The sequence below is a fragment of the Aegilops tauschii genome, chromosome 7, assembly GCF_002575655.3.
Source record: "Aegilops tauschii subsp. strangulata cultivar AL8/78 chromosome 7, Aet v6.0, whole genome shotgun sequence".
NCBI lineage: Eukaryota > Viridiplantae > Streptophyta > Magnoliopsida > Poales > Poaceae > Aegilops > Aegilops tauschii.
Genome location: NC_053041.3, coordinates 587,415,101 through 587,487,189, shown reverse-complemented (window position 1 = coordinate 587,487,189; position 72,089 = coordinate 587,415,101). Strand labels below are relative to the sequence as shown.

The 72,089-nt window shown below is 46.1% G+C and overlaps 3 protein-coding genes across 3 annotated transcripts; all 3 read right to left on the bottom strand.

Annotated features, from left to right (window-relative positions):
• Nucleotides 1-25,018: 25,018 nt before the first annotated feature.
• LOC141027449 (uncharacterized) lies at nt 25,019-26,262 on the bottom strand. Its single transcript, XM_073504480.1, has 3 exons — nt 26,071-26,262; nt 25,524-25,975; nt 25,019-25,388 (listed from the first exon to the last, which is right to left on the bottom strand). The coding sequence occupies exons 1-3, from the start codon at nt 26,260-26,262 to the stop codon at nt 25,019-25,021; spliced, it is 1,014 nt and encodes a 337-aa protein (XP_073360581.1).
• A 13,139-nt stretch (nt 26,263-39,401) lies between these two features.
• On the bottom strand, nt 39,402-42,090 carry LOC109747903 (protein DETOXIFICATION 16). The gene is made up of 8 exons (XM_020306950.3): nt 41,808-42,090; nt 41,158-41,702; nt 40,956-41,042; nt 40,783-40,839; nt 40,388-40,626; nt 40,167-40,285; nt 40,000-40,086; nt 39,402-39,898 (listed from the first exon to the last, which is right to left on the bottom strand). The coding sequence occupies exons 1-8, from the start codon at nt 41,904-41,906 to the stop codon at nt 39,842-39,844; spliced, it is 1,290 nt and encodes a 429-aa protein (XP_020162539.2). The 5' UTR covers nt 41,907-42,090; the 3' UTR covers nt 39,402-39,841.
• Nucleotides 42,091-49,138: 7,048 nt separating this feature from the next.
• Nucleotides 49,139-50,329, bottom strand: LOC109747896 (putative F-box protein At3g23960). The gene has a single exon (XM_020306942.1). The coding sequence runs from the start codon at nt 50,327-50,329 to the stop codon at nt 49,139-49,141; it is 1,191 nt and encodes a 396-aa protein (XP_020162531.1).
• Nucleotides 50,330-72,089: the final 21,760 nt, after the last annotated feature.

Genomic DNA, 72,089 nt, shown 5'->3' with positions numbered 1-72,089 from the left:
TTTCTCACTCGGCCTGGTCGGACCATGTCGAGTGGAACCTGAACCAGTGGGGCACGCTCAGTGCACCCACTGGGTGTAGTCCCCAAGACGGTGGTCGACCGCGGGCAGTCGACTATGGTCTGAGAACTCTCTCTTTTTTTTAGACTCGGTCTGGGCAGACCACGTCGAGTGAAAACTGGACCAGTGGGGCACGCTATGTGCACCCACTGGGTGTAGTCCCCGAGACTACTGTTGGATGTTTGATTCGACAGTAGTCTTAGAACTTGTTGAATATTTCCACTTTATTGCTCTGGAGTAAACAATCTTTCCATCCGTCGATTAACCGTCCTTTGATTATAGAAATCCTGTGAACTCGGAGCTCGTTTTGCCGACCTAGACAAGAAGCAGATTCAGCTCAACCTCGACCTGGAGCTGGCCAAGACAAACTTGCAGAAGGCCAAGGATGAAGCCGCTGGTATGAAAAGCCTTGTCGACTGATTTGTTTTTTTGAGCCGGATGTTATTTGCTTTTCCTGAACTGAACGTTATTTCTTTCAGAGACTCTGAACAAGGCTCTGGCTCAAAAGGATCAGGACCTTGCAGCCGTGCAGAAAACAGCTGACGAGAAAAGTGCACTCGCTGAACAGAAACTAGCTTCAGTCGGCAAACTGGAAGAAGAAAATGCCAAGCTGAAAACTGCCCTTGATGAAGCCAATAAGGAAGCAACTTGCCTGAAGAAGGACAAGAATAATCTGACCGAAAAGATGGAAGGCATTGCTCGCAAGAGGGATAATCTGGAGAACTATCTGGGAGGTCTTGCCAAGAAGCTGTCCGTCATGCTTGAAGGTATTTTCCTCGGCTCGACTGACTTGTTACCGTCGACTCGTCATACAACCACTGATTCATCTTTGAATTGTGCGTGCAGAATTTTGCCAAAACTTCGAGGAAGAGACTGTGCGAGTTGAGACAAGCTTGGACCCCATCCTCTCTCCAGTGAAGGACGAAGCTGCCATGAACATACTCCGACTGGAATCTCGCGTTGCTGGTGTTGTCGACTATCTTGCTCGACTGAAAGTCGCGATGTCGCGGATCGACACAGAACTCTGGCCAAGGGCGACGCTCCAGAATGACCTCGAGTCTCTGATGACTCGACTTAATGAGGTTCCCAGTCGAGTGCAAGAATGGAAGAAGTTTTCTGCTCGGTGCGGTGCTGATGTGGCTCTGTCCTTGGTTCGTGTCCACTGCAAGGAAGCCCGAGAAGAGAAGCTGGCGGCGATCAAGGTTGCCAATACCAAGAGGCACGACTTCCAATCTTTCATGGAAACCTTTATCGCCGCTGCTTGATACGTCTCCAACGTATCTATAATTTTTTATTGCTCCATGCTATATTATCTTCTGTTTTGGACATTATTGGGCTTTATTATTCACTTTTATATTATTTTTGGGACTAACCAATTAACCGGAGGCCCAGCCCAGAATTGCTGTTTTTTGCCTATTTCAGAGTTTCGCAGAAAAATAATATCTAACGGAGTCCAAACGGAATGAAACCTTCGGGAACGTGATTTTCGGAACGAACATGATCCAGAGGACTTGGACCCTACCTCAAGAAAGCCACCAGGAAGCCATGAGGTAGGGGGCGTGCCTACCCCCTGGGCGCGCCCTCCACCCTCGTGGGCCCCATGTTGCTCCACCGACGTACTCCTTCCTCCTATATATACCTACATACCCACAAACGATCAGATATGGAGCCAAAAACCTAATTCCACCGCCGCAACCTTCTGAACCACAAGATCCCATCTTGGGGCCTGTTTCGGAGCTCTGCCGGAAGGGGCATCGATCACGGAGGGCTTCTACATCAACACCATAGCCTCTCCGATGAAGTGTGAGTAGTTTACCTCAGACCTTCGGGTCCATAGTTATTAGCTTGATGGCTTCTTCTCACTTTTTGGATCTCAATATAATGTTCTCCCCCTCTCTTGTGGAGATCTATTCGATGTAATCTTCTTTTGCAGTGTGTTTGTTGAGACCGATGAATTGTGAGTTTATGATCAAGTTTATCTATGAACAACATTTGAATCTTCTGAATTCTTTTATGTATGATTGGTTATCTTTGCAAGTCTCTTCGAATTATCAGTTTGGTTTGGCCTACTAGATTGATCTTTCTTGCAATGGAAGAAGTGCTTAGCTTTGGGTTCAATCTTGCGGTGTCCTTTCCCAGTGATAGTAGGGGCAGCAAGGCACGTATTGTATTGTTGCCATCGAGGATAACAAGATGGGGTTTTTATAATATTGCATGAATTTATCCCTCTACATCATGTCATCTTGCTTAAGGCATTACTCTGTTCTTATGAACTTAATACTCTAGATGCATGCTGGATAGCGGTCGATGTGTGGAGTAATAGTAGTAGATGCAGGCAGGAGTCGGTCTACTTGTCTCGGACGTGATGCCTATATACATGATCATACCTACATATTCTCATAACTATGCTCAATTCTGTCAATTGCTCAACAGTAATTTGTTCACCCACCGTAAAATACTTATGCTCTTGAGAGAAGCCACTAGTGAAACCTATGGCCCCGGGGTCTATCTTCCATCATATTAATCTTCCAACACTTAGTTATTTCCGTTGCTTTTTATTTTGCTTTTACTTTACTTTGCATCTTTATCATAAAAATACCAAAAATATTATCTTATCATATTTATCAAGATCTCACTCTCGTAAGTGACCATGTAGGGATTGACAACCCCTTATCGCGTTGGTTGCGAGGATTTATTTGTTTGTGTAGGTGCGAGGGACTCGCGCGTAGCCTCCTACTGGATTGATACCTTGGTTCTCAAAAACTGAGGGAAATACTTACGCTACTTTGCTGCATCACCCTTTCCTCTTCAAGGAAAAACCAACGCAGTGCTCAAGAGGTAGCAAGAAGGATTTCTGGCGCCGTTGCCGGGGAGGTCTACGCAAAAGTCAACATACCAAGTACCCATCACAAACCCTTATCTCCCGCTTTACATAATTTGCCATTTGCCTCTCGTTTTCCTCTTTCCCCACTTCACCCTTGCCGTTTTATTCGCCCTTTCCTTTCCTTTTGCCTCTTTTTGCCCGTCTCTTGTTTGCTCATGTGTTGGATTGCTTGTTTGTCATGATGGCTCAAGATAATACCAAATTATGTGACTTTACCAATACCAACAATAATGATTTCCTTAGCACTCCGATTTCTCCTCTTACCGATAATGAATCTTGTGAAATCAATGCTGCTTTGTTGAATCTTGTCATGAAAGATCAATTTGGCGGCCTTCCTAGTGAAGATGTCGCTACTCATCTAAATAGCTTCGTTGATTTGTGTGATATGCAAAAGAACAAAGATGTGGAGAATGATATTGTTAAATTGAAGCTATTTCCTTTTTCGCTTAGAGATCGTGCTAAAGCTTGGTTTTGATCTTTGCCTAAAAATAGTATTGATTCTTGGAATAAGTGCAAAGATGCTTTTATCTCTAAGTATTTTCCTCCCACTAAGATTATCTCTCTTAGAAACGATATTATGAATTTTAAGCAACTTGATCATGAACATGTTGCACAAGCTTGGGAGAGAATGAAATTAAAGATACGTAATTGCCCTACTCATGGTTTGAATTTGTGGATGATTATACAAATTTTTTATGCCGGATTGAATTTTGCTTCTAGAAATCTTTTAGATTCGGCCGCGGGAGGCACTTTTATGGAAATCACTTTAGGAGAAGCTACTAAACTCCTAGATAATATTATGGTTAATTATTCTCAATGGCACACTGAAAGATCTACTAATAAAAAAGTGTTGCGATAGAAGAAATTAATGTTTTGAGTGGAAAGATGGATGAACTTACGAAATTATTTGCTACTAAGAGTGTTTCTTCTGATCCTAATGATATGCCTTTGTCTACTTTGATTGAGAATAATAATGAATCTATGGATGTGAATTTTGTTGGTAGGAATAATTTTGGTAACAACGCGTATAGAGGAAACTTTAATCGTAGGCCTTATCCTAGTAATTCCTCTAATAATTATGGTAATTCCTACAACAATTCTTACGGAAATTTTAATAAGATGCCCTCTGAATTTTAATAATTATGGTAACTCCTACAACAATTCTTATGGAAATTTTAATAAGATGCCCTCTGAATTTCATACTAGTGTTAAAGAATTTATGAATTCGCAAAAGAATTTCAATGCTTTGCTTGAAGAGAAATTGCTTAAAGTTGATGAATTGGCTAGGAACATTGATAGAATTTCTCTTGATGTTGATTCTTTAAAACTTAGATCTATTCCACCTAAGCATGATATCAATGAGTCTCTCAAAGCCATGAGAATTTCCATTGATGAGTGCAAAGAAAGAACCGCTAGGATGTGTGCTAAGAAAGATTGCTTTATAAAAGCGTGTTCTTCAAATTTCTATGAAAATAAAGATGATGATCTAAAAGTTATTGATGTGTCACCTATTAAATCTTTGTTTTGCAATATGAATCTTGATAATGATGGGACTGAATATGATCCACCTTTACCTAGAAGGCGTTCCAAAAATTCGGAGTTTTTAGATCTTGATGCTAAAATTGATAAAAGTGGGATTGAAGAGATCAAAATATTACATATTAATGAACCCACTATTTTGGATTTCAAGGAATTTAATTATGATAATTGCTCTTTCATAGATTGTATTTCGTTGTTGCAATTCGTGCTAAATTCTCCTCATGCTTATAGTCAAAATAAAGCTTTTACCAAACATATCGTTGATGCTTTGATGCAGTCTTTTGAAGAAAAGCTTGAGTTGGAAGTTTCTATCCCTAGAAAACTTTATGATGAGTGGGAACCTACTATTAAAATTAAGATTAAATATCATGAATGCTATGCTTTGTGTGATTTGGGTGCTAGTGTTTCCACGATTCCAAAAACTCTGTGTGATTTGCTAGGTTTCCGTGATTTTGATGATTGCTCTTTAAACTTGCACCTTGCGGATTCCACCATTAAGAAACCTATGGGAAGAATTAATGATGTTCTTATTGTTGCAAATAGGAACTATGTGCCCGTAGATTTTATCGTTCTTGATATAGATTGCAATCCTTCATGTCCTATTATTCTTGGTAGACCTTTCCTTAGAACGGTTGGTGCAATTATCGATATGATGGAAGGGAATATTAGATTCCAATTTCCATTAAAGAAAGGCATGGAACACTTCCCTAGGAAGAAAATAAAATTACCATATGAATCTATCATGAGAGCCACTTATGGATTGCCCACCAAAGATGGCAATACCTAGATCTATCCTTGCTTTTATGCCTATCTAGAGGCGTTAAACGATAGCGCTTGTTGGGAGGCAACCCAATTTTATTTTTAGTTTTTTGCTTTTTTGCTTCTGTTTAGTAATAAATATTTGATCTAGCCTCTGGTTAGATGTGTTTCTATGTTTTAATTAGTGTTTGTGCCAAGTTAAACCTATAGGATCTTCTTGGATGATAGTTATTTGATCTTGCTCTAATTTCCAGAAACTTTCTGTTCACGAAAACAATTGTTAAAAATCACCAGAACGTGATAAAATATTGATTCCAATTGCTGCTGATCAATAAACAAATTTCCTAGGTCTTCCTATTTTGGCTGATTTTTTAGAGTTCCAGAAGTTTGCGTTAGTTACAGATTACTACAGACTGTTCTGTTTTTGACAGATTCTGTTTTTCGTGTGTTGTTTGCTTATTTTGATGAATCTATGGCTCGTAAAATAGTTTATAAACCATAGAGAAGTTGGAATACAGTAGGTTTAACACCAATATAAGTAAAGAATGAGTTCATTACAGTACCTTGAAGTGGTCTTTTGTTTTCTTTCGCTAACGGAGCTCACAAGATTTTCTGCTAAGTTTTGTGTTGTGAAGTTTTCAAGTTTTGGGTGAAAGATTTGATGGATTATGGAACAAGGAGTGGAAAGAGCCTAAGCTTGGGGATGCCCATGGCACCCCCAAGATAATCTAAGGAGACCAAAAAGCCAAAGCTTGGGGATGCCCCGGAAGGCATCCCCTCTTTCATCTACTTCCATCGGTAACTTTACTTGGAGCTATATTTTTATTCACCACATGATATGTGTTTTGCTTGGAGCGTCTTGTATGATTTGAGTCTTTTCTTTTTAGTCTACCACAATCATCCTTGCTGTACACACCTTTTGAGAGACACACACATGATTCGGAAATTATTAGAATGCACTTTGTGCTTCACTTATATCTTTTGAGTTATATAGTTTTTGCTCTAGTGCTTCACTTATATCTTTTAGAGCACGGTGGTGATTTTGTTTTATAGAAACTATTGTTCTCTCATGCTTCACTTAGATTATTTTGAGAGTCCTACAAAACAGCATGGTAGTTTGCTTTAACAATAATAGGCATACAAGATTAGTAAAAGAAAAATTCTTATGAGTGTGTTGAATACTATGAGAAGTTTGATGCTTGATAATTGTTTTGAGATATGAAGATGGTGATATTAGAGTCATGCTAGTTGAGTAGTTTTGAATTTGAGAAATACTTGTGTTGAAGTTTGTGATTCCCGTAGCATGCACGTATGGTGAACCGTTATGTGATGAAGTCGGAGCATGATTTATTTATTGATTGTCTTCCTTATGAGTGGCGGTCGGGGACGAGCGATGGTCTTTTCCTACCAATCAATCCCCCTAGGAGCATGCGCGTAATACTTTGCTTTGATAACTTGTACATTTTTGCAATAAATATATGAGTTCTTTATGACTAATGTTGAGTCCATGGATTATACGCACCCTTCTTCCTTCCACCATTGCTAGCCTCTCTAATACCGCGCACTTTTCGCCGGTATCATACACCCACCATATACCTTCCTCAAAACAGCCACCATACCTACCTATCATGGCACTTCCATAGCCATTCCGAGATATATTGCCATGCAACATACCACCGTTTCGTTTATTATGACACACTTCATCATTGTCATATTGCTTTGCATGATCATGTAGTAGACAATGTATTTGTGGCAAAGACACCGTTCATAATTCTTTCATACATGTCACTCTTGATTCATTGCATATCCCGGTACACCGCCAGAGGCATTCATATACAGTCATATTTTGTTCTAAGTATCAAGTTGTAATTGTTGAGTTGTAAGAAAATAAAAGTGTGATGATCATCATTTTTAGAGCATTGTCCCAAGTGAGGAAAGGATGATGGAGACTATGATTTCCCCACAAGTCGGGATGAGCCTCTGGACGAAAAAAAAGAGGCCATAAAAAAGGGCCCAAATAAAAAAATGAGAGAAAAAGAGAGAAGGGACAATGTTACTATCCTTTTACCACACTTGTGCTTCAAAGTAGCACCATGATCTTCATGATAGAGAGTCTCCTATGTTATCACTTTCTATACTAGTGGTAATTTTTCATTGTAGAACTTGGCTTGTATATTCCAATGATGGGCTTCCTCAAAATGCTCTAGGTCTTCGTGATCAAGCGAGTTGGATGCACACCCACTTAGTTTCTTTTGTTGAGCTTTCATATACTTATAGCTCTAGTGCATCCGTTGCATGGCAATCCCTACTCACTCACATTGATATCTATTGATGGGCATCTCCATAGCCCGTTGATACGCCTAGTTGATGTGAGACTATCTTCTCCTTTTTGTCTTCTCCACAACCACCATACTATTCCACATATAGTGCTATGTCCATGGCTCACGCTCATGTATTGCGTGAAGATTGAAAAATTTTGAGAACGTCAAAAGTATGAAACAATTGCTTGGCTTTTCATCGGGGTTGTGCATGATTTAAATATTTTTGTGTGGTGAACATAGAGCATAGCCAGACTATATGATTTTGTAGGGATAACTTTCTTTGGCCATGTTATTTTGAGAAGACATAATTGCTTAGTTAGTATGCTTGAAGTACTATTATTTTTATGTCAATATTGAACTTTTGTCTTGAATCTTTCGGATCTGAATATTCATACCACAATTAAGAAGAATTACGTTGACATTATGCCAAGTAGCACTCCGCATCAAAAAATACTGTTTTTATCATTTACCTACTCGAGGACGAGCAGGAATTAAGCTTGGGGATGCTTGATACGTCTCCAACGTATCTATAATTTTTTATTGCTCCATGCTATATTATCTTCTGTTTTGGACATTATTGGGCTTTATTATTCACTTTTATATTATTTTTGGGACTAACCTATTAACCGGAGGCCCAGCCCAGAATTACTGTTTTTTGCCTATTTCAGAGTTTCGCAGAAAAAGAATATCAAACGGAGTCCAAACGGAATGAAACCTTCGGGAACGTGATTTTCGGAACGAACATGATCCAGAGGACTTGGACCCTACGTCAAGAAAGCCACCAGGAAGCCATGAGGTAGGGGGGCGCGCCCTCCACCCTCGTGGGCCCCACGTTGCTCCACCGACGTACTCCTTCCTCCTATATATACCTACGTACCCACAAACGATCAGATACGGAGCCAAAAACCTAATTCCACCGCCGCAACCTTCTGTACCCACGAGATCCCATCTTGGGGCCTATTCCGGAGCTCCGCCGGGAGGGGCATCGATCACGGAGGGCTTCTACATCAACACCATAACCTCTCCGATGAAGTGTGAGTAGTTTACCTCAGACCTTCGGGTCCATAGTTATTAGCTAGATGGCTTCTTCTCTCTTTTTTGATCTCAATACAATGTTCTCCCCTTCTCTTGTGGAGATCTATTCGATGTAATCTTCTTTTGCGGTGTGTTTGTTGAGACCGATGAATTGTGGGTTTATGATCAAGTTTATCTATGAACAACATTTGAATCTTCTGAATTCTTTTATGTATGATTGGTTATCTTTGCAAGTCTCTTCGAATTATCAGTTTGGTTTGGCCTACTAGATTGATCTTTCTTGCAATGGGAGAAGTGCTTAGCTTTGGGTTCAATCTTGCGGTGTCCTTTCCTAGTGACAGTAGGGGCAGCAAGGCACGTATTGTATTGTTGCCATCGAGGATAACAAGATGGGGTTTTTATCATATTGCATGAATTTATCCCTCTACATCATGTCATCTTGCTTAAGGCGTTACTCTGTTCTTATGACCATAATACTCTAGATGCATGCTGGATAGCGGTCGATGTGTGGAGTAATAGTAGTAGATGCAGGCAGGAGTCGGTCTACTTGTCTCGGACGTGATGCCTATATACATGATCATACCTAGATATTCTCATAACTATGCTCAATTCTGTCAATTGCTCAACAGTAATTTGTTCACCCACCGTAAAATACTTATGCTCTTGAGAGAAGCCACTAGTGAAACATATGGCCCCCGGGTCTATCTTCCATCATATTAATCTTCCAACACTTAGTTATTTCCGTTGCTTTTTATTTTTCTTTTACTTTACTTTGCATCTTTATCATAAAAATACCAAAAATATTATCTTATCATATCTATCAAGATCTCACTCTCGTAAGTGACCATGTAGGGATTGACAACCCCTTATCGCGTTGGTTGCGAGGATTTATTTGTTTGTGTAGGTGTGAGGGACTCGCGCGTAGCCTCCTACTGGATTGATGCCTTGGTTCTCAAAAACTGAGGGAAATACTTACGCTAATTTGCTGCATCACCCTTTCCTCTTCAAGGGAAAACCAACACAGTGCTCAAGAGGTAGCACTGCCACTCGAATTGCTGACGGAATCGACCTGGACGAGTTCGTCGAGCCTGCTAGCCCTCCTCCTGCGGAGTGAACAAACTTTTATGCCTCACCTTAAATTTGCCTCGGAATGCCGAGTGATTTTGTAACCGTCAAAATCCTTCGGGCTTGATGCCCGAGTACTTTAATCCATGGTCCGGAACCTTAGGATTTATTTGAACTTGTTTTATCTCTGAATATGCTTGTGTTTGCCTTTGAGTGGAACTTGTTCTTCACTCGGAATAGTCTTTGTACTTGAGATGCAGCTCTGAGGAGGAGGTCGCAGTCGACCTGCACCTCGTCGTCCTTGCAGATAGGGATGGAGCGCACGTTGTATTTGTGGCGCAACTCCAAAGAGAAGGTTGCAGTCGACCTGCACCTCGTCGTCCTTGCGGATGAGGATGCAGCGCACGTTGTATTTGTGGCGCAGCTCCGAAGAGAAGGTTGCAGTCGACCTGCACCTCGTCGTCCTTGCGGATGAGGATGGGCTTCAAACTGAGGCGAGTGCTGGACTGCAGCTAAGCCCCCGAGTGGTGAAGGTTGCTCACCACTCAGTAGGATTTTTAAACTTAGGTGAGTACGGGACTGCAGCTAAGCCTCCGAGCGTGAGGGTTGCTCACCGCTCGGTAGGATTTTTTAAACTTAGGCGAGCACGGGACTGCAGCTAAGCCTCCGAGTGTGAGGGTTGCTCACCACTCGGTAGGATTTTTCAAACTTAGGCGAGTACTGGACTGCAACTAAGCCCCCGAGTGAGAGGGTTCCTCACCACTCGGTAGGATTTTTTAAACTTAGGCGAGTACGGGACTGCGGCTAAGCCTCCGAGTGTCAGGGTTGCTCATCACTCGGTAGGATTTTTCAAACTTAGGCGAGTACTGGACTGCAGCTAAGCCCCCGAGTGAGAGGCTTGCTCACCACTCGGTAGGATTTTTCAAACTTAGGCGAGTACTCGACTGCAGCTAAGCCCCTTAGTGAGAGGCTTGCTCACCACTCGGTGGGATTTTTCAAACTTAGGCGAGTACTGGACTGCAGCTAAGCCCCCGAGTGAGAGGCTTGCTCACCACTCGGTAGGATTTTTCAAACTTAGGCGAGTACTGGACTACAGCTAAGCTCCCGAGTGAGAGGCTTGCTCACCACTCGGTAGGATTTTTCAAACTTAGGTGAGTACTGGACTGCAGCTAAGCCCCCGAGTGAGAGGCTTGCTCACCACTCGGTAGGATTTTTCAAACTTAGGCGAGTACTGGACTGCAGCTAAGCTCCCGAGTGAGAGGCTTGCTCCCCACTCGGTAGGATTTTTCAAACTTAGGCGAAACGGATTCGCAGCTAAGCCCCCGAGTGAGAGGCTTGCTCACCACTCGGTAGGATTTTTTTTAACTTAGGCGAAATGGATTTGCATCTAAGGCACCCACTGGGGGATTTGAAACATATAAAAAAGAAACATCAATCATTTAGGAGACTGTAAAACTGTGTCTTTGATAATCAAACTAGAAGGTATTTCTTATTACATCTCAACAGTCTGAATGCTTAAGTGTAAAAGGGGCGGAGCAGCTCCGCATTCCAAGCGCGTGGCTCGTCTTTCTTGTGCTCGACGTTGTAAAGGTGGTACGCTCCGTTTTGGAGCACTCTGGTGACAATGAAGGGGCCTTCCCAAGCAGGAGCAAGCTTGTGTGGTTCACTCGAAGAACCAAGTCTCCCTCTTGAAATGCTCCACCCCTCACGTTTCTGGCGTGGAATTGACGCAGGTATTGCTGATAGATGGTCGACCGGATCAGGGCCATCTCTCTTTCCTCTTCTGGGAGATCAACTGCGTCTTGCCGTGCCTGTTCTGCTTCCTCTTTTGAGAAAAGCTCGACTCGGGGTGCATTGTGAAGCAAGTGACTCGGAAGTACAGCCTCAGCTCCATAGACCAAGAAGAATGGAGTTCAGCCAGTCGATCGATTGGGAGTTGTCCTCAATCCCCAAAGCACTGAGGGAAGTTCATTGACCCAGGCGCCTGCTGCGTGCTTGAGATCACGCATGAGTCGGGGTTTCAGTCCTTTGAGAATCAATCCGTTTGCTCTTTCAGCTTGTCCATTCGACTGGGGGTGGGCGACTGAAGCATAGTCAACTCGAGTGCCTTGGGAAGCGCAGAAGGCTCTGAACTCAGCAGAATCGAAGTTTGACCCATCATCAGTGATGATGCTGTGCGGAACACCATATCTGAATGTTAACTCTCTGATGAAGCTGACAGCAGTACTAGCTTCAAGGTTTTTGATAGGCTTGGCTTCAATCCATTTGGTGAACTTGTCGACTGCCACGAGCACATGAGCGAAGCTGCTCCTTCCAGTCCTCAGAGGTCCAACCATATCCAATCCCCAAACAGCAAAGGGCCAGACGAGTGGAATGGTCTTCAGGGCTGATGCAGGTTTGTGAGACATGTTGGAGTAAAGCTAGCAACCTTCACATTTGTCGACTATTTCTTTTGCCATATCTTTTGCTCGTGGCCAATAAAATCCCGCTCGATATGCTTTGGCCACAATGGTCCGAGAGGACGCATGGTTACCACAGGTCCCCGAGTGGATGTCGTTGAGGATCACTCGACCTTCTTCTGGTGTTATGCATTTCTGGCTGACTCCAGTTACACTTTCTCTGAACAGCTGTCCTCTTATCACAGTAAAAGCTTTGGATCGACGGACGATCTATCGAGCCTCTTCTTCATCCTCTGGGAGTTCCTTCCTAAGAATGTACGCGATGTACGGTACTGTCCAGTCGGGAGTGATGACCAAAACCTCCATGATCAAGTCGACCACGGCCAGGACTTCGACTTCAGTCGGATCAGTGGCACTCTTTGGTTGTGGGGGCTCTTCAGTGAAAGGATCTTCTTTAACTGAAGGTGTATGAATATGTTCCAAAAACACATTGCTGGGAATGGCCTCCCTCTTGGAACCTATCTTTGCCAAATCGTCGGCTGCTTGATTTTTCAGTCGGGGTATGTGATGGAGCTCTAACCCATCAAACTTCTTCTCTAACTTTCTCACTGCATTAAAATAGCCAGTCATAGCTGGGCTTCTGACATCCCACTCCTTCATTACTTGATTAACCACTAAATCCGAGTCGCCGTAGACCATGAGGCGATGGACGCCGAGTGAAATGTCCATACGCAACCCGTACAAAAGTGCTTCATATTCAGCTTCATTGTTGGAGGAGTCAAAATGAATCTAGAGAACGTAGCTTAGTTTGTCACCTCGGGGGGATACCAATACCACGCCAGCACCGGAACCATTCATCATGTTGGATCCATCAAAGAACATGGTCCAATGCACCGAGTGAATCTGAGTCGGCAGTTGCTGTTCGACCCACTCGGCGAGGAAATCTGCTATTGCTTGGGACTTGATAGCTTTCTTTGCCTCAAACTTGATATCCAAGGGAAGGAGTTCAATCGCCCACTTTGCCACTCGACCAGTTGCATCTCTGTTGTTCAGAATTTCTGACAATGGTGCGTCAGTGACGACTGTGATGGAGCGATCAGAGAAATAGTGTGCAGCCTTCTTCGTGGTCATGTAAATCCCATAAACAAGCTTCTGATAATGTGGATATCTTTGCTTGGATGGAGTCAGAACTTCAGAAACATAGTATACTGGGCGCTGAACTTTATAGGCTTTTCCTTCTTCTTCCTGCTCGACCGTGAGTACTGTACTAACAACTTGTCCAGTGGCTGCAATATAAAGCAGTAAGGGCTCTTTGCTGATTGGGGCAGCGAGCACCGGCTGTGGAAAGTAGGGCTTTGAGCTCTGCAAACGCTGCATCAGCTTCAGGAGTCCACTCGAACTTGTCAGATTTCTTCATCAGTCGGTAAAGAGGCAATGCCTTTTCACCGAGGCGAGAAATGAATAGACTCAAGGCGGCCAAATAACCAGTAAGCTTCTGGACATCATGCACACGCACAGGGCGCTTCATCCGGAGTATGGCACCAACTTTCTCTGGGTTCGCGTCGATCCCTCGTTCGGAAACGAGGAAACCGAGTAACTTTCCGTCAGGAACTCCAAAAGTGCACTTTGATGGGTTAAGCTTGATATCATACCTTCACAGGTTGGCAAAGGTTTCAGCAAGGCTAGCCAGCAGGTCGGAACCTTTACGCGACTTGACCACAATGTCATCCATGTATGCTTCCACATTCCGACTGATTTGAGTGAGTAGACACTTCTGAATCATCCTCATGAATGTGGCTCCAGCGTTCTTGAGGCCGAATGGCATGGTGACATAACAAAAGCATCCGAATGGAGTGATGAAAGCTGTTTTTATCTCATCGGGGCCATACAGTCGGATCTAATGGTACCCGGAATAGGCATCTAAAAAAGACAGACGCTCACACCCCGCAGTTGAGTCGAAGAACTGGTCGATGCGATGGAGAGGAAAATGATCTCTCGGGCAGGCCCGATTGATATGCTTGAAGTCAATGCACATGCGAACTGAATCGTCCTTCTTGGGGACCATGACAACATTGGCGAGCCACTCGGAGTGGTAAATCTCTCGGATGAACTCAGCTGCCAGGACCCGAGCCACTTCCTCACCAATTGCTTTTCTCTTCTGTACGGCGGACCGTCGAAGATGTTCCTTAACTGGTTTTACTTTCGGGTCGACTCGCAAACGATGCTCAGCCAGTCCCCTGGGTACACCCGGCATGTCAGAAGGTTTCCATGCAAAGATGTCCTAGTTCTCACGGAGGAACTGGATGAGCGCTTCTTCCTATTTGTTGTCGAGTGATGTTGAGATATGAGTAGGAGCAGCATTAGGATCGGTCGGGTGAATATGAATCGGCTTGGTTTCACCGGACGACTGAAATGCAGAATCAGTGGCACGCTTCTTGGAGCGCAGCAAATCACTCGGATCTGCATTCTTCCGGTATTCTTGCATTTCAACTGCTGCCATTTGTGCATCGGCGATTTTTGAGCCCTTCTAGAAGCACTCTTCTGCCTTCTGCCGATTGCCAGTGATAGTGATCACTCCTCTAGGACTAGGCATTTTCAATTTGAGGTACACGTAACATGGCCGAGCCATGAAACATGCATAGGCAGGCCTACCTAGAATAGCATGGTAAGCACTCTGGAAATCCACTACTTCAAATGTCAACTTTTCCTTGCGGTAATTCTTGGAATCACCGAAAACCACATCAAGGACGATCTGGCCGAGTGATTCAGCCTTCTTGCCAGGTATAATGCCATGAAAACTCATATTACTTTCACTAAGCTTGGACATCGGAATGCCCATTCCTTTCAAGGTTTCAGCATAAAGGATATTCAGGCCGCTACCACCATCCATCAGCACTTTAGTCAGTCGAGTGCCTTCAACAACTGGGTCGACCACCAACGCTTGCCTCCCAGGGGTGGCTATACGTGCTGGATGGTCAGACTGGTCGAATGTGATGGCAGTCTGGGACCACTTCAAATAACTTGGTGTGGCCGGAGCAACCATATTCACTTCTCTGTTGATAACTTTCAGTCAACTTTTGCTCTCAACATCAGCAAAAATCATCAGAGTGGAATTGACGTTGGGAAAACCATCATCATCTTCTTCCTTATCCTCACCCTTGTCCGACTCCTTTTCCTTCTCATTGGGTTGTTTCTCTTGGAACTGTTGGATCAGGAGTCGACACTGTCGAGTGGTGTGTTTAGGGTAAATGAGATTACCCTCTTCATCTTTCTTGGTATGAATGTGGCATGGTAAATCCAACACATCATTTCCGGCTTGATCTTGCACTTTCCTGGGGTTCCAGGGCCCTTTGGGCTTCCCCTTGAACTTTCCTTGAGCCACAACTAAAGCCTCACCAGGAGTAGCTGGCTCGGCCTTGTGCTTTTGTTTCCGATTGGAATTCCCTCCTCCGGTTTCCTGGGCGACTGTTTTGTGCTTGCCACTCTGGAGTCGGTCTTCCTCTTCGCCGTTAGCGTATTTGGTGGCAATCTCCATCATCCGAGTCAGGGACATATCTCCTGTCCGACCGAATTTCAGATTCAACTCTCGATACTTAACACCTTCTTTGAAGGCATAAATCGCTTGGTGATCTGACACATTCTCCACTGTATGGTGCAACGTGATCCATCTCTGGATATAGTCTCTCAGGGTTTCATTCGGCTTCTGCACACAGTGATGCAATTCTGTTAACCCTGCCGGCCATTTGCAAGTACCCTCAAAAGTTCTAACAAACACTCGGGCGAGTTCCTCCCAACTGTATATGCTGCCAGGTGCCAACTGAGTCAACCATGCTCTGGCCGAGCCTTCCAACATTAGAGGAAGGTGCTTCATGGCCACTTCATCATTGCCGCCACCGATCTGTACAGCCACTCGGTAATCCTCAAGCCAAGTGTCAGGCTTGGACTCACCAGTAAACTTGATGACTCCAGTCGCCAACCTGAAGTTGGGAGGAATCACTTCAGCCCTGATGGCTCTGCTGAAGCACTCTGGACCTGAAACATGCACGCTGCTGCCAGTCGGGTGATCTCTGTCATGACCCTCTCTGTGTGCTCTGTTCCTCTCCACCAGACCTTGAACGAGAATAGATCTCGCATCAAAGCCCGGCTCCCTGGGGTCGACTGTTACTCTTTGCTCGCCGCTGTGGGGGCGCCTGTCATCATGCCGCCGAGGCACGTATGACCCACTCCTCGGGGGAGGCGTGCGCACTCGACGACGGTCATCGTGGTCAAGTCGGTGATCACACTGCTCGCGGTTTCTGTACTGATCTTGCTGGTATCCATGTCCCTCACGCCGCGGGGGCGATCTTGGGCTGTGAGCCGATTGAACTGTGTCTGCCATCACAGATCTGCTATGAATCCTATTCCGTGACTGAGATACTGCTGTGTTCTTCTCTCCTGCAGCCCAGAGTAAAGCCCGGATCTGCATCAAACCTCTACCAGCTTTCGACTGGGAAGGCTGAATCGACTCTGCTATTCGGGCTGCAGCTGTGAGATTTTGAATCGGAGTTCGGTATACCTGAGTTTGGGGAGGAAAAGCTGTCGTCGACTGGATTCAGGGATCCGCTGCCGAGCACGCTTGTCGAGTGCGTGCTGCAGGTTCTCCAATCGAGTGCGCTCAGCCAAGTTGGCCAGGCGCGCCTCCTCCAAGGCCCGGGCCTCGGGGGTTTCTCCAACGATAGGAGTGTGAAGTGCATCCATATTGCGGCGGCGAAGCTCTTCCCTCTGCTGCGAAGAAAGGGGCTCGGGGCGGTACTCCTCGTGAACGCGCGACGTATCGCCGCCGCCATCGCCACCGTCGTCGCGGGGGAAGCCAGGAGGACTGCGTGATCCGTTGACCATCAAGACTTCCGCCGCGGGATCACTGCTGTCGCACTCGGATGCGGTCTCGACGGAGCCAGTCAACAGGTCGAACAGGCCGTAGAGAGTTTCATCGGGCTCGATTGCCGCGACTTGTGGGGTGGCCGACTGATGGGCCACCGCGTGTCTCACCCACCGCTGGAGCCGCGACCGACCGGAACGCTTGCGCTAGCGAACAGCGGGGAGCGAGGACGCCACAGGAGCCGACCGATACTGGGTCGACGGCTGCTGGAGAAGGACGCCGCGGACGCACGCGCAAAAGTGCGTCTCCCCACGGACGGGGAGCGCCACAACGTCGAGTGGAGCCTCTTGAAGCCAGGCAGAGTCATCGGCGACGAAGACGAGCGCGCTGAGACGGATCTCGCGGCCCTCAACTAATCCACCGCCGGAAACCATGATGATGGGAATCAAAAAAATCGCAACTTCACCAAAAAGTCGCTAAGACACCTGCCCCACGGTGGGCACCAACTGTCGTGGATCTAAGACTGATAGTAGAATAGGGGGTAGGTATGAGGAGGCAAGATCCTAGCTGTGGCGAAGTTGTACACACGAGTTTTACGAGTTCAGGCCCTTCGCGGAGGAGGTATTAGCCCTACGTCTCGGAGCCCAGAGGCGGTCGACTGAATTATGCGTGTGTGTGTTACAGGGGGTGAGAACCCTTGTGCCAGTGGAGGGGGTGGCTTATATAGAGTGCGAGAGGACCCCAGCCAGCCCGCGTTACAAGGAGTTCAATGTACATAAAGAGGGAGCGTTACAGGTAACGTCCATAATAAAGTGATATAATTGATCATTAAGTCTATGAGTAACGCCTGATCGTTGCTGTGCAGAGTGACTTTGGATCTTCTGTCTGTCGAGTGGTTTCTGTCACGGTCGAGTGACATCGAATTTTCTGAGTGGAGGGCATCTGGTCGAGTGGATGCTGTTATCCTTTGAATACTTCTGACTTCAGGGTGATGTCCTAGGGGAGGGTGTCTAGATCAGGCCTATGACCCTACCCTAGGTACATAGCTTCATCGGTAGGCGCGCCCCTGCCTCGTGGCCTCCTCGTTGGTTGCTTGACGTCCACTCCAAGTCCTCTGGATCACATTTGTTCCAAAAATCACGCTCCCGAAGGTTTCATTCCATTTGGACTCCGTTTGATATTCTTTTTCTGCGAAACACTGAGATAGACAAAAAAACAGCAATTTGCTCTGGGCCTCCGGTTAATAGGTTAGTCCCAAAAATAATATAAAAGTGTATAAATAAGCCCATTAAACATCCAAAACAGAATATATATAATAGCATGGAACAATAAAAAATTATAGATACGTTGGAGACGTATCAACCATCGCACGGGGTCAGGTGGCTACCTCAAAGCCCGACCGTTTGTGGGACAAGGCTGAGAATGACCTGCTTGCTAAAGGGGTCGAACCAGAGACATTCCACTGGCCAGACCGTTCAAGGACTTGGTTCTTCGGGGTTGGGGGAACGTCGGACCCTGAAACAGGGAAGTGCGGTTGGACGGACGAGCAATTGGAAATACCCGTCAAGAAGCTTCAGAAGTATATCGCCGCAGCGCAGCAAGGGACGTTTGTTCCCGCCAGAGAGAACGACGAGCTCACACAGGCCCTCGGGAATCCTGAGCACCCTAGACGAACACGAGGCACGACAGGCTCCGTTGTGTGGAAGGTTGGGTTTCCCGGCGCAGGTGGTTACAAAACCCAGGAGAGGAAGAGGAAAGTGGAGCAGACCAAACTGCAGAAGCTGAATGCAAGGGTACGAGCGCTAGAGGAACAAGCAATTCACAACCAGCGACTTGCCGGAGCTACCCGAGAAGCTACCCCGCCATCTCAGCGGAGAAGCAGCGTGGCTTCCACCGAGCTCCTTCAGCAGCCTGACTTCACGGCTCCTAGCTACCCCGTTGATGCTATCACGGAGGCTCAAAATTGCCAACTTATGACGCAATGGCAGAACCTCAAAGTCAAGGCGGCTGTCGGCTCTGTTGCACCTCCTGAACCCGGCACGACTTTTCACTGCCTTCCGATTCCACAAGGTTATGCTGTTGTGATGGTCGATGAAATAACGGAGGGATTTTAGGATCTCGAGCTTGACCACCCTACCGGTGAAGGGGAGACTCAGCTGGGTCTTGCTCTGAAGACTCCATGTCTATGGCGGAAGGAGCACATCAAGCTTCCGAACTGGACGCCTCCGCCTCCTCCTCCTCCGGCGAGTCAGGGCACTCCGCCTCCTCCTCCTCCTCCTCCTCCTCCTCCGGCGAGTGATCTGGGCACTCCGCCTCCTTCTCTGGCTGCTCCGGCGCGTCAGAGCAGCCCGCCTCCTCCTCCGCCTCGTCAGCAACGACAGAAGACAGCCGCCGCCGCTCTGGCTGCTCTGGCGCGTCGTAGCACTCCGCCTCATAAGCAACAAAAGAAGACAGCCGCCGCCGCTCCGGCCGCTCCGGCGTCTAGCAGTAGAGCTAGAGGCGAGAGGAAATACAGATTCGGCCCATCTCTCAAGCCTCTAGAGATGTTACCATGCGAGATGACCGTGGAGGAAAACGCGAAGATCTGTGAAGCCCAAGTGAAGGACTTCTTTGAAACGCGAAGAGCTCTGAAACATCCACCTCCGGAGGAGAAGATAGATCCGGTCAAAGCGAAGCGCACTATCAATGCCCTGAAGCGATCACGACCTTCTCCGCCGCAAACCAACTATGATCACATTATTGAAAGGACATATAAGGAAGCGTCCCGGTCGGGAAGTACTTGTAGTGATCGATGGTTAGCTGAACGAAGAAGTGGGAAAAAATTCCCAACTCGGCGAACAAGCGACCCAATCGTGCCCCCCGCTCAAGGTTTCTAGCGATATCATCGCTAATCATCCGGGGATGGTGCCCGGTACCAATCCTGGAGATTACCTACCCGACAATGCACATTTTGATACAATGGAGGTGGACGAATTCAAATACTGGTACGAAAAGCCTCTCATCAAACCTGGTCATCCTCTAACAACGAGGATGCGAAGATTCCATGAGTGGTACATGGACACCTGCCGCAAGTCTGGGAAGGATATTTTGACACTGAGAGTTAAAGAGGAGCACGACCTCGTTGGAATTGATCAGTTGTCTGTTCCATTTGAGGAGTTCTTCCAGTTTTTCAATCAAAAGGCCCTCGATAAAATAATCTACACTTGCTACTGTCTGTAAGCAGTACTTCTGTAATTAAGTCTCTATATATAGCTCAGCTCTTTCATTGCATGTATATATTATTATCCTCACTATATTATGTAGATTGAAGATCGTCGAATGCAGAAAAGCACAAATCTATGATATTGGGTTCATTAACACAAATCTCATAGATGAATGGACGGTTAAATATGATGCCAAACAAACCGAGGCCAACTTTCTACGATCGTTGCTTCAAAATCAAAACAAAGATAAAATACTCTTTCCTTACAACTTCAATTGAGTGTAACTGTCTTGTGCATATTCGGTTTCCCTTATTACTCGAGGTTATAGTAATGTATTGATGAGTTATGCATGCGTGCGCAGCTTCCACATTATTCTCCTAGAGATTAAGTTTGAGCAGGGACTAGTAACCGTCATAGACTCGAGACGAAAAGATCCCAAGGAGTATGCGGCCATGACTAAAATGCTCGAGAAGTAAGTTCAACCGATCATTATCGCATCATATCGGCAACTTTGTTCATTTCCTGGTATCAAGTAATTGTTTTCTTTGTCTGGTAGGGTTCGGAAAGAGTTCACCGCAGAAGCTCCGGGACTGCCGGGGGAGCTGCGATGTACACACCCGAAAATAAGTACTGCTAGCTAGTTCCGCGCATCTCCCATTGATTCTACCTAGTTTCATTAATACCATTTGGCATGCTTGCTTATCAGTTTGATTGACCTCTATTTCTTGTAAAGTGGTTGTGGCAGGAACCCGGAAATAATTACTGTGGATACTACGTTTGCGAGTTCATCCACCACACGACCTGTGAGCGGGGCTACTCTAAAAAACAATATGAAGTGCGTAAGCAATAATATTCACAATTTTATTTTATTACCATCATTTGTGTTGATTTCATTCATATATATATATATATGTATTGACCCCCTTCATCAAATTAGATGTTTCAGATGCAGGATGAACTCCTACCACAAGATCGCATACGAGCAATTCAAGAGGAATTGGTGGGATTCTTTCTTGACCACGTCATAAATAAAGCCGGAGAATGCCATGTGGAATTTGACATTAGATGTTAGGGAATTGTAAGAGATCTTATATTGTATATATGTAGCCAGTAGCGTCGGATATATATCCGAAAACTTGTTGTTCGACCAATCTCCCGGAGAAGGAGAGGTCGGTCACTTCTCTCTGTATATGTTCATGATGATCTTGTGTACTTAATGGTTTCTTTCGTTTGCTTACTAGTTAGCGTGTCGAGTCCTCTCTATATGTATAGTACGTAGCGTCGACCAAGCACGGAGATAAGAGAGGACACTTCTCTCTATTAGCTAGCTATCACAATATATGAAACCCCTAAATTAACCTACAAAACCCCCAAAACGCCCTAACCCCCCTCCCCCTTAAAAAACAAAAACCCCAGCCACTGAACTGCTAACGCATGGATGCTTTTTGGTCCCGGTTACCAACCGGGACAAAAGGCCCTCCTGCCTGGGCAAGCCATAACGGCCACGTGGAGCCCCATCTGTCCCGGTTCATACGCGAACCGGGACTAAAGGTATTGGATTTTAGTCCCGACCTTTTAGTTCCGGTTCCAGAACCAGAACAAATGGGCCTCTGAAACCGGGACAAATGTGCCTTATTCTACTAGTGCAACACAAGAACAACGTTGTAGGAGAAGGCCACCATCCTCATAAGAATTGCAAGATCTCCGGCGAGAGGGAGGCGAGGGCGAGGCTGACCCCAACGCACCTCGAAGCAGAGGATGACACCGATGCCATGAGCGCTGCCCCGTCGAACAGTCATCCGGCGTGCCGCTCGACACCAGACTGTGTCCCACAACTGGACATCATCGTCATCGTTGAACAAACAAGAAGTTGTTGCCGGAGCGCCCCCGGCTCAGATGGGATTGTGAGTTCCACCAGCTCGGACAGCAATCGCCTCCAAAACCACAACAACGACCAGTACAAGCACTGTCGGGACAAGACCGTCGAGACAGCAGCATGGGAAGAGGAAGCAGAGGATGGGAACAGGCGGGTTCGTTTAGGCTGCTGGTGCAGAGCGAGCTGCCTGTGGCGGCCGCCGGCCGCGAACTGCAGCTGATGCAGCAGTGGATGCATGGCGCGTGGTAACGAGCTGGAGGAAGAGCACGTACAGCTGCAGCGGCCGCATATTAATTCCCAAGTAGGAGCTGCGATATACTCCCGAAGCGCAACCGGTTCCGACGGGATCGCGAGTGATTGTGTGGTATATTACAGCACGTACGCTGGTGCATTGAATGCGATTAATTTGACTCAGAGTCGGGCCTGAAAATAGATAGAGTGGTTTACTAAAGTCTTCTTTTCTTTAATCAAGGACGCACATTGGACCAGCCTTGACCAAGTCATTGGTCTTTTCTTCAGTGTAAAAAAATGTGAATAAGATGGATGAGCTCCCAGGTAAAAGAAATCTATATTATTTTTTTGAAAGATCCAGCTCGGCTCGCATTCATTCATTAAGTAGAGAGAAGGCGGAAATAAGTGTTGATCAAGTGATCATGGAGTGAGAAAGAGATTACAGGCCTGCGCACAGGCATTTGTGTTTACTAGCATTATCTCTCACGGCACGACCCCGAACGGGTGCTCCATGCATTTCGCTCCAGCAATCCTCCATTGCTCCATGTCTCGCCTGCAGACCTCAGTGATACTTCTCACGCATGCAGTCTTTCCTCTGAATGTGCATGTGTTACGCTCGATCCAAATTTGCGGGCAAACGAGGGCCAGCAGCGATTTTGTTCCTCGGCGGTTTCTTGGGGAGGCTTGGTTGATCATCCTTTTGACCCGATCGGCAGTGGTCGTTCCCGAGCTGCAGCATGAGTGTGTAAGGGCGCGGCAACCGCACCATGAGGCCACTTTGTCCCGGACTTGGATGGCAATCGGGCACTCCCAGAAGAGGTGTGATGAGGTCTCGAGACTTCTGAAGCATAACTGGCAAAAATAGCTGTTAGGCCATCCGCGGCATTGCAACCTGTTGCAGCACCATAGCATGTCCAAGTGCAGGAGCCAGAGGAAGATCTTGATCTTGCCTGGCGCCCAGATTTTCCAGATCGATCCTCTGAAGTTGGTTGGCTCCATTTCGGTCGGAGATGGGAATTGGATGTCATATGTTGAACGCGCCGAGTACTGACCAGAGCCACCGGTCATCCATCTGATCGTGTCCTCCACTCCGTCTTCCATTGTGATGTTGGCTGCGCGGATCTCTCTGGCAAGTTGCAACACCATGGGCATGATACTCGCATGCTCGCCGTGGCGCAGGTCCAGAACCCACCTGTCGTCGTGCAACGCCTCTCGAACCGATCGATTCTTCCTGATGGAGCGTGCGAAGACAGTCGGAAAGGCCTGGCAAAGCGGCCTACCTCCTAGCCAGGGGGAAAGCCAGAAGGAGGCCGTGGCGCCATTTCCGATGGTGACTGCAGTGCAGGCCGCGAACAGGGCCTGGTCAGCGGCGTCGCAAGGAGTGCCCGAGCCGTCCCAGGGATGGTCCGGCCGCGTCCATGAGTACCAGAGCCGGTGTAAGTGCAGCGCCCGTGCGAATTTGTCGAGGTCGTGGATGCCCAGCCCGCCGTTGCGCTCCGGCGAGGTGATCGCCGACCAGCGCACCTTGCATTTTCCACCAGAGACCTCCTCGTCCTGCGCCCATAGAAAGCGCTGTCTTGCCTTGTCGACTTCCTTGAAGAATCGCTTCGGTGCACGAACGGCCGTGATGGCGAAAGTGGGCATGGCCGAGAGAACGCACCGCACCAGCACTCTTCTACCCGCGATGTGCATGGGCCGACCTTTCCATCCAGCCAGGCGCGCTTGGATCCTGTCTAGTATGAACTGTAGGTGAACCAGCCTAATTTTTTCAACAGTGATCGGCAGCCCTAGGTATCTAGTGGGTAGCACTGTGACGGCCCCGCTGAAGTTTAGCAGAACCGTGGCGAGGTCTATTCCTTCACAGGCAATGGGGATGATCGAAGATTTCTCTAAGTTTACTTGCAGGCCTGTAGCTTCGCCGAAGTGGTGCAGGATGAGCAGCAGCTCGTCTAGCTCTTGTCGAACTGGGTTGATGAAGATGACGGTGTCGTCGGCGTAGAGGATGGTGCGCATGCGCGCGCCCATCCCGGGCACCGTAGATAGGAGCCCCACACTAGTTGCAGCCTGAAGAAGCCGGTGTAGAGGGTCGATGCAGAGAATGAACAGCAGCGGAGAGAGGGGGGTCACCTTGCCTCAGCCCACGCAAGTGAATGAACGCCGTGCCCGGGACGCCATTGAGGAGGCATGATGACGAGGACGTGGAGAGGAGCAGGGTCACCCAATCACGCCAGCGCGCCGGAAAGCCCATCTTGTCGAGAAGCTCGAGAAGAAACTCCCATGAGATGCTGTCGAACGCCTTTGCAATGTCAAGCTTCAGTAACAGAGTCGGGGTTTTACGGCGATGCAGAGAGCGCACATTGCTCTGGACGAACAAGAAACTGTCATGGATGCACTTTGTCTTCTGGAAAGCTGACTGCGCCGGGGAGATGATCGTCCCGATGACTGTCGAATCTCATTGACAGAACTTTAGAGATCAACTTGGCGATCAAATGAATGAGGCTGATTGGTCTGAAGTCGCGCATGCAGGTAGCCCCGTCTTTCTTCGGCAGCAGAGTGATCATGGCAGAGTTTAGGGCGGAGAAGGTACCCCCCCCAGGCTGTAGAAGTGGTCAAACACCGCCATGATATCGATCTTAATGGTGCTCCAGCAAGTGCGAAAGAAGTTGCCCGAGAAACCATCCGGGTCTGGTGCCTTGTCTGCAGGCGAGGCGATGACAGCAGCCCAAACCTCCTGTTCTGCGAAGGGGTTATCCAGGCCAGCGTTGCTGACAGAAGGCAGGTCGATCCCATCCTAGTTTATGGCGCAACCACGGTCCCGCTTGGTGCCCAGCAGGTTAACAAAGTGATCATGAGCGGCGGCTGCTTTATCAGCGTGCGAGGTTGCTGTGTGCGAGTCGGTCTGCAGAGAGTGGATGAAGTTCTTCCTTCGTCTCACGTTGATCTTGGCCTGAAAAAATGCTGTTCTGGCATCTCCAGCCTGGAGCCAGGTGATTCTAGCAGCTTGCCTTTTACGCGCGCGCTCGATCGCAGCCAACCCCACAATCCTCTGCTTAAGTTGCTTGCGCAGGTTGAATTCCACCGTGGTCAGCTGGCGCTTTTCTTGTGCAATGTCGAGCCTAAGGATGATCTTTGCTGCCAGGTGAAACTGAATTTTTGCATCGCTGAATAATGATTGGGACCAAATCTTCAGGTCATGGGTTGTTCGCTACATCTTGATCTTCAGTCTGGCCATGGGGCATGTGCAGTCAACTGGCCGCAGCCAGGCCCGTTCGACCGTTTCCCTGAAGTGTGGAAACCGCGGCCAGTAAGACTCGTATCTGAATGTAGCCTTCCAGTTGGGCACAGCTGCGTCAGCCAAGAGGAGCGGGCAGTGGTCAGAGCAGGCAGTCGACGCGGCCATGAGCATGTGCGAGGGGAAGAGATTGTCCCATTCTATGTTGCAAAACACCTTGTCAATGCTAACCATTGTCGGATTTGTCCTCTCATTTGTCCAGGTGAACCGCCTGTTCTTGCATTTTATTTCCTTCAGACCTGCTGTATCGATCGCTCTCCTGAACTGCCCCATGATCCTTCTGTTCAGATTTAGGTTGCTCTTGTCCCTGGCCTTGTGAATGATGTTGAAATCTCCGTTGATCAGCAATGGTTGCCCTGCCGGTGGAGCCGCCTGAACTAGTTCAGCTAGGAAGGAGTCTTTGAGGGCGTCGTCGACCAGGCCGTACACCGTCGTCAACCAGAACGAGCAGTTGCTCTGAATGACAGAGACCCTGGCCGTGATTGAGAAAGCGCCAACAGCGTGCGTGGCTAGGTCTAGCAGTTGTTTATTCCACAAGATTGCTGCGCCACCGTGGTGCCCATGGCCGGCAGGACCGCACAGCTATCCAAGGTACTTCCACCTAGCTCACGGACAATTTCAGTAGACCAGGCTTCAAGCTTTGTCTCTTGCAGGCATAGGATGCAGGTCCTATGAGATTCAGCGAGCTCTTTGACAGCAAATCTTCTCGCCGACGAATTTAGGCCTCTGACGTTCCAACTCATGATGGAAATGGGCGTGCTAATCATTGGGCACAAGCAGAATCTCCAGCAGCATTTGAATTTCATTGATGCAAAGCAAATACAGGTACACATCCATCCTATCCCGGGTGCGCCAGAGACCACCAACAGACCCCAAGAGACTCTGGCGCGAAGCGGGCCAACAGAACCAAACACGGAGACTACAGAGATCTAACATTAATCCTAACTTGGAATGGCTTAAGGCCGATCACTGCTGGCTAAATGTAAAACTATGATGGTCTAACATAGCTAGTTAGCTGCAGTTGCAGCCTCTCCGTCCGGTCCGGCCATGCCGCCGGCGATGTGTAGCGCCTATGGGTCGAGGCGGGTGAGCTTGGCGATGATCGAGATGTCGTCGTCGGTGAGGGGCTCGTCGAAGCGCTTGATCAGCGCCTCGGCAACCTGAGCCGTCATGGCCTCCTTTGGCCCCAGCAGGCCCAACTTCTTCACGAGCAGTAGCGAGGCGCGTTGTGTCACCGGCACCTTGGAGTTGGTTGCTGCCTGCCGTGTACTCTGCCTGGTTGGGGTGGCGCAGACTCGTGCTTTTGGGGGGGCAGAGGAGCGTCTGGCTGGGGCGGTGGGGAGGATCGGAGCCGGGGCGTCGGTGAAGAGGGGGTGGCCTGGAGCTGACGCGTCAGCGTTGCTGTCCAGCTGGAGCTGGAGCACTTGCTGGGTCACCGCGCCGACCTGGAGCCTGGTGGAGACGGCCGTTGGGGGGCCTGGCAAGCTGCGGTGATGGAGCTGGACAGAAACTCAAGGGGGGCAGCGAGCGTGTCGGCGATGGCTTGATCGATTGCCTGAAGATTGTCGTTGCTGCTGCCGGCACGGAGGGGCGAAGGAGGGACGTGGTCAGACGAGTCAAAGAAGGCCGTGACAGGGTCCACGGGCCCCGCCGACCTGCCGCCACCAGCAGGCGCCGCCACGGGGGGGGGGGGGGGGCTGGTCGACGAGGAGAGGTAGAGGAGGTGTGGCCTTGAGGGTGCTGCCGCTGCTGCGGGAGCTGCGGCGGTCGTACTTGCCCTGGTGCCGGCTGACCGGCGTGCGGCTATGGTGGCGGGGGGAGGGGGGCCCTGGACTTCGTCGGAGCCAGCTCCTTTCTGCCCTACCCGCGGCCGAGGAGGACGTTCTTCCATGACCTGCGCCCCTGGTCGCCGTCCTGGTCGTCGCGGTCGCGGCGCGGACCGAGCTGCAGGCTGTTGGGGAACGTAGTAATTTCAAAATTTTCCAACGCACATGCAAGATCATGGTGATGCATAGCAACGAGAGGGGAGAGTGTTGTCCACGTACCCTCTTAGACCGAAATCGGAAGCGTTACCACAACGCGGTTGATGTAGTCGTACGTTTTCACGATCCGACCGATCCAAGTACCGAACGTACGGCACCTCCGAGTTCAGCACACGTTCAGCTCGATGACGTCCCGCGAACTCCGATCCAGCAGAGCTTCACGGGAGAGTTCCATCAGCACGACGGCGTGATGACGGTGATGATGTTGCTACTGACGCAGGGCTTCGCCTAAGCACCGCTACGATATGACCGAGGTGGAATATGGTGGAGGGGGGCAACGCACATGGCTGGGAGAGATCAACAGATCAACTTGTTCTGTCTCCAAGGGGTGCCCCCTCCCCGTATATAAAGGAGTGGAGGAGGGGGAGGGCTGGCCCTCTCTGTGGCGCGCCCTAGGGGAGTCCTACTCCCACCGGGAGTAGGATTCCCCCTTTCCTAGTAGAACTAGGAGCCCTTCCAAGTAGTAGGAGTAGGAGTGAAGGAAAGGGAAAAGAGAAGAGAAGGAAGGAGGGGGCGCCGCCCCTCCCCCTAGTCCAATTCGGACTAAGCCTTGGGGGAGCGCGCAGCCTCCCCTCTCTCTTTCCCCTAAAGCCCAATAAGGCCCATGTACTCCCTGGCGAATTACCGTAACTCTCCAGTACTCCGAAAAATACCCGAATCACTCGGAACCTTTTCGAAGTCCGAATATAGTCGTCCAATATATCGATCTTTATGTCTCGACCATTTCGAGACTCCTCGTCATGTCCCCGATCTCAACCGGGACTCCGAAATACCTTCAGTACGTCAAAACACATAAACTCATATTACCGATCGTCACCGAACGTTAAGCGTGCGGACCCTACGGGTTCGAGAACTATGTAGACATGACCGAGACTCGTCTCCGGTAAATAACCAATAGCGCAACCTGGATGCTCATATTGGCTCCTACATATTCTATGAAGATCTTTATCGGTCAAACCGCATAACAACATACGATGTTCCCTTTGTCATCGGTATGTTACTTGCCCGTGATTTGATCGTTGGTATCTCAATACCTAGTTCAATCTCGTTACCGGCAAGTCTCTTTACTCGTTCCGTAATGCATCATCCCGCAACTAACTCATTAGTCACATTGCTTTCAAGGCTTATAATGATGTGCTTTACCAAGTGGGCCCAGAGATACCTCTCCGACAATCGGAGTGACAAGTCCTAATCTCGATACATGCCAACTCAACAAGTACATTCGGAGACACCTGTAGAGCACCTTTATAATCACCCAGTTATGTTGTGACGTTTGGTAGCACACAAAGTGTTCCTCCGGTATTCGGGAGTTGCATAATCTCATAGTCATAGGAACATCTATAAGTCATGAAGAAAGCAATAGCAACTTACTAAACGATCAAGTGCTAAGCTAACGGAATGGGTCAAGTCAATCACATCATTCTCTAATGATGTGATCCCGTTAATCAAATGACAACTCATGTCTATGGCTAGGAAACTGAACCATCTTTGATTCAACGAGCTAGTCAAGTAGAGGCATACTAGTGACACTTGTTTGTCTATGTATTCACACATGTATCAAGTTTCCGGTTAATACAATTCTAGCATGAATAATAAACATTTATCATGAAATAAGGAAATAAATAATAACTTTATTATTGCCTCTAGGGCATATTTCCTTCAGTCTCCCACTTGCACTAGAGTCAATAATCTAGTTCACATCGCCATGTGATTTAACATCAATAGTTCACATCTTTATGTGGTTAACACCCATAGTTCACATCGACATGTGACCAACACCCAAAGGGTTTACTAGAGTGAGTAACCTAGTTCACATCGCTATGTGATTAACAACCAATGAGTACTAAGGTGTGATCATGTTTTGCTTGTGAGATAATTTTAGTCAACGGGTCTGTCACATTCAGATTCGTAAGTATTTTGCAAATTTCTATGTCTACAATGCTCTGCATGGAGCTACTCTAGCTAATAGCTCCCACTTTCAATATGTATCTAGATCGAGACTTAGAGTCATCCAGATCGGTGTCAAAGCTTGTATCGACGTAACTCTTTACGACGAACTCTTTATCACCTCCATAACCGGGAAATATTTCCCTATTCCACTAAGGATAATTTTGACCGCTGTCCAGTGATCTACTCCTAGATCACTATTGTACCCTCTTGCCAAACTCTTGGTGAGGTACACAATAGGTCTGGTACACAGCATAGTATACTTTATAGAACCTATGACTGAGGCATAGGGAATGACTTTTCATTCTCTTTCTATTTTTCTGCTGCGGTCAGGTTTTGAGTCTGACTCAACTTCACACCTTGTAACACGGGCAAGAACCCTTTCTTTGCTTGATCTATTTTGAACTTTTTCAAAACTTTATCAAGATATATGCTTTGTAAAAGTCCAATCAAGCGTCTTGATCTATCTCTATAGATCTTGATGCCCAATATATAAGCGGCTTCACCGAGGTCTTTCTTTGAAAAACTCCTTTTAAATACTGCTTTATGCTTTCCAGAAGATTCTACATTATTTCCGATCAACAATATGTCATTCACATATATTTATCAGAAATGCTGTAGTGCTCCCACTCACTTTGTTGTAAATACAGGCTTCACATCAAGTCTGTATAAAACTATATGCTTTGATCAACTCATGAAAGCGTATATTCCAACTCCGAGATGCCTGCACCAGTCCATAGATGGATCGCTGGAGCTTGCACATTTTGTTAGCACCTTTAGGGTCGACAAAAACCTTCTGGTTGCATCATATACAATTCTTCTTTAAGAATCCATTAAGGAATGTAGTTTTGACATCCATTTGCCAGATTTCATAAAATGTGGCAATTTGCTAACATGATTCTGACAGACTTAAGCATCGCTGCGAGTGAGAAAATCTCATCATAGTCAACACCTTGAACTTTGTCAAAAACCTTTTTCGACAAGTCTAGCTTTGTAGATAGCAACACTACTATCAGCGTCCGTCTTCCCCTTGAAAATCCATTTATTTTCTATGGCTTGCCGGTCATCGGGCAAGTTAACCAAAGTCCACACTTTGTTCTCATACATGGATCCCATCTCAGATTTCATGGCCTCAAGCCATTTCGCGGAATCTAGGCTCATCATCGCTTCCTGATAGTTCGTAGGTTCGTCATGGTCAAGTAACATGACCTCCAGAACAGGATTGCCGTACCACTCTGGTGCGGATCTCACTCTGGTTGACCTACGAGGTTCAGTAGTAACTTGATCTGTAGTTACATGATCATCATCATTAGCTTCCCCACTAATTGGTGTAGGAGTCACAGGAACAGATTTCTGTGATGGACTACTTTCCAATAAGGGAGCAGGTACAGTTACCTCATCAAGTTCTACTTTCCTCCCACTCACTTCTTTCGAGAGAAACTCCTTCTCTAGAAAGGATCCATTCTTAGCAACAAATATCTTGTCTTCGGATCTGTGATAGAAGGTGTACCCAACAGTCTCCTTTGGGTATTCTATGAAGACACATTTCTCCAATTTGTGTTTGAGCTTATCAGGATGAAACTTTTTCACATAAGCATCGCAACCTCAAACTTTAAGAAACGAAAACTTTGGTTTCTTGCCAAACCACAGTTCATATAGTGTCGTCTCAACGGATTTAGATGGTGCCCTATTTAACGTGAATGCAACTGTCTCTAATGCATAGCCCCAAAACGATAGTGGTAAATCGGTAAGAAACATCATAGATTGCACTATATCCAATAAAGTACAGTTATGACGTTCGGACACACCATTATGCTGTGGTGTCCCAGGTGGCATGAATTTGTGAAACTATTCCACATTATTTTAATTGAAGACCAAACTCGTAACTCAAATATTCGTCTCCGCGGTCAGATCGTAGAAACTTTATTTTCTTGTCATGATGATTTTCCACTTCACTCTGAAATCCTATGAACTTTTCAAATGTTTCAGACTTATGTTTCATCAAGTAGATATACCCATATCTGCTCAAATCATCTGTGAAGGTCAGAAAATAACGATACCTGCCGCGAGCCTCAACACTCATCGGATTGCATACATCAGTATGTATTATTTCCAACAAGTTTGTTGCTCGCTCCATTGTTCCGGAGAACGGAGTCTTAGTCATCTTGCCCATGAGGCATGGTTCGCAAGCATCAACCGATTCATAATCAAGTGATTCCAAATGCCCATCAGCATGGATTTTCTTCATGCGCTTTACACCAATATGACCTAAACGGCAGTGCCACAAATAAGGTTCACTATCATTATTAACTTTGCATTTTTTGGCTTCAATATGTGTATCACTACGATCGAGATTCAATAAACCATTCACCTTGGGTGTATGACCATTGAAGGTTTTATTCATGTAAACAGAACAACAATTATTCTCTGACTTTAAATGAATAACGGTATTGCTATAAACATGATCAAATCATATTCATGCTTAACGCAAACACCCAATAACACTTATTTAGGTTCAACACTAATCCCGAAAGTATAGGGAGTGTGCGATGATGATCATATCAATCTTGGAACCACTTCCAACACACATCATTACTTCACCCTTAACTAGCCTCTGTTTATTCTGCAATTCCTGTTTCGAGTTACTAATCTTAGCAACTGAACTGGTATCAAATACTGAGGGGTTGCTATAAACACTAGTAAAGTACACATCAATAACATGTATATCAAATATAACTTTGTTCACTTTGCCATCCTTCTTATTCGCCAAATACTTGGGGCAGTTCCACTTCCAGTGACCATTTCCTTTGTAGTAGAAGCACTCAGTTTCAGGCTTAGGTCCAGACTTGGGCTTCTTCACATGAGCAGCAACTTGCTTGCTCTTCTTCTTGAAGTTCCCCTTCTTCCCTTTGCCCTTTTCTTTAAACTAGTAGTCTTGTCAACCATCAACACTTGATGCTTTTCTTGATTTCTACCTTCGTCGATTTCAGCATCACGAAGAGCTCGGGAATCGTTTCCGTTATCCCTTGCATATTATAGTTCATCACAAAGTTCTAGTAACTTGGTGATAGTGACTAGAGAACTCTGTCAATCACTATCTTATCTGGAAGATTAACTCGCACTTGATTCAAGTGATTGTAGTACTCAGACATTCTGAGCACATGCTCACTAGCTGAGCAATTCTCCTCCATCTTATAGGCAAAGTGCTTGTCAAAGGTCTCATACCTTTCGACATGGGCATGAGTCTGAAATACTAATTTCAACTCTTGGAACATCTCATATGCTCCGTGGCGTTCAAAACGTCTTTGAAGCCCCGATTCTAAGCCGTAAAGCATGGTGCACTAAACTATCAAGTAGTCATCATATCGACCTTGCTAAACGTTCATAACGTCTGCATCTGCTCCTGCAATCGGTCTGTCACTTAGCGGTGCATCAAGGACATAATTCTTCTATGCAGCAATGAGGATAATCCTCAGATCACGGATCCAATCCGCATCATTGCTACTAACATCTTTCAACTTCGTTTTCTCTAGGAACATATCAAAATAAAACAGGGGAGCTAAACGCGAGCTATTGCTCTACAACATAGATATGCTAATACTACCAGGACTAAGTTCATGATAAATTAAAGTTCAATTAATCATATTACTTAAGAACTCCCACTTAGATAGACATCCCTCTAATCATGTAAGTGATCACGTGATCCAAATCAACTAAACCATGTCCGATCATCACGTGAGATGGAGTAGTTTTCAATGGTGAACATCACTATGTTGATCATATCTACTATATGATTCACGCTCGACCTTTTGGTCTCAGTGTTCCGAGGCCATATCTGCATATGTGAGGCTCGTCAAGTTTAACCCGAGTATTCTGCATGTGTAAAAATGTCTTACACCCGTTGTAGATGAACGTTGAGCTTATCACACCCGATCATCACGTGGTGTCTCAGCACGACGAACTTTGGCAACGGTGCATACTCAGGGAGAACACTTTTACCTTGAAATTTAGTGAGAGATCATCTTATAATGCTACCGTCAATCAAAGCAGAATAAGATGCATAAAGGATAAACATCACATGCAATCAGTATAAGTGATATGATATGGCCATCATCATCTTGTGCTTGTGATCTCCATCTCCGAAGCACCGTCATGATCACCATCATCACCGGCGCGACACCTTGATCTCCATCGTAGTATCGTTGTCGTCTCGCCAACTATTGCTTCTACGACTATCGCTACCGCTTAGTGATAAAGTAAAGCAATTACAGGGCGATTGCATTGCATACAATAAAGCGACAACCATATGGCTCCTGCCAGTTGCCGATAACTCGGTTACAAAACATGATCATCTCATACAATAAAATATAGCATCATGCCTTGACCATATCACATCACAACATGCCCTGCAAAAACAAGTTAGACATCCTCTACTTTGTTGTTGCAAGTTTTACGTGGCTGCTACGGGCTGAGCAAGAACCGTTCTTACCTACGCATCAAAAAGACAACGATAGTTCGTCAAGTTGGTGTTGTTTTAACCTTCACAAGGACCGGGCGTAGCCATACTCCGTTCAACTAAAGTTGGAGAAACTGACACCCGCCAGCCACCTGTGTGCAAAGCACGTCGGTAGAACCAGTCTCGCGTAAGCGTATGTGTAATGTCGGTCCGGGCCGCTTCATCCAACAATACCGCCGAACCAAAGTATGACATGCTGGTAAGCAGTATGACTTGTATTGCCCACAACTCACTTGTGTTCTACTCGTGCATATAACATCTACGCATAAACCTGGCTCTGATGCCACTGTTGGAGAACGTAGTAATTTCAAAATTTTCCTACGCACATGCAAGATCATGGTGATGCATTGCAACGAGAGGGGAGAGTGTTGTCCACGTACCCTCTTAGACCGAAATCGGAAGCGTTACCACAACGCGGTTGATGTAGTCGTACGTTTTCACGATCCGACCGATCCAAGTACCGAACGTACGGCACCTCCGAGTTCAGCACACGTTCAGCTCGATGACGTCCCGCGAACTCCGATCCAGCAGAGCTTCACGGGAGAGTTCCGTCAGCACGACGGCGTGATGACGGTGATGATGTTGCTACCGACGCAGGGCTTCGCCTAAGCACCGCTATGATATGACCGAGGTGGAATATGGTGGAGGGGGGTACCGCACATGGCTGGGAGAGATCAACATATCAACTTGTTGTGTCTCCAAGGGGTGCCCCCTCCCTGTATATAAAGGAGTGGAGGAGGGGGAGGGCCGGCCCTCTCTATGGCGCACCCTAGGGGAGTCCTACTCCCATCGGGAGTAGGATTCCCCCTTTCCTAGTAGAACTAGGAGCCCTTCCAAGTAGTAGGAGTAGGAGAGAAGGAAAGGGAAAAGAGAAGAGAAGGAAGGAGGGGGCGCCGCCCCTCCCCCTAGTCCAATTCGGACTAAGCCTTGGGAGGGGGCACGCAGCCTCCCCTCTCTCTTTCCCCTAAAGCCCAATAAGGCCCATGTACTCCCCGGCGAATTCCCGTAACTCTCTGGTACTCCGAAAAATACCCGAATCACTCGGAACCTTTCCGAAGTCCGAATATAGTCGTCCAATATATCGATCTTTATGTCTCGACCATTTCGAGACTCCTCGTCATGTCCCCGATCTCATCCGGGACTCCGAACTACCTTCAATACATCAAAACACATAAACTCATATTACCGATCGTCAACGAACGTTAAGCGTGCGGACCCTACGGGTTCGAGAACTATGTAGACATGACCGAGACTCGTCTCCGGTCAATAACCAATAGCGCAACCTGGATGCTCATATTGGCTCCTACATATTCTACGAAGATCTTTGTCGGTCAAACCGTAACAACATACGTTGTTCCCTTTGTCATCGGTATGTTACTTGCCCGAGATTTGATCGTCGGTATCTCAATACCTAGTTCAATCTCGTTACCGGCAAGTCTCTTTACTCTTTCCGTAATGCATCATCCCGCAACTAACTCATTAGTCACATTGCTTGCAAGGCTTATAGTGATGTGCTTTACCGAGTGGGCCCAGAGATACCTCTCCGACAATCGGAGTGACAAATCCTAATCTCGATACATGCCATCTCAACAAGTACCTTCGGAGACACCTGTAGAGCACCTTTATAATCACGCGGTTACGTTGTGACGTTTGGTAGCACACAAAGTGTTCCTCCGGTATTTGGGAGTTGCATAATCTCATAGTCATAGGAACATCTATAAGTCATGAAGAAAGCAATAGCAACATACTAAACGATCAAGTGCTAAGCTAACAGAATGGGTCAAGTCAATCACATCATTCTCTAATGATGTGATCCCGTTAATCAAATGACAACTCATGTCTATGGCTAGGAAACTTAACCATCTTTGATTCAACGAGCTAGTCAAGTAGAGGCATACTAGTGACACTCTGTTTGTCTATGTATTCACACATGTATCAAGTTTCCGGTTAATACAATTCTAGCATGAATAATAAACAATTATCATGAAATAAGGAAATAAATAATGACTTTATTATTGCCTCTAGGGCATATTTCCTTCACAGGCCACCGCAGCCGGCAGAGGAGACCACCGCTGGATGGCGTCTGCTCTGCCCCTGCCCGTCCTCGACGTGCATGGCCCATGTCCCAGGCCAGACCATCGGGAAAGGGTGCTCGTCGTCTGAGCCGGAGGAAGGTAGGGCCGCTCTGGGCGGAGTGGGAGGAGCGCGGCGAGGGCGGCGACCAGTCCTCGACGCGGTCGACGTGGATGAGCATCTCGTGCAGCTTGACGCGGGGAGGGGGAGCGACCTCGCGGCTCGGGGGGGAGTATCCCAGCATGGCCTCGACGCGGCCGGCGCCGCGCGCCGTCCGCCAGATGGAGTGCTTGGTGGGGATGAAGGCGACGTCCCACACCCACACCCAGGAGGCGAACGTGCGCGTGTGTCCACGCTCGTGCGTGCGGCTGTCGAGGCGGTCGACGATGCACTTGGAGCCGAGCACCTTCTCCGCCCTCCTGACGGACCACATCTGCATGGACATCTTCTCGATGACGACGCGCACGTGGAGGAGAAAGTCCTGGTGCACGGCGTGCTCGTCCTCGTGCCATTGCTTGATGTTGAAGACGACGCCGTCGATGTAGATGGAGCCGAGGCGGACATCGTTGTCGCGGTGCGCCGGCAGCTCGAACAGCACTATGAAGTCCTCCGGGTCGTGACTCGTCACCCGTAGCAGGTGAGCCGGCGTGCGCAGCGTGGCGTCGAGGGCGCGGCCCACCGACATGGGGCTCGCCGCATGCCGCTCGACCGTGGAGGTAAGGAGGACGGCGTGGCGGCGCAGGTGGAAGATCTGCTGCTCCATCTCCGGCGTCCCGATGACGATCTGGTGGCTGCTCCTGGGCCGCCTGGATGGGTCGGCGTGGCGGCTGCGCTCCATGGCCGGCGCGGTCGGAGGCGAGTGTGCACCGGGCCGCGTGCCGGATCAGCCCTTGCAGGCTGCCCGAGCTGGCAGTCCTTGGCAATGTGGCCGGGCAGCTTGCACCGTATGTAGTGGATTGGATCTCTACAGTCTACACGGCGATGCTCGGAGCTGAGACAGCGGAAGCAGAGGCCCTTGAAGCGCTTTAAGAGGGCCTCCCGCCCCGCAGCATTGAATGGGGGCTGCTCGATCTGTCGATCCCTGGCAAGATCCGGGGGGGAGGGTGGCGCAAGGCCTGGAGCACTCCCCTCGGAGCAGGAGGCGCGGCGGAGAACCCGGAGGCGGGCCGGGAGGCGGCGGAGGGACCGGATCCGCGGAGGGACCACAGGACAGAGGCGGGTCGGGGACGGATGCGCGCCTGCCCCATCCATCGCTCCCCTGCGAGCTGGAGCGGGCGGACCCACCGGAGCGCACGGAGCGGGCGCGGCCCATTGGAGCCGGAGGGGTGGCGCCCCTGACCAGGCGGTCAGGGACGGAGGGTGGTGGCCGCCGCGGCCGGAGTGGCCGTCGGCGCGGGGGTGAGGGGGAGAGCGGGGGTTCTAATTCTTCGTCTTTGAGTGTCGTGGTTTGTACCAAGAAATCTATATTCACATGTCAAAACTTTTGATTTTTCTAGTCATACCCACATTTGTCTTTTGTATGTGTAAATTTCCATGGAAAAATTTCTTGACCACGAGGTTGTTTCCTCCAGAACATTCAATGTTTTTCAAGCATAAACAAACTCTTGTATGCAAATTTACACGTACATAAAGCATGCATGACTATGTACGTACATGCAAACAATCCAGGGTACTGTCATGATCAATGAAATCAAGACGCTCATGGTTGAGCGGGAGTTTATTCTGGCCAAGATACCTAGAACCCAGAATTGGGTTTCACACTATCATGGTAATTATGCTCGCACAACTCGAAATACCGTTTGCTGGTTGCAGCTCCCACCCCCTTTATTCATAATCTTGTATTAACGGATTTTAACTTGATATAGTTATGGAATAAAACTCCGAGAATTCTCACACAAAAAAACTAAACGCAATTGTCTAGAAAATTAATCGTCTTTTAAGGCAGACTAATCAGGATAAGGCTTTTCCACGCTGCCGCCTCGGCCCCCTTTCTCTCTCCTCTTAGGAGGTCTCATATTTTGGGAACAACATGTCAAAAATTTCAGCTCATTGTTTCAGTTGCAAAGTATGGTGCAAGCTAAGAGCCATCGATTGAAATAGCCTGTTAGTCCTTTTTGTTATGCTTGAGAGATCATCGTTCAACGTCACCGGAAATACTTTTTGTGAGCATGCGTTCTTTTGTATACATTTGACTTATTCAAAGTGAAAATGCATTGCACTTGTTTGTTCAGAAAATAAAAGATTTTGTAGACGCTATATGAAGGCTGAATCAAGCTCTAGTAATTACTGATGCTAAATGCTCTTGTATTCTTAACCGTGCAAGGTTCGTATCCATTGCTAGAAATTATCAGGTGAAATTGAGAGCAATAAGCACATTTTTTTTACATGAAAAACCATTACGAAAATAAACCACAGTCATAAGATAAGGCGACGATTTTAACTACTCCCTCCATTCCTTTATACAAGGCTACTATCAAAAATACATTTTGCATCAATACAAGGCCACAAACAGTAATTGAGGCAAAAATTAATGATGTTTCCTTATAAGCAGCTTTTTAATACTTACGTGCATGTAGTCATAATGACACTTAGCCACTTCCTTCCCATTCATTCGTTCCATGCTTGTGGTTTATTAATGACCCCGGTAAACGAAAAGAAAAATTGACTTGCAAAGGAGTTATTAAATTTTATCTTGGTATATGTAATATGAGTTTGTGGCCTTGTATAAGGAAATGGAGGGAGTATATTATAATAAGTATTACAAACATAGGAGGTTTTACAACATTTTGTATCTTCATAACAGTGTAGCTTCTCCTCGCAAAAAAGTAAAAAGTGCTTCATCTTGGTTCATGAAGACAAATTTGGCATCCAAGGAAGATGAAAAGAATCACTAGCATATTAAATTGATGTCAAAAATTTGTCACAAACTTACATTCACCATATTCACGTACTAAGGGCCATCGGTTTGAGAACGACAATGCAACAAGTCAGTCTTATAAAGCCTCAGCATTCGAGAACACGGTAAAAAAGTATGTGACACACTGTATATTTTGTTAAAAAAATTAACAGTAGTTATGTTTCCATGTTACTGTTTGTCTCATACAGTGATGTAATACATTCAATATATGTGTCAAAATAATTGAGTTGTACACAAAGTTTGATCAAATTTATATTAACAAATATCAACATCTACAATACTAAAGTCATATAGTATGAAAATTAATCGGTGGTTCATGTAATGACATTGATATCGTATTGTGAATGTTGATATTTTTTGCTATGAATTTGGTCGAACTTTACGAAGTTTGATTTCGGACAAATTTCATATGCAGACTAACAAGAAACAGAGGGAGTAGCTTGCAACTGATCAAGTGCTTCAAATTAATCATATACAGTTTCAGTTGCTATGTGTTCCAGACGCCCCCCAAGCTGCTTACTGGATATATGCATCTCAACATGCCACACAACAAACATCATTGTATAGCATTGGGTGGAGATTACAATGGTTTCGCTACGCATTGCTTACCCACACACTGTCTCCTATAGCAAGAGCTCAGTTACACACTTACCGCAAGAATGAATCCGACCAAACATACAACTGCCAAAATGTCTGGATCATGCCTCTGCCTGCTGATCTCATGTTTGAGGCTGCTCTGTTTTACATCCGAGGACCATATGTCGTCCTTGCTGAATGCCTCATCAACGCGCGAGTGCTATGGTGTATCCACGCGATGCTTCACGTTGCTACGATACTGGAAGTAGGCGAGCTGAACCCAAGACCCTGTCCTGTGCCTTTAGTGCCTGAATCGGATGAACAAGAAAACACATTACATTGTCCTGTCTTCAGACTAAACTGTAACAATGAAACTGCTCCTAGTGATTGGTAGGTCTGCTATATTTACCTCCTTTTCCCAATCTATGCACCACGCGATAAATGTTAGCAGCACCAGTTTGGTGAAGCTGCCGGAAACGATGCCAAGCCAGAGACCCTAGTCGAAGCATACAAGTTTCAGATTTCAGGACATCCATTCAATGGCAGGTAAAATAATTGAGTAGGAGAAGTTCTTACCATTCCGTTTAGGTGGAAGACAAATGCAAGCATCGCAGCCAAGGGAATGCCTAGCAGGTAGAACGCACCGAGATTCACGGCTGCTCCGATGTTCTGCTTGCCACTGCCCGTAAGCACTCCTTTACAGTTGAGAAAATTTGGTGTAAATTAGCTCTTGCTCTTATGGATTGCTGATTATATATATTCAGAAGTAGCTGTGTAGAACAATGAAGACTATGTACCTGAAAGAGAACTGTGGAGTCCATCTATCAAGTAAGATATTCCGAGAATGGGCAGCATCCTTGAAATGTATGTGACGATTTCCTGCTCATTGCTGTACAGGTACCCCCAAACATTCCGTAGCAAGACCATGGTCAGGGCTAACACCAATCCTACAGATAAGGCCATGTACATGACCACTCGCGTCGCTAGCTTTGCTGCTTCTGGGTGGCCGGCGCCAAGTTCGTTTGAGACGCGCGTGCTACCGACGAGAAAAAGAGCAAGAATCAGCTGAGTAGATGAACAAGATTATACTGGACTTATCAAAATTCAAACTGTACCACATATATGATGGGACATCATAATGTTACTCATTGGATTCAGAATTGGTCTTTTGTGTTGAGGAATTACAACTGACCTGATAGAAGAGGAAAGGCCAAGTGGTACCATGTACAGCAGTGCCCCTGTGTTAAGGCTGCAAACGGGAGCAACTAAGTACAGTACAGAGATGGAGCCATATATATAGGTGTATTTAGTTTCTGAAGCTTAAATCACACAATGATATGAACATGATGAGAACATTGTGCTTACCATATTGACAGCACTGATGTCTCAAGCTGAGGATTGGGCAGAAGCCCAGAGAGAAGCACAAGGATTTCAAATGACCACCACTCCAAGCTGCACATGCACAGGCAGTAATTATTCCAACTTGCAAGTCAAAAATACAGTAATTTATACCAGAGAAGAAAAGAAAATACTAAAATTTCTCTTTTGTTTTGGAGTATGTACCAACCAGATCATCATGGCGGACGGCATGGCGAGCGCGGTGAACTGGCGCAGCTCCCTGAACGCCTCCCGGGAGAAGCCGCTCCAGGTGTTCTTGCAGGTGCTGGACAGCCTGACGTACAGAGCCAGTATGACCAGATTGATGCCGTAGGAGACGGCGTTGCTGAGCGCGGCGCCCTTGCTCCCCAGGCCGGCCTTGTACACCAGCAGCCAGCAGACGAGCGGGTGGCAGAGCGCCGTGGTGCCGGAGCTGGCCGTCACGGGCAGGACGATGCTCTGCGACTGCAGGAACCGTATGTGGCACTGCAGAGGCACGTAGACGACGAGCGACGGGATCATCCACCGCGCGTACTCGCCGGCCACGGCCGATATGGCCGGGTCCTGGCCGAGGAAGACGAGGATCCTGGCGGTGTTGGCCCAGATGAGGACGATGGGGACGCAGGCGAGCGAGAGCACCACCATGGCGCGCTGCTTGTAGACGCCGAGCCGGTGGTACAGCCGCGCGCCGTAGGCCTGGCCGCAGAGCGTATCCATCGCCGTCGCCATGCCGGTCTGCAGCCCACGGGATTAATCAATCAGCAATCGGCTGTCTCCAAGACGAGGGCACGGAATTCTTTAAAAAATAGATGGGGAGTAGAAGGACGTAATGGCACGTACCAGGAGGCTGTAGCCGGTGACGTTGGCGAGGGAGGTGGCGAGGGAGGCGCCGGCGAGGGGCAGCTCGCCGAGGTGGCCGACGACCATGACGGACACCATGTTGACGACGTTCTGGAGGATGCAGCTGGCGATGATCGGCCCGCCGAGCCGCACCAGCCGCTTCACCTCCGCCGCGGCGAGGCCCTGACGCGCCCCATCGTCGTCCGCCGCCGCGGCCGCGTCCTTGCCGGGCCGCGCCGCCGCGAGCAGCGGCTCGTGGACGGGCGCGCCGGGCTTGGCGTCCATGGATTAGGAAATTGGGTGGGGGGCGACGGGAGGGAGGGCGGACGGCCTTTTTATGGGGAGGTTTGATGCGGTGTGACCGTGTGACGCTGGGTCAATTGGATCCACCGCTGGATTTTCTTTGTGTTTTGTTGCGTTGCGGCTTCTGCCACCGCGTCACGAACCTCCTCTTCTTTTCTTTCTTTTTTGAGGGAACGAATCCCCTTTTATGGGAAGGTGTGATGAGATGTGCAAAGGTTAGGGCATCGTCCCCAAAACGTCTGTAAAACTCCGGGTCAAGGTGTGTTAAGGTTTATTATCCAACACGATTCCTTATTTTTCCTCCTGTATCTGTGTTTTCGTAAACCGGACACAAATTGGGAAAGGTTTGTGGGCGTCTGAAACGCAGCCATGCACGCACCTGACCGCCATGTAAAATCCAAAAGTATCTCCCGTGCGAAACTTGTTGTTAAAGGTGGAAAGCCCTTTTATGGGAAGGTTTGATGTGATGTGACCGTGTGACGCCGTGGCAATTGGATCCATAGCTGGATTTTCTTGTTTCGGTTGCGTTGCGGCTTTTCTAGCTTTTGGCAAACTTTGATGGTTGTTAAAAACGCGCTGTCGTTATCGTTTCCCTAAAGGGAAAAAACACACCGTTGTTTGGTTAGGGTCTAGACCTGCTGAGGTCGTCAAACAATGCCTCGACGATTTTAACTGTGATATTCGAGTAATACAAATTATTTTCTGGCAAAAATAATTACTTTTTTGCGAAAAGGATCAATCAAATCTTTTATAAAAGTTCATCGGAAATACAAAGCATCTCAAAAATATAAAAAAATACATCGAGATTCATAGACCACCGAACAATCACTACTGCCATCAGAACGAGCCGCCGACGTGCCGCTATCGCCTCTTCTACCGGAGCCGGCATGACCTTGTCGATGATGGCCGGGAAGTTTTCGTGCATGTGGCCTTAAGGACCAGTGCCGTGACCCCCGCATTCATCACTGTTGAACCCTTGCATATATCTGAAACACCGTACCTGACACCAACTCTCGTTACTTGACAAGAAACTCTAACATCACAGGCCCAAGAAGACGGCAGGAATCTACGTCGACTAGTCCAGACGGACGGACTCGAGGAGGATTGGAGCCTGGAAAACAAACTCGTAGAAGAAGTGCCGCCATCTGCCCAAGCATTGCACCTGCGAGGACTAAAAAAACCTAACCTAAACTACTAACTGGAGCGAAGGCACCGGGTTTTCCCTCCCCGCCACCGGCCGCCGGAGCGGCAGGCAGAGGGGAGGTGAATACACGGGACCCTGATGAAGTTTGCCGTCTATGGTTAGATGAGGAAAACGAGGCGTTGTAGACAGGATGATAACTGGGGTAACAAAAATTACTGTTTGGTCCTCAATAATCCATTCCAATATAAAACGCTACAGAACTTATATGAAGGTCCTTCCCAAATGAATAAGTAAGAAAGAACAGCGTGTTTTCGAATGAATCGGTAGAAATAGAACGGACGAGGAACACTTAAAACATGCAGACGACTTGCTGTCCGGATCTTAAATGGCATAGGAGTGCTGCACTGCTGCTGATTGACTCCCAGTACCAAACTCACAATATGGACCCGACAGAATTGGGTAGACACAAAAGGGAATACCAAACACAAATTGTGGATCCGACAAAAAATTTGGCAGGCACAAAAGGGACGACTGTGCATGCCAAAAGAACAAAAGGAAACTTTCTATAGTGTGACCACTTTGGCAGAATTCATATCGACTGAGCAAGACATAAACTCTTGTTAAAGGCAGGTTCAAAATGGGCAAGGAGCACTCGACTAAAATGAGCGAAACACCATTGAGCAAAAGAATGACTGTTTTTAAAAACAAAAGGCGCCGCCGAAATGTAGGCTGCTGCAAAAATCCTTTCGAATAATTTAAGTATCTATAAGAAGATCGACAATTTCTTTCTGAGAGTAGGGTGTAAAATTGCTGTCCTGAAACAATTTCTTTCCGAAAACTGCATACGAGTGATGTGATATGCATGAACTTCCAATGCTGTACTCGAATTACATGGATTGGAGAACAATGAGGCTAGCCGAGCATATCCTATCTTGTTCCATTCCATTCCCAACCATGCCCATGACTAAGAAACTAGGCCTCTAAGGAATCGATTTTTCTGGTTTTCTTCTTTACAAAATTATGGCCCTTCTTAGCGCGACCAGTGTCATGCTGTTATTCCGGTGCATAGTTTTTTTACTGTTTAAGTGTTTTGCACGTTGGAATTGTTGAGTCTTCCACCGCTTTGATTGGGTTAAATCATTTTTTTGGAAAAGGAGGATGACCCCGGCCTCTGCATCTGGGAGATTGGGTTAAATCATGGGCGACGTATTCTCTCTGCCGCTTTGAATGTCTGTTCTTTGATCGCCACGTATCAGTTTCTAGGTGGAATCTGGTTGCATCGATTCTTCTGGGTTCTTCTTGTGCGATGTATCCGCTGTTTTTCTTTCCCCTTTGGATTGCTTTAAATACATATTAGATGACTTGTTGCGTCAATTGGCGTACTGACCAACTGCAACCCAAAAGTTAAGTGAATTATTTGAAAGATTTTTTTCTCAACTATCTGCAAATAATTATGTTCATATTGTGTTTCTATTTGCCTTGACAATGATCATTGCCCTTAATTTTTTGACGATTTGTTTTTGATGAGATAAGAATCTGTTCATAATGAATTTTTTGACCAGACATTAAGTGAACTATTCGAACGATTTTTTTCTCAACTGTCTCAGTTCTGCCGAGAATGTATCCTGTGCACCGATTCAATCTGTGCACCCAGTGCACCAGTAGATTCAGGACCCTTAGATGAAAAAGTAATGGATCAGATCTGGGTCAAAAGTTGGACTATACCTTTTTGCAGAGACAACCTCATAGTTTGTACAAACTAATCCGCACTCCACAGCACACATTCCCATAAAAAATATGTACGTATATTCTTATGCCCATACAGAAAATGGTTCATATATTTTGAACCAGATGTTCGATTTCGTTTTTGTCTCGACGAGATCTTTGAAATAAGATCAATGTTGAATATGTTTCAAAATTTATTATTTTTTGCTTCTTTCAAGCTTGACTCGGAATTCGATGTACTAGAAGAATGTGCACGTAGGACACATGTGTGAGACCGATGCAGATATTTCTCGCAGAAATTACGAAACGTGTAAATGTTCCAGCCATGTTTCGAGCTAAATTTCAAAGCAAAAAATGTTGATTTCGAAAAATATACTTGATTCAAAGATCTCATCAAGTAAAGAAGGTAGTCAAAATCGTTCCAAAATCAGACATTTAGTTCAAAATATATGACCCCTTTTTGTTTGAAGCAAAAAGGTAAACATACAGATTTATTTTTGGTTGGAGTGTGTGCTGTGGAGTGCGAACTAATTTGTACACACTGCAAGGTTGTCTCTGCAAAAAAGGTATAGTACTACTTTTGACCAAAATCTGGTCCATTACTTTTTCATCTAATGGTCCTGAACCTACCGGTGCTTTGGGTGCATAGATTGGATCGGTGCACAGGATACATTCTCCAGTTCTGCCATCCGGATAGCTTCAATCCCAAGCCTTAGCCAAGTAGAGATAGGAGGTCTGCGTGCAAAGGGTTGCTAAATTATATTTTCTTTCCCCTCTCGTAAGGCGACTACGAAAAGTCTTCCTCCCCTCGATCTTCACAGGAGGAGTGGATTCGCCTCCCCTCCGCCTGCCGCTCCAGCGGCCGGCGGCGGGGAGGGGATTTACGGCGTCTCAGATCCGGCTAGTAGATTGGTAGGGTTTTAGTTCGTGCATGGGCAGCGTTTGGATGGATGGCGGCGCTTCTTCTTCAAGTCAGCCTTTCGGGCTTCGATCCTCCTCAATTTCGTCCGTTGGGATGGATTAGACGGAGCCCGGCGAAGCTTCCTGCAGCTCCTCGAGGCGGCGATATTTGGTGTCAGTTTCTTCAGATCGATTCAAGGATTCAATGGCGACGGCTATGGCTCCATGGTGCTGGTTCTTAGGGGCATGTGTACGAAGACTTCCTGGCTGTCATCGACAAGGTCAAACCGGCTCCGGTATGGGAGCGGCGACAACGGCGTGTCGGCGGCTCGTTCTGGCGGCGGCAATGGTCGTTTGATGGTCCATGGACCTCGATATAATTTTTATTATGTTTGATGTGTTTTGTACTTCCGATGAATCTTTGTAATAAATCTGATAATTTTCACAACAAAAAGGAGGGCTACGTATTTCAGTTGTGTCCAAGACTATTGTTATGTCTGTCATGTATAATACTTGGGCTTGTTTGCTGATTTGCGTTAATTGGTGCAGAGACCAACTGCATACCGAAAGTTAAGCAACCTGTTTTAATGATTTTTTTTCTCACTTATTGTATATTAACCAACGACACGTAACGATGATCGTTTTCCATGTCCTTCTTTGGTGGGCCTGGGCAATCCAACAACTGTTTTGTTGGCTGTCTCCTAGATACTCAACCTTTCTTTCATACTAAGATCCAACCATCCTTTCTACCTGGCTGCAACATGCTCGACCATGCATTCCGGTTTAGCACCATTTATTGCCATTTATTATGCGAATATTTTCTCAATTGTCCATTAACCTTTTTTTTTAACATGAACGGGTTTGTTGGTAAATATGGCTATGTGATGACAACAAACATTTTTCAATTTTGCCAGGCTCTTTGAGAAGCAGTTTCCCCTCAATTTGCCACGTGACCAAAGTCCTACCATGATTTTTTAGTGAACACGTTTTCTCTTGTAAATTTTGCCATGCTAATTTTCATCATGTGTTTTTTACAAATGGTTTGGCAATTACTCCCTCTGTTCCATAATATAAGAACTTTTTGACACTACTGTAGTGTCAAAAACGCTCTTATATTACGGGACGGAGGGAGTATTTACTACATATAATGGTTTTGTGTGCTTTCTATACCTACATCATGGCGAAAAGTACGGTTTTTCTTTTACAAGGGAATGGTTTTTTTTTTCGCGGTTGACAAGGGAATGGTTATTGGGCTGAGAGGTCTAGCAGAGGGCATGTCTGGCTAACACATGAATTTAGCACTTCTCACCAATGGCGGATCCAACGCGGCCTTTAAACACAGCTGGTAGGCACGTCTTTCTTCACAGTCAATGTCTGGCTAACACATGAATGTGCTCCTTCCGTTCCAAAATAGATGACTCAACTTTGTACTAACTTTGTACTAAAGTTAGTACAAAGTTGGGTCATCTATTTTAGAACGGAGGGAGTATTATAGGTAGGCACCAGACTATGAAAAATCTGTTTGTCTGTTGATCGTTTTCATTCTAGCGCTCCAAATCTCCCATATACTTACCACAATCTTAGTGAGTTGAGCACGGTGAACTTTTTTAATGACATTGAACAACCATCTCCTTTTCGAAAAAATTGAACAACCATCTTGATCTAGCACATGGGTCGACTTGTATTGATAGCACTTTCGTTCTTTCATCATCTGCGAGCGTTCATACGCATCACCCCATGGTGCACTCTAAAAGCCGGTGGTGGCACTATGAATCTTTCGCGCCTTAAAATTTGTGCACTTACTCGAATAGGCAACATTCCTGTGATTCAACAGATCCCCTGATGGAAGTGATAGCTTGGCCCCGGGATCGCCACTTGGTTGCCCTCTGCTGTGTTGAAGCCTCCATCGCTGCTTACTGGTTGCAGCATTCACCGCTGGTAGATTGCTGCACCCACATTGCTATGTCAAAATCTTAGCTAGGCCCATGCAAACTGAAGTCAGGAGCGGCTCAGTCGCATATGTTTTAGATGAACCAGTCCGAATGACATACAAAATTGCCCCACCCTATTGTAGCACCTAATTACCAGAAAGGTTATGATGCAGAGGCCGGGGGTACGTCTCCATTTCCAAAAAAAATTACCAGCAAGGTCAGTCCGACACACAGGCCACACCTGTCAGCTTCAGGACAAATTTTCAATTGACATACTTAAGGAACACAAACTGGAATTTCCTTATGTTTTGATGCAATTTCCTCACAGTTCATGTTACCTACATTGCCAGCACTGCAGCAAAGATTTTTCATGTGTACTGCAGCAAAGATTTTTTTCATGTGTACCTTACACTGGAATTCGTGTTGGTGTAGTGTTTTGACAGTGAAATATTAACAGTTCATACCTTCAGACAGTTAGAATTTTTTTCCCCTGCTGATTACAAAATTTTCACCTCATTGTATGATGTTTTTTCTGCAGGCTAGTTCATGTAGTAGGCGTATGTAGAGCAGCAGGGTGAGGAAAAACATGGAAGAGTTTAACCGAAGTTTGATCAAGAGGAGTAGGACATTTCCAGAGCCGTCAACTGTTGAAATATATTGCCCGGCTCTCTTCATTAGTTCGGACTTTTGGATGAGTTGGCTGAAGCATGAATTCAATATGGTATCCGAGACAGAAGGTCTTGTGTTCAAGACCCTGCAATCGCAGTATTAAAAAAATTATTTTGCGGCCCAAATAAATCCCACATCTAAGGACTAAATAAGCCTGCGTGAATTCAATATGGACGGACTCTTGGATGATCTTCCTCCATCCTCCACCAAGTATTCGGATCTGTTCTTCCCCCTTTCTTCTCTCCAGGTACTTGCCTCTCTGACTTGTTTTTGTTCTTTCTTCTTCTCTCTCCCCCTTTCTCATGGCGTCTCCGTGATGTTTTTCTGCTCTATCTTCTCCTCATTTCCCCTCTCCAATGGCGCCTCCCAGAAGAGTTGTGTGATGCAATTTCCTTTAACATAGGCTTATCCTTCAAAACAACTAAATCTTATCCTCCTTGTTGCCTCAATCAAACAATTGAACTGGAAAATTTTTATCTAGAAGTTTTAATTTGCATTGAGTCTAGTCTTTACATCTTTCTTAGTAACATATATTGCAGTAGGATTTGCTCTCTTCCAGTCCTTGATTCCAAAAACAGAAAATGTCTTATATCACTACTAAGTAGGAGCGTACATGAGGAATACAACAGAAAAATCAAGAATATAATTGAAAATCACTGTCAACAGTTACCGGGGGATACAAGGCTTTCCTCGTAGAGTCCGGCATGTTTTAACACCTTGCTACTATTTGAGAGAAGGCTGTCACCGGTCACAGGGTTGTATACACGCAACTGGAAGCTTGGTCCTCCAAACGACATGAAGCGTGGTTGTATGAAGATGATGCGACAACCACCGTCGGCAATGGCGAACGGGAGGACCCAGTCTGCATAATGCATGGATGCAACAACATTACCTGGCACCATGTGCAGATCTATTCGACAGCGCAGGTCCCACACGCCCGTATCATGGTCGCGGAGCAGCCAGACATCGTGTCGACGCGGCCATGCGGTATGAACCATTATGTTGTCGGTAATTTCAGTGTGGAAGAGGCAAAGGCGTCCGCCGTGCTCCGTCAAACTGTATTTATTTTGATAATTGAAGTTTCTATACATGTCCAGTGGTGGGGATGGCACGATCCCAACCGTCTCGTCGTCGAGGGAGAAGGAGAAGATGAACGTCTCATTGGATCGCATGGCCAGCCAATGCACGCGGCCCTGCGCAAAGACGCTGATGTCGATCTCGATCATCCAAATATCAGGTTTCTCCCCAGCACAACCCTTCGCCGGTCTCCAGACCGTCGGCCCGGAGTTGATTTCATAGACCTCGTATCCTAAATATTCCCGGAGGTAGCCGATGCGCACAGCTTTGTGCTTCCTCGTCCGCACGTCGTAGCCGAGCCCTACGCGGCAGCCGACCACCCTACTGTCCGGGAGCGCCGCCACTCGGCCGGTGGATGGGTTGAGCACGTGGTGTGCCCCTGCGGCTTGGAGGATGACGAGGCCGCGGCACTTGTGCGTGACAACACACGGGGCGGGGTTGAGGGGGATCTCCGTGAGCGTCGTGCCGCCGGGGTTGGCGGGCGACCACGCCTGAACCTTGGGATGTCCGGCCGGTGAGCGCGAGTTCTGGACGAACAGGATCCTCGGGCCTCCGTGGCGGTTGGCGAGGCGGTAGTGGAGCTCGGCGAAGTCGTCGGTGGCCAGCGCCACGGCCCAGACGCGAGAGAGGCAGCGGCACCTGTGCACGGACCTGGACGGCAACCGCGCGAAGATATCCTCGATGATATCGTCGGGGATGTGTGGCAATGGATCCTCCATGGCGTCCGGCACTACGTTGGGGAGGCGGCCGCCGCCGGCTTTTCGCTTGGACATTGGAGCACGCACAACCTAGGGAACAGATCGATCTATATATGTACACGCTTTTGTTTGTCATTCCTCGTGTGGGCACGGGCCACCGGGCACACGTATGCTCGGCTCGCACGGGTAGAACCGTAACAATACATGCAAGGCTTGGGTCAACAACCATTCGTGCTTATCGCACTCCATTTGTAGGATTAATATACTACTTTTTTAAAGAGAATGGATTAATATACTACTTGGAATTGAAAGTTTGATTATGAATTGATTAACCCTGTTAAAAGCATCTCCAAAGCGGACCCGCAAACCGCCTGCATCTGTCCGGACCGCGGAAGTCATCTAATGCGGGCCTTTATCGGTTTGCGGGGCGGTCCGGACGCGATTTCTCTCGCAAACCAGAGACGGAAGTGCGGGGGGTTTGCGGGAGTCCAGACACGCGAAATGTACAAATCCGACGCCCCGGCCCACCCAAAACCCTTCGCGGACCCTACGACTCCATCCTTCCCATTTTCTCTTCTTCCTTCTTTTTCTCTCACCTTCGTCGTCACTCCACCACCCCGGCCACCACGACACACCCCTGCCGAAACTCTACGTCTCTGTCACCTCCAGCGCTCGAGCAGGGCTCCACCCTGCTTCTCACCCGTCTCCGTTAAACCTCTGTCCTCCGACCGGCCGCTAGGTACCATCCGCTACTGCTATCCTCACCATGCCCGACAAGTGTTCTATGAATTACCCAAGCTAGAAACAGTTGTCCCTTCTTCTTTCTAGCAATGGATTTCGATTTGGAGTACATATATGAGCAGTGTATTTAGTCGTCCGACGAGTCAACGACTCGTCGGACGAGGAGGAGTACTCCGATGAGACGGTGATGATGCAGGCGGTCCTTGAAGACGCGGAGCATGAGGAGGAGCATGTGTTGGGGAATGTAGTATTTCAAAAAAATTCCTACGATCACGCAAGATCTATCTAGGAGAAGCATAGCAACAAGCGGGGAGAGTGTGTCCACGTACCCTTGTAGACCGAAAGCGGAATCGTTAAGTAGCGTGGTTGATGTAGTCGAATGTCTTCGCGATCCAACCGATCAAGTACCGAACGCACGGCACCTCCGCGATCTGCACACGTTCAGCTCAGTGACGTCCCTCGAACTTCTAGATCCAGCTGAGGTCAAGGGAGAGTTTCGTCAGCAAGATAGCGTGTTGACGATGATGATGAAGTTACCAACCCAGGGCTTCGCCTAAGCACTGCGACAATATGACCGAGGTGGAAATATGTGGAGGGGGCACCGCACATGGCTAAGAATCAATTTCTGTGTCTATGGGGTGCCCCCCTCTCCCGTATATAAAGGAGTGGAGGAGAGGGAGGGCCGGCCTCCTAGGGCGCGCCCCAAGGGGGAATTCCTACTCCTACTAGGAGTAGGTTTCCCCCCTTTCCTAGTCCAACTAGGAGGGGGAAGGAAGGGGAAGAGGGGGAGAATGAAAGGGGGGGCGGCCCCCCCAAACCCTACCCCAATTCGGATTGGGCCTAGGGGGCGGGCGCCACACCTGGCCGCCTCCTCCTCTCTTCCACTATGGCCCATTAAGGCCCATTAACTCCCCGGGGGGTTCCGGTAACCCCCCGGTACTCCGGTAAATGCCCGAATTCATCCGAAACCATTCCGGTATCCAAACATAACCTTACAATATACCAATCTTCATGTCTCGACCATTTCGAGACTCCTCGCCATGTCCGTGATCATATCCGGGACTCCAAACTACCTTCGGTACATCAAAACACATAAACTCATAATACCGATCGTCATCGAACGTTAAGCGTGCGGACCCTACGGGTTCGAGAACTATGTAGACATGACCGAGACTCATCTCCGGTCAATAACCAATAGCGGAACCTGGATGCTCATATTGGTTCCTACATATTCTACGAAGATCTTTATCGATCAAACCGCATAACAACATACGTTGTTCCCTTTGTCATCGATATGTTACTTGCCCGAGATTCGATCGTCTGTATCATCATACCTATTTCAATCTCGTTACCGGCAAGTCTCTTTACTTGTTCCGTAATGTATCATCCCGCAACTAACTCATTAGTCACATTCCTTGCAAGGCTTATAGTGATGTGCATTACCGAGAGGGCCCAGAGATACCTCTCCGATACACAGAGTGACAAATCCTAATCTCGATCTATGCCAACCCAACAAACACATTCGGAGACGCCTGTAGAGCATATTTATAATCACCCAGTTACGTTCTGACGTTTGATAGCACACAAGGTGTTCCTCTGGTATGCGGGAGTTGCATAATCTCATAGTCAGAGGAACATGTATAAGTCATGAAGAAAGCAATAGCAATAAAACTCAATGATCATAATGCTAAGCTAACGGATGGGTCTTGTCCATCACATCATTCTCTAATGATGTGACCCCATTCTTCAAATGACAACACATGTCTATGGTCAGGAAACATAACCATCTTTGATTAACGAGCTAGTCAAGTACAGGCATACTAGGGACACTATGTTTTGTCTATGTATTCACATATGTACTAAGTTTCCGGTTAATACAATTCTAGCATGAATAATAAACATTTATCATGATATAAGGAAATATAAATAACAACTTTATTATTGCCTCTAGGGCATATTTCCTTCAGTCTCCCACTTGCACTAGAGTCAATAATCTAGTTCACATCACCATGTGATTTAACACCAATAGTTCACATCTTTATGTGATTAACACCCATAGTTCGCATCGCCATGTGACCAATACTCAAAAGTTTTACTAGAGTCAATAATCTAGTTCACATCGCTATGTGATTAACACCCAAGAGTAATAAGGTATGATCATGTTTTTCTTGTGAGAGAAATTTTAGTCTACGGGTCTGTAACATTCAGATCCGTATGTATTGTGCAAATTTCTATGTCTACAATACTCTGCACGGAGCTACTCTAGCTAATTGTTCCCACTTTCAATATGTATCTATTTCGAGACTTAGAGTCATCTAGATCGGTGTCAAAAGCTTGCATCCACGTAACACTTTACGACGAACTATTTTATCACCTCCATGACCGAGAAATATTTCCTTAGTCCTCTAAGGATAATTTTGACCGCTATCCAGTGATCTACTCCTAGATCACTATTGTACTCCCTTGCCAAAATCATGCTAAGGTATACAACAGGTCTGGTACACAACATAGCATACTTTATAGAACCTATGACTGAGGCATAGGGAATGACTTTTCATCCTCTTTCTATTTTATGTCCTGGTCGGGTTTTGAGTCTTTACTCAACTTCACACCTTGCAACACAGACAAGAACTCCTTCTTTGACCGTTCCATTTTAAACTACTTTAAAAATATTGTCAAGGTATGTACTCATTGAAAAATCTTATCAAGCGTCTTGATCTATCTCTATAGATCTTGATGCCCAATATGTAAGCAGCTTCACCGAGGTCTTTCATTAAAAACTTCTTATTCAAGTATCCTTTTATGCTATCCAGAAATTCAATATCATTTCCGATCAGCAATATGTCATCCACATATAATATCAGAAATCCTACAAAGCTCCCACTCACTTTCTTGTAAATACAGGCTTCTCCAAAAGTCTGTAAAAAACCATATGCTTTGATCACACTATCAAAGTGTATATTCCAACTCCGAGATGCTTGCACCAGTCCATAAATGGATCGCTGGAGCTTGCACACTTTGTTAGCACCTTTTGGATCGACAAAACCTTTTGGTTGCATCATATACAACTCTTCTTTAAGATATCCATTAAGGAATGCAGTTTTGACATCCATTTGCCAAATTTCATAATCATAAAATGCGGCAATCGCTAACATGATTCAGACAGACTTTAAGCATCGATACGGGTGAGAAATTCTCATCGTAGTCAACACCTTGAACTTGTCGAAAACCTTTTGCCACAATTCGAGCTTTGTAGATAGTAACACTACTATTAGCGTCCGTCTACCTCTTAAAGATCCATTTATTCTCAATGGCTCGCCGATCATCGGGCAAGTCAATCAAAGTCCATACTTTGTTCTTATACATGGATCCTATCTCAGATTTCATGGCCTCAAGCCATTTTGCGGAATCTGGGATTGATGACCCACAAGTATAGGGGATCTATCGTAGTCCTTTCGATAAGTAAGAGTGTCGAACCCAACGAGGAGCAGAAGGAAATGATAAGCGGTTTTCAGCAAGGTATTCTTTGCAAGCACTGAAATTATCGGTAACAGATAGTTTTGTGATAAGGTAATTTGTAACGGGTAGCAAGTAATGAAAGTAAACAAGGTGCAGCAAGATGGCCCAATCCTTTTTGTAGCAAAGGACAAGCTTGGACAAACTCTTATATAGAGAAAAGCGCTCCCAAGGACACATGGGAATTATCGTCAAGCTAGTTTTCATCACGCTCATATGATTCGCGTTCGTTACTTTGATAATTTGGTATGTGGGTGGACCGGTGCTTAGGTGCTGCCCTTTCTTGGACAAGCATCCCACTTATGATTAACCCCTATTGCAAGCATCCGCAACTACAAAAGAAGTATTAAGGTAAAGCTAACCATAGCATGAAACATATGGATCCAAATCAGCCCCTTACGAAGCAACTCATAAACTAGGGTTTAAGCTTCTGTCACTCTAGCAACCCATCATCTACTTATTACTTCCCAATGCCTTCCTCTAGGCCCAAACAATGGTGAAGTGTCATATAGTTGACTTCACATAACACCACTAGAGGAGAGACAACATACATCTCATCAAAATATCGAACGAATACCAAATTCACATGACTACTTATAGCAAGACTTCTCCCATGTCCTCAGGAACAAACGTAACTACTCAAAAATCATATTCATGTTCATAATCAGAGGGGTATTAATATGCATAAAGGATCTAAACATATGATCTTCCACCAAATCAACCAACTAGCATCAACTACAAGGAGTAATCAACACTACTAGCAACCCACAGGTACCAATCTGAGGCTTTGGGACAAAGATTGGATAGAGATGAACTAGGGTTTGAGAGGAGATGGTGCTGGTGAAGATGTTGGTGGAGATTGACCCCCTCCCGATGAGAGGATCATTGGTGATGACGATGGCGATGATTTCCCCCTCCCGGAGGGAAGTTTCCCCGGCAGAACAGCTCTGCCGAAGCCCTAGATTGGTTCCGCCTCGTGGCGGCGGAGTTTCTTCCCGAAAGCTTGCTTATGATTTTTTCCAGGGTAAAAGACTTCGTATAGTAGAGGATGGGCACCGGAGGCCTGCCAGGGGGTCCATGAGGCAGTGGGGCGCGCCCCCCACCCTCGTGGCCAGGGTGTGGGCCCCCTCTGGTGGATTCTTCCGCCAGTATTTTTTATTAATTCCAAAAATAACTTCCGTGAAGTTTCAGGACTTTTGGAGCTATGCAGAATAGGTCTCTAATATTTGCTCCTTTTCCAGGCCAGAATTCTAGCTGCCGGCATTCTCCCTCTTCATGTAAACCTTGTAAAATAAGAGAGAATAGGCATAAGTATTGTCACATAACGTGTAATAACAGCCCATAATGCAATAAATATTGATATAAAAGCATGATGCAAAATGGACGTATCAACTCCCCCAAGCTTAGACCTCGCTTGTCCTCAAGTGGAAGCCGATAACGATAAATATGTCCACATGTTTAGAGATAGAGGTGTCGATAAAATAAAATACGGACATGAGGGCATCATGATCATTCTTATAACAGCAACATATATGGATATTGTCATATGATTTCTTATGCTCAAGTAATAATCTTCACAATGTCAAGTATGAATCAAAAACTTCATTGAGAACCAACAAATTATAATCTCAGTCATTGAAGCAATTGCAATTTATCATAACATCGGAAAGAGTCAATATAAAAGCTTTTCGGCAAGTCCACATACTCAACTATCATTTAGTCTTTCACAATTGCTAACACTCACGCAATACTTATGGGTATGGAGTTTTAATCGGACACAGAGAAAGATAGGGGCTTATAGTGTTGCCTCCCAACCTTTTACCTCAAGGGTAATGTCAACAATAATAATTCATGCTAACTTACATCCAATTGAATATATATATCAGGATCTTTCCAACACAATGTGCTCGCCAAAGGATAAAATGGAAAAAGGAAAGGTGAAGATCACCATGACTCTTGCATAAGGTATAAGACAGAAGTAAAAGATAGGCCCTTCACAAAGGGAAACAGAGGTTGCCATGTGCTTTTATGGTTGGATGCACGAAATCTTAATGCAAAAGAACGTCACTTTATATTGCCACTTGTGATATGGACCTTTATTATGCAGTCTGTCGCTTTTATTGCTTCCATATCACAAGATCGTATAAAGTTTATTTTCTCCACACTAATAGATCATACATATTTAAAAAGCAATTTTTATTGCAAACACATGACAACTTACTTGAAGGATCTTACTCAATCCATAGGTAGATATGGTGGACTCTTATGGAAAAACTGGGTTTAAGGGTATTCGGAAGCACAAGTAGTATCTCTACTTGGTGCAAAGAATTTGTCTAGCATGAGAGGGAAAGGCAAGCTCAACATGTTGGATGATCCATGACAATATACTTTATTTCAGGTATAAGAAAACATAACCCATTACGTTGTCTTCCTTGTCCAACATCAACTCTTTAGCATGTCACATATTTTAATGAGAGCTCACAATCATAAAAGATGTCCAAGATAGTATATTTATATGTGAAAACCTCTCTTTCTTTATTATTTCCTATTAATTGCAACGATGACCAAAACTATGTTTGTCAACTTTCAAGAACTTTTATTCATCATACTCTTTATATGTGAAGTCATTACTCTCCATATGATCAATATGATCTCTTTATTTCTTTTTATTCTTTCTTTTTCTTTAATTCCCTCACGATCATAGCAAGATAATCAAGACTTTGACTCAACACTAATCTTTATTATATATAGCTCACGGACTCGATTACATAGAAGGATCGAAAGGCAAAACTCAAAACTAAATCACACTAAAACTTTTATTCTACTAGATCAAGATATTACCAAAGGATCGAACTAAGAAAAATGTTAAAGATAGGAGTGTGATGGTGATACAATACCGGGGCACCTCCCCCAAGCTTGGCAGTTTCCAAGGGGAGTGCCCATACCCATGTGATTATATCCCTTTTGTTGGTGAAGGAGATGATGGAGTTAATTGTGCCTTCAGCTTTTTCATATTGTATTTGAGAAGAGCAATTTCCTCCTTTAAATCATCAACTCCCGTTTCCAGCTTCAAGACCTTGTCACATAAATCTCCCTTGCTTTTCTGCCGAAAATGAGAAGGAATAGATCCGTTGTTAGACAGTTTAGCCCTCTTAGGAAGACTAGACTTCTTGAACTTCACGTGCATATCCCCAGGTTGAGGGAGAGGGACATCCTCCTCCTCAGAACTTGAATCATTGATCCTCATCAAATGAGCATCCTCTTCATCATCCGTAGTTCGACCACAAGGAGATAGATCCCCATAGGTCTTTGGGTCAGCAACGAGGTGTGAGACATAGCTCTCTCCGTCGGAATCCTGAGATGACATCTTGCTCCAAACTTGCTACAGAAACAGCTCGAAACAAAAACAGAGGATATTTGCGTGGTACGGTGATCAAAACCTTCGGAAGATTATATAATTAATTTTTATCGACCAAAAGAAGTATCGTGCAAGAAAACAGAGTCTGGAGAACACACGAGGTGCCCACGAGGCAGGGGGCACGCCCAGGGGGTAGGGCGCGCCCTCCATCCTCGTGGACGCCTCGTTTTCTTCCCGGACTACTTCTTATTTTCCTATTTTCTTAAATATTCCAAAACGGGGAAAATTGCCATTAGAACTGTTTTGGAGTCGGTTTACTTACCGTACCACATACCTATTCCTTTTCGGAGTCTGAAACGTTCTGGAAAGTGTCTCTTATGTATTCCTCAGGGGTTACGGTTTCAATAAAATTAGTTTCAACATTTATAGGATTACCTGAGATATAATGTTTGATTCTTTGACCGTTCACCACCTTTGGATTTGTGCCTTCGAAGTTGTTGATTTTTATGGCACCGGAACGATAGACCTCCTCGATAACGTAAGGGCCTTCCCATTCAGAGAGAAGTTTTCCTGCAAAAAATCTTAAACGAGAGTTTAATAGCAACACATAATCACCTACATTCAACTCACGCTTTTGTATCCTTTTGTCATGCCATCTTTTAACTTTTTCTTTAAATAGTTTGGCATTCTCATAGGCTTGAGTTCTCCATTCATCAAGTGAGCTAATGTCAAATAACCTCTTCTCACCGGCAAGTTTGAAATCATAACTGAGCTCTTTAATGGCCCAATATGCCTTATGTTCTAGTTCGAGAGGTAAGTGACATGCTTTTCCATAAACCATTTTATACGGAGACATACCCATAGGATTTTTATATGCAGTTCTATAGGCCCATAATGCATCATCAAGTTTCTTAGACCAATTCTTTCTAGACTTATTAACAGTCTTTTGCAAAATTAATTTGAGCTCTCTGTTACTCAATTCTACTTGACCACTAGACTGTGGGTGATACGGAGATGCAATTATATGATTAACATCATACTTAGCAAACATTTTACGAAAGGCACCATGAATAAAATGTGAACCACCATCAGTCATTAAATATCTAGGGACTCCAAACCTCGGAAAAATAACTTCTTTAATCATCTTAATAGAGGAGTTGAGGTCGGTGGAGCTCCAGGGGGCCCACGAGACAGGGGGGCGAGCCCAGGGGGTAGGCGCGCCCCCACACTCGTGGACAGGGTGTGGGCCCCCTGGTCTTGATTCTTTCGCCAGTATTTTTAATATATTCAAAAAATATTCTCCGTGAAGTTTCAGGTGATTCCGAGAATTTTTATTTCTGCACAAAAATAACACCATGGCAATTCTGCTGAAAACAGCGTCAGTCCGGGTTAGTTCCATTCAAATCATGCAAGTTAGAGTCCAAAACAAGGGCAAAAATGTTTGGAAAAGTAGATACGATGGAGACGTATTAGACACCCCATTCCACCGGGCCATGAACATATTGAAACGACTCCCGGTGGGCACTCATACGTCGTATGGATGCGTGCACGGCGTCGGAGACGCCGCCACGTGGAAGAAGCACTACCGTAAGACCACGGAGGAGAGAAAGGAAAGACGGAGGTTAACTGAAGAAAACATTGACAAGAAGGTTGAGATTGCGGTTGAGAAGAAATCAGGTGAGACAATGAAACCAACGGTAGCTGCTGCAAAATGGGAGATGGCAGCTATCGTCACTTGTAGCAGGCAAAATCCAAATAAAGATGCAGCAGACTTTCCCCTTGCCGACTTCTTCAGGAGCAGCTCGACTAGCGTTGCACCAGCACCTGCTCCGGCACCTGCACCAGCACCTGCTCCTGCACCGACTCCCGCACCAGCTCCTACACCGACTCCCGCACCTGCTCATAGCAGCCCGTCCTCCGTCTCGGATGTGCTCGATGGTGCTTCGTCTTTGGCTGAGCTCAACGCCCTCACGGTACCTGTCACACCGGCCCTCTTCAATAAATGTATAATCTCCCATTTCCGTTGCCTTTTGGATGTCTCACGTCGCAGACATGTCTTTGGAGGCCGACGTAACCCCGTGCACCATATTGTACACCATCAGTGGCCAGAAGGTGGACGTGGGGAAGGCGACGACAATGAAGCCAAAGGAACAATTGTTCCACAGCCAGCCGATCCCCCGACATCTTCAAGGTCTCCGTGGCCAGTGTCAAACCGGGCCATGAGAATTTGGCTCCTCCGGTACTACTAGGGAGAGATGACGACCAAACCCCGCGGCGGCTTGGCAATTGCAAGAGGTGGGTCCTATTGTGGCCCAAGAGTCTGCTTCGTCTAGAGGCGGCCGGGAGCACACCCACGATCACGCAGCCTCAGCAAGGTATGAACATCAACACCCCACCTACCCAATTAGCATCGCATGTCATGCCGGGTGATAGCGGACGGGCCGAGGAAGAGGCTCCATTAGTCGCTGATGACGTCGCCGCCCTCGAAGAAGCAATGCATGATATCGATGCCATAGATGAGGATGAGGATGACGATGACACTCTACAGTATCTCAATACTGGCACCTATGACGACGGAGGATTGATGGCTCAGCAGTATGAGTACTCAGGGTTTGATAATCATGAGTCAGTTCCTGAATTGCCGCCTTCGGAGGGTGAACGTATTATAGACGACCTTCCAGTACCAAAGAAGCATAGGAAGAGAGCGAGGAAAGGCAACAATAAAGTTGCTGCCATGATCCAGCCGCCTCCGCAGCCTCGGGTTCAAGACCGTGCACCTGTCCCCGATGCGGCGAAATACCATATCCCCGGTGAACCAATCCTACCTAAGGCATCGGTAGATTCCATACACGGCAATCTAAGGAGACTTCATGACAATGTGCTGCGGAGAGAGAAAAGCCTAATCGCCTCGGAAAATCCAGGATACCCACTCTACGTGGTTAATGTGCCGCGGCAAAGGTCGTACGTCGACACATTCCCCATGGAGAAGTTCTTCCTTCGATTCGATTACATCTTCGACATGTTTCACTTGAAGAAGCTGGATTTTACGTTTGTCAGCCTTTTTGCCTTGTACATGAACTACATCATCGGGATTGAGCAGATACCTTATATCTGTGTCGCTGACCCGTACTTCATGCACGAGGGCTTCTTGGCAATCTACACAGAGCACCGTGAATACACGAGGGACTACATCGTCAATTTCATGGTCGCCAATAAGGACAAGGAGACGATTCTCGTGCCTTATCATCCCATGTAAGTCATCCGCGCGGATATCCTTCCTTCAATTTCAATCATTCATTTGCACGGTGGAGGCTAATTAATTTGAGGTGTACTTATTTTGCGCAGCCACGGGTGTGCCGTCCTCATCATCCTTTACCCCCGATACTCCCATGCTCTTTACATGGACTCGTCGAAGAACATGAACAAAAAGGATTACACCCACATCAAGTCTGTTCTCGATAGTGCTATCTTTTTCTATGGCATACGGGGTGGAGAGATCAAGACCAAGAAGGCAAGGAACGGCAGGCCCGCCTTCGGCAATAAGACCGACTTCTGCTGCATCCAGCAACCGAGTGATATTCTTAATGATGGATTCTATGTCCTACACCTCATACTGGAGTACAGACGGGATCAGCAGAACCTTCGCATGTCACCTACATCCGGCGATGCCCATATTCTACAATGGGCAAAGAACGTAGGAGATATCCCGGATCATCGACTTCGAGCTGAGTACTATCACATCCAGCGTGAACTTGCCCAAATCATCATGAAGGAGGTCCTCGAAAAAACAGGGATGTTCTACGAGGAAGGGAAAATGTCGCGGGAAGACGTCCAAACACGCGTAGCCGCTCAGCGTCTCGACCTCAAGCCTTTCACTAAGCTCGAGGACTATCTCCCTGACTTGGATGGATGACACGACATGTTGGAGTGATTGTCGATATATGGCAATGTGTCTGTTTAGTCCATACTTTCTGAATGACGAAACTTTGAGTTATGCACGACGAAACTTTATTTGTGATGTAATTAAACCGTCCTCCTCAACTAGCGAAGATCACTCTAGTTAGGGCATTTTGGGTACGATGAACTTTGTTATTTATGCTTATGATATGTTGCTTCTATTTTTGCCAAGTCAATCTCTTTCTGTTGCTCAACTATATATGTTGCATATCATCGACCCATGTGACGATGCAGGTGCATAGATCACCGATGACGAAGAAGTGCTACGCCAGGAGTATACGATGAGTGGCCGGAGTGTCAGGCCCAGGTGTACCGGTTTCCGGTTTCGGAGCGACAGCCAACAGTTAGTTTAGGTTCATGCTAGTGCGAGAGAGGTATACGAACCGACGCCTCAAAGAAGTACTACACTATGTATGATGAGACATGTCATGTAACTTGTATGGCTATATCGTCATTATGATGTGATGACATGATTTGTGTTGGATGATATGATGAGACTATTTTATGTTATGATGAGCATATTGCATGTTTATGATATGATTAGAATACTGTATAAAACCTATACAAAAACATTGCAAATACGCAACAACAAAAAAGATATGAGAAAACATAGTAGTAGCGCTCTTTAGCGTTGGACAGGAAAACACTACTGCTAAAGCACTTAGCAGTAGCGCTGGTATGGGAAGCGCTGCTGCTAAGTAGGTATAGTAGTAGTGAAGGAAATATGCCCTAGAGCCAATAATAAAGTTATTATTTATTTCCTTATTTCATGATAAATGTTTATTATTCATGCTAGAATTGTATTAACCGGAAACATAATACTTGTGTGAATACATAGACAAACAGAGTGTCACTAGTATGCCTCTACTTGAATAGCTCGTTGATCAAAGATGGTTATGTTTCCTACCCATAGACATGAGTTGTCATTTGATTAACAGGATCACATCATTAGGAGAATGATGTGATTGACTTGACCCATTCCGTTAGCTTAGCACTTGATCGTTTAGTATGTTGCTATTGCTTTCTTCATGACTTATACATGTTCCTATGACTATGAGATTATGCAACTCCCGTTTACCGGAGGAACACTTTCTGTGCTACCAAACGTCACAACGTAACTGGGTGATTATAAAGGTGCTCTACAGGTGTCTCCGAAGGTACTTGTTGGGTTGGCGTATTTCGAGATTAGGATTTGTCACTCCAATTGTCGGAGAGGTATCTCTGGGCCCACTCGGTAATGCACATCACAATAAGCCTTGCAAGCATTGCAACTAATGAGTTAGTTCCGGGATGATGTATTACAGAACGAGTAAAGAGACTTGCCGGTAATGAGATTGAACTAGGTATTGAGATACCGACGATCGAATCTCGGGCAAGTAACATACCGATGACAAAGGGAACAACGTATGTTGTTATGCGGTTTGACCGATAAAGATCTAAGTAGAATATGTGGGAGCCAGTATGAGCATCCAGGAACCCCCCCGGGGGTTTAATGGGCCTACATGGGCCTTAGTGGAGAAGAGGAGGGGCGGCCAGGGCAGGCCGCGCGCCCCCTCCCCCTCTAGTCCGAATTGGACAAGGAGGGGGGGGGGCGGCGCCCCCCTTTCCTTCCTCTCTCCCTCCTCCTTCCCCCCTTCTCCTAATCCAACAAGGAAGGGAGGGAGTCCTACTCCCGGTGGGAGTAGGACTCCTCCTGGCGTGCCTCCTCCTGGTCGGCCGCCTCTCCCCCCTTGCTCCTTTATATACGGGGGCAGGGGGCACCCCATAGACACAACAATTGATCATTGATCTTTTAGCCGTGTGCGGTGCCCCCCTCCACCATAATCCACCTCGATAATATCGTAGCGGTGCTTAGGCGAAGCTCTGCGTCGATAGAACATCATAATCGTCACCACGCCGTCGTGCTGACGGAACTCTCCCTCAAAGCTCGGCTGGATCGGAGTTCGAGGGACGTCATCGAGCTGAACGTGTGCTGAACTCGGAGGTGCCGTGGTTTTGGTACTTGATCGGTCGGATCGTGAAGACGTACGACTACATCAACCGCGTTGTTCTAACGCTTCCGCTTTCGGTCTACGAGGGTACGTGGACAACTCTCTCCCCTCTCGTTGCTATGCATCACCATGATCTTGCGTGTGCGTAGGAATTTTTTTGAAATTACTACGTTCCCCAACAGTGGTATCCGAGCCTAGTTTTATGCGTAGATGTTATATGCACGAGTAGAACACAAGTGAGTTGTGGGCGATATAAGTCATACTGCTTACCAGCATGTCATACTTTGGTTCAGCGGTATTGTTGGATGAAGCGGCCTGGACCGACATTACGTGTACGCTTACGCGAGACTGGTTCTACCGACGTGCTTTGCACACAGGTTGCTGGCGGGTGTCAGTTTCTCCAATTTTAGTTGAACCGAGTGTGGCTACGCCCGGTCCTTGAGAAGGTTAAAACAGCACTAACTTGACAAACTATCATTGTGGTTTTGATGCGTAGGTAAGAACGGTTCTTGCTCAGCCCGTAGCAGCCACGTAAAACTTGCAACAACAAAGTAGAGGACGTCTAACTTGTTTTTGCAGGGCATGTTGTGATGTGATATGGTCAAGGCATGATGCTATATTTTATTGTATGAGATGATCATGTATTGTAACAGAGTTATCGGCAACTGGAAGAAGCCTTATGGTTGTCTCTTTATTGCATAAGATGCAAGCGCCAAATGATTGATTTACTTTATCGCTATGCGATAGCAATAGTTGCAAGAGCAATAGTTGGCGAGACGACCATGTGACGACACATTGATATAGATCAAGATGATGGAGATCATGGTGTCATGCCGGTGACGATGGAGATCATGACGATGCGTTGGAGATGGAGATCAAAGGCACAAGATGATGATGGTCATATCATGTCACATATCTGTTGGGGAACGTAGTAAAAAAATTCCTACGCACACGCAAGATCATGGTGATGCATAGCAACGAGAGGAGAGAGTGTTGTCCACGTACACTCGTAGACCGAAAGCGGAAGCGTTAGCACAACGCGGTTGATGTAGTCGTACGTCTTCACGATTCGACCGATCAAGTACCGAACGCACGGCACCTCCGAGTTCAGCACACGTTTAGCCCGATGACGTCCCTCGAACTCCGATCTAGCCGAGTGTCGAGGGAGAGTTTCGTCAGCACGACGGCGTGGTGACGATGATGAAGTTCTACCGACGCAGGGCTTCGCCTAAGCACCGCTACAGTATTATCGAGGTGCACTATGGTGGAGGGGGGCACCGCACACGGCTAAGAGATCCAAAGGATCAATTGTTGTGTCTCTGAGGTGCCCCCTGCCCCCGTATATAAAGGACCAAGGGGGGAGGCGGCCGGCCAAGGAGGAGGGCGCGCCAAGGGGGGAGTCCTACTCCCACTGGGAGTAGGACTCCTCCTTTCCTTGTTGGAGTAGGAGAGAAGGAAAGAGGGGGAGAGGGAGAAGGAAAAGGGGGCTGCACCCCTTGTCCAATTCGGACCAGAGGGGGGGTGCGCGCCTCCTTCCTTTTGGCCCCTCTCCTCTATTCCCGTATGGCCCAATAAGGCCCAATACTTCTCCCCGGCGAATTCCCGTAACTCTCCGGTACTCCGATAAATACCCGAATCACTCGGAACCTTTCCGAAGTCCGAATATAGTCGTCCAATATATCGATCTTTACGTCTCGGCCATTTCGAGACTCCCCGTCATGTCCCCGATCTCATCCGGGACTCCGAACTACCTTCGGTACATCAAAACACAAAAACTCATAATATAACCGTCATCAAACTTTAAGCGTGCGGACCCTACGGGTTCGAGAACAATGTAGACATGACCGAGACATGTCTCCGGTCAATAACAAATAGCGGAACCTGGATGCTCATATTGGCTCCCACATATTCTACGAAGATCTTTATCGGTCAGACCACATAACAACATACGTTGTTCCCTTTGTCATAGGTATGTTACTTGCCCGAGATTCGATCGTCGGTATCTCAATACCTAGTTCAATCTCGTTGCCGGCAAGTCTCTTTACTCGTTCCGTAATACATCATCCCACAACTAACTCATTAGTTGCAATGCTTGCAAGGCTTAAGTGATGTGCATTACCGAGAGGGCCCAGAGATACCTCTCCGACAATCGGAGTGACAAATCCTAATCTCGAAATACGCCAACCCAACAAGTACCTTCGGAGACACCTGTAGAGCACCTTTATAATCACCCAGTTACATTGTGACGTTTGGTAGCACACAAAGTGTTCCTCCGGTAAACGGGAGTTGCATAATCTCATAGTCACAGGAACATGTATAAGTCATGAAGAAAGCAATAGCAACATACTAAACGATCAAGTGCTAAGCTAACGGAATGGCTCAAGTCAATCATATCATTCTCCTAATGATGTGATCCCGTTAATCAAATGACAACTCATGTCTATGGCTAGGAAACTCAACCATCTTTGATTAACGAGCTAGTCAAGTAGAGGCATACTAGTGACACTATGTTTGTCTATGTATTCACACATGTATCAAGTTTCCGGTTAATACAATTCTAGCATGAATAATAAACATTTATCATGAAATAAGGAAATAAATAATATCTTCATTATTGCCTCTAGGGCATATTTCCTTCAATATTTTGATTGCATGTGATGTTTATCTTTTATACATCTTATTCTGCTTTGTTTGACGGTAGCATTATAAGATGATCTCTCACTAAATCTCAAGGTATAAGTGTTCTCCCTGAGTATGCACCGTTGCGAAAGTTCTTCGTGCTGAGACACCACGTGATGATCGGGTGTGATAAGCTCTACATTCAAATACAACGGGTGCAAGACAGTTTTGCACATGCGGAATACTCAGGTTAAACTTGACGAGCCTAGCAAATGCAGATATGGCCTCGGAACACTGGAGACCGAAAGGTCGAGCGTGAATCATATAGTAGGTATGATCAACATAGTGATGTTCACCATTGAAAACTACTCATCTCACGTGATGATCCGACATGGTTTAGTTGATTTGGATCACGTGATCATTTAGATGACTAGAGGGATGTCTATCTAAGTGGGATTTCTTTAATAATTTGATAAACTGAACTTTAATTTATCATGAACTTAATCCTGGTAGTATTAGCATATCTATGTTGTAGATCAATAGCTCGCGTTTATATTCCTAGAGAAAACTAAGTTGAAAGATGTTAGTAGCAATAATGCGGATTGGATCCGTGTTCTGAGGATTATCCTCATTGCTGCACAGAAGAATTATGTCCTTGATGCACCGCTAGGTGACAGACCTATTGCAGGAGCATATGCAGACGTTATGAACGTTTGGCAAAGCTCGGTATGATGACTACTTGATAGTTTAGTGCACCATGCTTTACGGCTTAGAACCGGGACTTCAAAAATGTTTTGAACACCACAGAGCATATAAGATGTTCCAAGAGTTGAAATTGGTATTTCGTACTCATGCCTGTGTCAAGAGGTATGAGACCTCTGACAGTACTTTACCTACAAGATGGAGGAGAATAGCTCAACCAGTGAGCATGTGCTCAGATTGTCTGGGTACTACAATCGCTTGAATCAAGTGGGAATTAATCTTCCAGATAAAATAGTGATTGACAGAATTCTCTAGTCACCATCACCAAGTTAGTAGAACTTTGTGATGAACTATAGTATGCAAGGGATGACGAAAAAGATTCCCGAGCTTTTCATGATGATGAAATCGATGAAGGTAGAAATCAAGAAAGAGCATCAGGTGTTGATGATTAACAAGACCACTAGTTTCAAGAAAAGGGGCAAAGGGAAGAAGGGGAACTTAAATAAGAATGGCAAGCAAGTTTCTGCTCGAGTGAAGAAGCCCAAGTCTGGACTTAAGCCTGAGACTAAGTGCATCTACTGCAAAGGGACTGGTCATTGGAAGCAGAACTACCCCAAGTAATTGGCGGATAAGAAGGATGGCAAAGTGAACATAAGTATATTTGATATACATGTTATTGATGTGTACTTTACTAGTGTTTATAGCAACCCCTCAGTATTTGATACTGGTTCAGTTGCTAAGAGTAGTAACTCGAAACAGGAGTTGCAGAATAAACAGAGACTAGTTAAGGGTGAGGTGACGATGTGTATTGGAAGTGGTTCCAAGATTGATATGATCATCATCGCACACTCCCTATACTTTCGGGATTAGTGTTGAACCTAAAAATAAATGTTATTTAGTGTTTGCATTGAGCATGAATATGATTGGATCATGTTTATTGCAATACGGTTATTCATGTAAGATAGAGAATAATTGTTGTTCTGTTTACATGAATAAAACCTTCTATGGTCATACACCCAATGAAAATGGTTTCTTGGATCTCGATTGTAGTGATACACATATTCATAATATTGAAGCTAAAAGATGCAAAGTTAATAATGATAGTGCAACTTATTTGTGGCACTGCCGTTTAGGTCATATTGGTGTAAAGCGCATCAAAAAAAACTCCATGCCGATGGGCTTTTGGAATCACGCGATTATGAATCACTTGATGCTTGCGAACCATGCCTCATGGGCAAGATGACTAAAACTCCGTTCTCCGGAACAATGGAGCGAGAAACTAACTTATTGAAAATAATACATACTGATGTATGCGATTCGATGAGTGTTGTGGCTCGCGGCGGGTATCATTATTTTCTGACCTTCACAGATGATTTGAGCAGATATGGGTATATCTACTTGATGAAACACAAGTCTGAAACACTTGAAAAGTTCAAAGAATTTCAGAGTGAAGTGGAGAATCATCGTAACAAGAAAATAAAAGTTTCTATGATATGATCGCAGAGGTAAAATATTTGAGTTAATGAGTTTGGCCTTCAGTTAAAACATTGTGAAATAGTTTTACTACTCACGCCACCTAGAACACCACAGTGTAATGGTGTGTCCGAACGTCGTGACCGTACTTTATTAGATATGGTGCGATCTATGATGTCTTTTACCGATCTACCACTATCGTTTTGGGGTTATGCATTAGAGACAACTACATTCACGTTAAATAGGGCACCATCAAAATCCGTGGAGATGACACCGTATGAACTGTGGTTTGGCGAGAAACCTAAGCTGTCGTTTCTTAAAGTCTGGGACTGCGATGCTTATGTGCAAAAGTTTCAACATGATAAGCTCGAACCCAAATCGGAGAAGTAAATCTTCATAGGATACCCAAAAGAAACTGTTGGGTACACCTTCTATCACAGATCCGAAGGCAAGATATTCGTTGCTGAGAATGGATCCTTTCTAGAGAAGGAGTTTCTCTCGAAAGAAGTGAGTGGGAGGAAAGTAGAACTTGATGAGGTAATTGCACCTTCTCTCAAATTGGAAAGTAGCCCATCACTGATATCAGTTCCAGTGATGCCTACACCAATTAGTGAGGAAGCTAATGATGATGATCATGTAACTTCAGATCAAGTTACTACCGAACCTCATAGGTCAACCAGAGTAAGATCCGCACCAGAGTGGTACGGTAATCCTGTTCTGGAGGTCATGTTACTTGACCATGACGAACCTACGAACTATGAGGAAGCGATGATGAGCCCAGATTCCGCGAAATGGCTTGAGGCCATGAAATCTGAGATGGGATCCATGTATGAGAACAAAGTGTGGACTTTGGTTGACTTGCCCGATGATCGGCAAGCCATAGAAAATAAATGGATTTTCAAGAGGAAGTCAGACGCTGATAGTAGTGTTACTATCTACAAAGCTCGAATTGTCGCAAAAAATGTTTTCGACAAGTTCAAGGTGTTGACTACGATGAGATTTTCTCACTTGTATCGATGCTTAAAAGTCTGTCTGAATCATGTTAGCAATTGCCGCATTTTATGAAATCTGGCAAATGGATAACAAAATTGCATTCCTTAATGGATTTATTAAAGAAGAGTTGTATATGATGCAACCAGAAGGTTTTGTCAATCCTAAAGGTGCTAACAAAATGTGCAAGCTCCAGCGAACCATCTATGGACTGGTGCAAGCATCTCAGAGTTGGAATATACGCTTTGATAAGTTGATCAAAGCATATAGTTTTATACAGACTTGCGGTGAAGCCTGTATTTACAAGAAAGTGAGTGGGAGCACTATAGCATTTCTGATAAATATATGTGAATGACATATTGTTGATCGGAAATAATGTAGAATTTTTCTGGAAAGCATAAAGGAGTGTTTGAAAGGAGTTTTTTCAAAGAAAGACCTCGGTGAAGCTGCTTACATATTGAGCATCAAGATCTATAGAGATAGATCAAGACGCTTGATAAGTTTTTTCAATGAGTACATACCTTGACAAGATTTTGAAGTAGTTCAAAATGGAACAGTCAAAGAAGGAGTTCTTGCCTGTGTTGCTAGGTGTGAAGTTGAGTAAGACTCAAAACCCGACCACGGCAGAAAATAGAAAGAGAATGAAAGTCATTCCCTATGCCTCAGCCATAGGTTCTATGAAGTATGCCACGCTATGTACCAGATCTATTGTTTACCTCACCAAGAGTTTGGCAAGAGGGTACAATAGTGATCTAGGAGTAGATCACTGAACAGCGGTCAAAATTATCCTTAGTGGAATAAGGAAATATTTCTCAGTTATTGAGGTGATAAAGAGTTCGTCGTAAAGAGTTACGTCGATGCAAGCTTTGACACCATCTAGATGACTCTAAGTCTTGATATAGATACATATTGAAAGTGGGAGCTATTAGCTAGAGTAGCTCCGTGCAGAGCATTATAGACATAGAAATTTGCAAAATACTTACGGATCTGAATGTGACAAACCCGTTGACTAAAATTATCTCACAAGAAAAACATGATCACACCTTAGTACTCTTTGGGTGTTAATCACATAGCGATGTGAACTAGATTATTGACTCTAGTAAACCCTTTGGGTTATTGTCACATGTCGATGTGAACTATGGGTGTTAACCACATAAAGATGTGAACTATTGATGTTAAATCACATGGCGATGTGAACTAGATTATTGACACTAGTGCAAGTGGGAGACTGAAGGAAATATGCCCTAGAGCCAATAATAAAGTTATTATTTATTTCCTTATTTCATGATAAATGTTTATTATTCATGCTAGAATTGTATTAACCAGAAACATAATACTTGTGTGAATACATAGACAAACAGAGCGTCACTAGTATGCCTCTACTTGACTAGCTCGTTGATCAAAGATGGTTATGTTTCCTAGCCATAGACATGAGTTGTCCTTTGATTAACGGGATCACATCATTAGGAGAATGATGTGATTGACTTGACCCATTTCGTTAGCTTCGCACTTGATCGTTTAGTATGTTGCTATTGCTTTCTTCATGACTTATACATGTTCCTATGACTATGAGATTATGCAACTCCCGTTTACCGGAGGAACACTTTCTGTGCTACCAAACGTCACAACGTAACTGGGTGATTATAAAGGTGCTCTACAGGTGTCTCCGAAGGTACTTGTTGGGTTGGCGTATTTCAAGATTAGGATTTGTCACTCCAATTGTCGGAGAGGTATCTCTGGGCCCACTCGGTAATGCACATCACAATAAGCCTTGCAAGCATTGCAACTAATGAGTTAGTTCCGGGATGATGTATTACAGAACGAGTAAAGAGACTTGCCGGTAATGAGATTGAACTAGGTATTGAGATACCGACGATCGAATCTCGGGCAAGTAACATACCGATGACAAAGGGAACAACGTATGTTGTTATGCGGTTTGACCGATAAAGATCTAAGTAGAATATGTGGGAGCCAGTATGAGCATCCAGGAACCCCCCCGTGGGTTTAATGGGCCTACATGGGCCTTAGTGGAGAAGAGGAGGGGCGGCCAGGGCAGGTCGCGCGCCCCCTCCCCCTCTAGTCCGAATTGGACAAGGAGGGGGGGGGGGCGGCGCCCCCCTTTCCTTCCTCTCTCCCTCCTCCTTCCCCCCTTCTCCTAATCCAACAAGGAAGGGAGGGAGTCCTACTCCCGGTGGGAGTAGGACTCCTCCTGGTCGGCCGCCTCTCCCCCCTTGCTCCTTTATATACGGGGGCAGGGGGCACCCCAAAGACACAACAATTGATCATTGATCTTTTAGCCGTGTGCGTTGCCCCCCTCCACCATAATCCACCTCGATAATATCGTAGCGGTGCTTAGGCGAAGCTCTGCGTCGATAGAACATCATAATCGTCACCACGCCGTCGTGCTGACGGAACTCTCCCTCAAAGCTCGGCTGGATCGGAGTTCGAGGGACGTCATCGAGCTGAACGTGTGCTGAACTCGGAGGTG

Coding starts and splice junctions, on each gene's coding strand:
- LOC141027449 (XM_073504480.1), bottom strand. CDS start 26,262: ATGAGTTGGAACGTCAGAGGCCTAAATTCGTCGGCGAGAAGATTTGCT. Junction 25,976..26,070: donor TGCCGGCCATGGGCACCACG/GTGGCGCAGCAA, acceptor TCTGTCATTCAG/AGCAACTGCTCGTTCTGGTT. Junction 25,389..25,523: donor TACGAGTCTTACTGGCCGCG/GTTTCCACACTT, acceptor ATCATTATTCAG/CGATGCAAAAATTCAGTTTC.
- LOC109747896 (XM_020306942.1), bottom strand. CDS start 50,329: ATGTCCAAGCGAAAAGCCGGCGGCGGCCGCCTCCCCAACGTAGTGCCG.
- LOC109747903 (XM_020306950.3), bottom strand. CDS start 41,906: ATGGTGTCCGTCATGGTCGTCGGCCACCTCGGCGAGCTGCCCCTCGCC. Junction 41,043..41,157: donor CCGTCCGCCATGATGATCTG/GTTGGTACATAC, acceptor GTGCATGTGCAG/CTTGGAGTGGTGGTCATTTG. Junction 40,627..40,782: donor GGCCTTTCCTCTTCTATCAG/GTCAGTTGTAAT, acceptor TCTCGTCGGTAG/CACGCGCGTCTCAAACGAAC.